General features: G+C 43.4%; 1 protein-coding gene across 1 annotated transcript; it reads left to right on the top strand.

The window, feature by feature from the left end:
- Positions 1-15,933: 15,933 nt before the first annotated feature.
- ctnnbl1 (catenin, beta like 1) lies at positions 15,934-59,959 on the top strand. Its single transcript, XM_068598680.1, has 16 exons — positions 15,934-16,095; positions 16,771-16,977; positions 18,387-18,493; positions 18,714-18,853; positions 19,112-19,209; positions 21,541-21,634; positions 24,404-24,495; positions 25,211-25,283; positions 26,933-26,991; positions 27,549-27,697; positions 32,217-32,398; positions 42,206-42,303; positions 43,810-43,890; positions 53,495-53,632; positions 54,002-54,074; positions 59,685-59,959. Exons 1-16 carry the CDS (start codon positions 16,066-16,068, stop codon positions 59,771-59,773), a joined length of 1,710 nt encoding a protein of 569 aa, XP_068454781.1. The 5' UTR covers positions 15,934-16,065; the 3' UTR covers positions 59,774-59,959.
- The last annotated feature ends 989 nt before the right edge of the window (positions 59,960-60,948 follow it).

Raw genomic sequence — 60,948 nt, forward strand, 5'->3', positions numbered from 1 at the left:
AGAAAAAGAAAAAAAAATGTTTTGCAAATCTCTGCGAAACCGTTGAAAATATAACAAATACTGTACAAGGAATGTCGATGTTCCTGAACCAAAAGTTTCACAAATACGTTTCAGATCAGCCTCGTATCGCTTTCTGTGCTTTCAGAAGCACACAAATGCCACAAGGTTTGTTAGAACAATTGGCGGGTGAGGTTTAGGAGACAAACTACTTTGTCAAGGTTAGAGAAAACATCATGGTTTGTGTTTAAAGAAAAATTACAACGTAGCATCAATAAATAACAATCGCCTTTCGCGTACTGTCTTACGTAATGCTACGTAAGAAGTGCAAAGTCAACATTTACACAGACAGCGGTCTCCTGAGTGAAAGACATCATCATGAACTCCCTAAATGTGCTGGGATTACTGTACTTCCAAAGTCCTCACCATCAATCTGCTGTCTGTGCATCAGCTCCTGGCACTTCAGAAATTACAGGCTTTGCTCGGGTTTGTTGGTTTAGGAAAGACTCACGAACGCGATGACGCGAACAACACAGGAAAATTGGACGTTAGCTGGGATATGTAAATAAAAACCCAACCTAACGGTCATTCTGGCGGGTATCACACTGGGCAAGGAGATGAGATACATTCATTTTAAAGCATCCGTGGGCACTGTTAGCCTTTGTCTAACTAGTGTGGGGCATATGTGACACAACACCTGTGACATAAATTAAGATTTCACAGTAGCTACTTTCACTGCCAGAGTTTCTACACAGTGTAGTAACACAGTATACAGTATTACACCCTCTAATGTAGTTGTAAGCAAATAAGTACATTGTTTTGTGTGTATCAATGTGTTTGGATTCATACCTGTGTATAATAAGTAAAAATTGCTTATTAAACACCGTAAGGATTTGGCCATGTGTCAAAGGACGTATTAACTTTTATTACACCAGTTATCGATGCTTCGTGGATATGTTTGAATTCTTAATAAATAAATTACCGAATCCAAAGAGGTTCTTAAATCTGCTTCGGCTAATTTGTTGTGTGTTGTAAACCATAAAGTGTAGTTTAGGGGAAAGACCATTTAAATGTTACCCATTTCATTTTGGTTTTATTATTTACCTCTGTAAATGCTATTGCTGACTATGCCGTTTCAAAGGCTTCTCCACACTTTCCGGTAGCAAGTATGCCCCAAACATCCCACCTCCCAATCTATAGGGGCTCTGTTCACCCTGGCAGACCTCCGCCTCTCTACATGCACGCTATGCCCAAGATCCCGTCAGCCCTGCAGAGAGACTTGAAACCCCTTGACGTCCCGCTCAACAGGCATGCAAGCCACCGCTGCCTGCGGCACCCATCAACCAAGTTCTCAAATGTAGCTCTTTGAGGTTTTCCTTCTTTGATCCTCGTGGGGGAAGAGGCTGCGACTGCGTGCCTTTTGTAAAGCACATTTCAAGCATAATCTATGGCCTGCATTGTATATTTTTAAGCAAGCTGCACAGACTTCAACGGAACGTCTATCGAGCTGTATATCAGAAATTATTGGGTTATGTGCTGTTTGATGGGGTATAATTGGTGGACTCATCATTGGACTCACGGAAATCCTCATCTCTGTCTATAAAGTATTGCCCTCCAACTCCCCTTTAAGTACAGGACAGATGGCTCCTGTGTCAAGTAAGCTGTTTCAAGAAAGAAGACGACGCACACAAACGCACGCATGTACACAAACACACCTGCAGGTAGACTTGAACCATAGGTCTTATCAGGTTGCCCCAGCTGTGTTGCCAGACGCTGGCCTCCACTCGCCGTCTGTCTGCCGGAGTTAAACTGGGGGTGTTTAAAATTAGATTTAACATCGATCATTTCCCCAGCCTGAATGGGGCCCAATGTCAGGGGCTGGCAGGGCCAATCCCTCACCCACCGTCCGTCTGCCTCACCTCAACACACCATCAGTCAGGCCTGGGAGAGATTGCAGGAGGATTGGGGTGAGAGAGAGAGAGAGAGAGAGAGAGAGAGAGAGAGAGAGAGAGAGAGAGAGAGAGAGAGAGAGAGATAAAACAAGTGAGGGAAGCAGTAGGGAGAGAGGTAGGAAAAAGAGGATAAGAGGAAGAAAAGGTGAAGATGAGAAGCAGATGTTGGAATTGATTGGTGAAGGAAAGAGAGAAGGAATGAGGGATGGAGAGGAATAGAAGACTAGAAAAATGGAGGGAAAAAGAGATGAGGGAAGAGAGGAAAATTAAGACATACATAAGGTCCTCATGCTCTCATTCTACCTACAAGGTGAGTCAATTTAGCAGTCCGTATTTTAAAAAAAAAATACACGTATCCTTTTGCGCAAATGTAGGTTTGGGGACAAAGATTAAAACAGTTACTTATATTTCTCATATGCATGGATGAATAGCAGAGATTGTACGGCAGTCATAGAGACTGCAGGATCTTAGAGTGGTGTCATTTACATGACTTATTTGCATGGTAATTGTATTTTCATGCTACGTTTCCCTTTATGCAGTGTCACCACCGAGCAAGAGGAGGAAGGTGATCTGCATATTAACAAGTTACATGGTGGGTAATGGTGCCACTATGTTGGATACTAGAATAAGTGGGCTATATAATCTAACTGTTCCTGGATTGCTGTCCCTGTGGCGGAGCTTCGTTTAAAGGAGAGTTAAAAAGTGCTTTAGCTGAGCAGGAGGAGGAAGTGTGGTTAAAGACTTGTGTTCATGTTCATGGTACCTTGACAATTTGGATACCTTCAACTGCTGATACTTTCTTTCTCCATTTGACATGTTTAGCTTTCAAAGCAGCACCAATACTTACCAAGTCCAACAAGCATTCCCGTCAGTACTGGTGCAGTAAATGGACAATTTTGACCTGTTCCTTAAGGTGCGCGTCTATTCCTGGAACCAAACAAAGATGCCCATCGTAAGTTTTAGCTGCTTACTTAATGCTGCCTTGTTTGTTAAGTTCTTGAAACACGTGTGGAGAAATGGGATACAAACATACTAACTGTAGCCTAAAAGCAAAGAGGGATATTTCTTTTCACTGCAGTTTGGAAAAACTTTTCCGAATTACGGATTGTTATCTTCAAAAAGCGAGGTGCCTTGTTGGTGTTTTCTCAAAGGTTTACTTAAAAAAAAAGAGAAAGCTATGTTGTTGTTCGATTTAATTGTCAAAATAGGAAGTTTCAAATGTACAAATAAATAAATAATGAAACAAACTTTGGCTATGAGATGTGCCCTTTATTTAGTTGACTGGACATGCAATCACAAGCTACAAATGTTAACTCCACAGTCAAAGAAATACTCAAAACAGTTAGCTTGCAAGACACTTGGCTGGTTAGACTGTTAGCTTCATATTCAATAAATCAAGTACATACAATAAGAAAACAATGTGTTCCTAGTCAAACAACAGTATTGTGTGCCCACCACCACAATTAGCTCTTGTCCAGTGGGTTTACAGGAGTATTATCATTATCTTTGATTATGATAATACTCTTACATTATATTGTACGTTTTATACAAAAGGGGTCCTACAACTTTACTGTCTGGCTTCAGGTTCTTTACGTTCTGTTTTCAGAAAAAAGGTCTGATAAACACACTGTATGCTAACTGCGTTGGAAAATAAGTGGAACATATAATGGTGAAATTAGCTGCTAAACAGGCAATTATTTCCTTGAGGAGTTGGTCAAGAACAAAAGAGTAAATATTGGAGCTACAATCGGCAGAACCATGTAGTTCGATGTCAGCAGTTTACTGTTCGCTCACATGCTAACACCTTCGCTGCAACAACTTGATGGTAGAGACTGTCAAGCCGATCCTCATTTTCTCCCTCATTTCTTTTGCCGCCCTCTACAGGCATGAGCCTGGCCAAGAGAAGGCTAGGTGTTGCTGATTGGAGACCTCGTGTTTAATAATTAAGCATCATAAACCATGATTAGAGATATAAAACAGTCAAGTCTGCCCCTTGTTTTGGACTTTTTGTATTTGTGCCCCTACCCGCTATTCGGACGTTCAATGACTGCTACGTTAACGTGGTGACAATTCAGATTGGCAAAAGGAGCTCTGGGATTTGCATGGGGCCTTTTAAGTCGCATATCTAACACCTGACCCTTATCCAGTCAAGCAGTTCAGTCTTTCATGAAGCGACTTGACTTTCGAATGACTTTCCAGGCATGACATTCACTCAGTATTGCCATCCATCCGCCACATCCCACTTATGGCCGAGCAGCCATAATGCCCACTCATCGGACTGTCGCTATTACCATCAGCATCCTTGTTATGTTTGTGAGGCATAGACTTGCCAAATGCAAGCAACATTGATTTTTATATCCCTGCTCCCAACAAGGTTTGTAATATCTTTAGTCTTCCTATCTGGCCTTGGGTCTTTCCACAGCCAATGTTTTTGAAAGAGTATGTTAAATAGGCCGCTAACGTCTCTCTGAAATACATTTGATCAGCTGTATGATCAACGGTTTCTCATCCATCGAATAAATACCCGACCCTGTTTCTGTTCAGTTAATACGTGAAGTGGCTTTCTCATTACTGTCCTGATGACTGTTCAATTAGAGTTACGATCACTTTTAATTGAAATTGAATTCGCTCAACGCTGCAGTCTCTGAAATGCAGTCAACTCTTTGTAGAAAGGGGCCATTCAGGGTGTGAAAATGGGTTACACCTCAGGGATGAAATCATAGGGCGGTTACAATAATGAGAGATTAGACAGTGAATTTAATGTAATGTGGCGTTAATCTATGGGCTGCCAATGTGTACAGAACAGGCTGAAAAATGCCTCTGCACACACTTACTAAAAAACTAAGTTGTTGCAGGTTTCATTTCTGGACTTTTTGTTTGTTTAGTGTATAGCTTTCCACTCGTGCAGTGCCATTCCAGAGTCGGCCGATCATTCGATCTCCGATATTGCTGCATGCAGCGTTCTCAGGTACCGCTCAACGCTCGTTGACTCAAGGGAAAAGAAGAAGAGTTTGGTTGTTACATTGGGATATTTATCACCCAGCAGGCAAAGTGAACTGTACTATGTCACTGCTTGATCCGAGCCGTGAAGCCCCGACCCTTCGGATACACAGAGTGCTGTTCACTTGTTGATTCAAAGTTTATTAATATCGAGCGTGTTCAACTTTCACCAAATTTGACATGGCAGTCTCTCGGGTCCCCAGCAACGCACCCGCCAAGTGTGAGTTAAATCGCATTAACGGTATTGGACATAGCCGAAGGACACACCCAGATACAGACACAGGGACAGATGGACTATATTGCTTCATAGTGAGATTGATAGCTGCTCGTGCAAGATCACAACTCCACACTTCCTTGGATCGCTCACAATATACACCCCCAAGTGTGTAGTAGATCGAATGAACGGTTGTCAAGAAGGTGAACAAGCTCGTCGCGCTAGGCTTTTAGTGAAATATCTTGACAACTATTGGATGGATTGCCAAGACATTTGGTGCCACCAGCAAGTCACTTAATCTGAGAAATGTTTTCAACATCGAGTTGATGGAGTGGCATAAAATGTGGTACGGACATTTTGGTGTCCTGAGGAATCCGACAGACTTACGTGATGCCATCACTTGTCCTCCGGCTATTTCCTTTTGGTAGCTTAAAAAGGTCTTATTTGGTATTTGGTTGTACTCAGCTCCAACCTCTCTTGTCACTTCTGCTTGCAAAAGGCCAAGATGGCGACGGCCAAAATGCAAACTCGAGGCTTCGAAACCACAGTCCATAAACCATGATATAGTCATGATTACTCCGTCCACTTCTTATATATTGTCTACGCTAGCACCTTCTTTGAGTTGTAATGTTAGCGCGGTGAATATGGAAAACACTAAACCTGCCTGCAACCACTGTCATTGTATGCATGCTCAGTATACTGTATGCCAGAGGGCTCTCCTGTTTTATCATTAATAAAGTGTATGAGCTGTCTCTTACAATATCTCTCCTTTTCATCCACCCAAACTAAGTTTATTTTCTTTTTTCCCATTAGCGTCTTCTTCCCTCTCGACCCCTCTGCGATACCCATCAATCCCTAACTGTTGAGGGACACACTCATTTCACAGGTCAATTAATTTTAATCAGAGTGTGTCAATTTAATCTGAGTTCAAACCACAAGACGGACACTTTGTAAAAATCTCATTAACCTTCGCATTTCCAATCTGCTCACTTCATCAGCAGGCTCTGCAATGACTCAGTAATTTTCACTTTTTTTCTGTAGGTAAACAAACTCCTGCATTTGGATAATGTCACAGGAAAAGAGACGCCAGGGAGGGGAAACACACAACATCCTCTCACACCAAAAACGACACTGACATTGACTTAGTGTCCTCACGTAGGTTTTTTAATAGCAATAACACTGGCAAGAAAATCAATGTGATCTCAAGATAAGGTTAAGGTTAAATGATTGCTGTGAGGATAAGGGATGGCTGCAGCAGGCAGACAGTAGAATATATAAAGCACAACAAAGAAAACAATGCAATGTAAGATAATGTGAAAGAATGTACTGAAGAAGAAACAGCAGCAATTAAAACCAGAGATGTGTCTTCATCAGACCAACTGAGAGTAAAAAGGCTCTATACTAAATCCACAGTACAGATGAAATGTCCTTATGAGGCATTCCTTCACTCCTAAATGACACCCATCAGACATTTACATCAGTAATCAGATGTTTTCTGATTTCAGTTATTTCACTCAGCACTTTGTAATAGGGCTGCGCAATGAATCAAATTTTCATCACGATCACGATTTTGGCTGCTACGATTGAATGAGCATGATCGTCCGCGATATTGAGGTTTAAAATACTGCTCTGCCACACATCAAATCAAGCGCTTCCTCAACTAACAGTCAGCCAATCACCAAAATAACAAAGGGGGACAACGAGATGGGAGGTGTCATGCGCGCGCACCCTGCAGCAAAAAAAAAAGTTCCGTCTGTAGTCGACATGACACGGCTGATTTAAGGCTGATACTCGGGTTTTACGCCCAGACGCAAGACACGCAAGACACGCATGGCCGACCTTGCGTGGTCAAATCGGCCATTTTGCGTGTTTGCGTGCTTGCGTGCGTCACCCCAAATTTCTGACTATCCGTCAAAGCTACGCAAGCCCACAAGGCTGTGATTGGTCCACTAACCACATCCTTTCTGAGTCTCTCATTTCCGGTTTCATAGCATAATACCGCTATTTTTAAAAGCCAGAGCAGAAACACAAACAATGGATCCCGTTGAAGAACGTTTGGCTGAAGAGGTCCACAAATATCAGCATTTATTTAACCCGTCTGACGGAGTATAAGGACACGCAGATGGAGGTGAACTCCTGGAGGGAGATATCGGTGAACGTCGGTGTGCAGGTCGACTCTATGGCCCTTGCGCCACCTACTAATATTAATAATTTCTGACAGTTTGCTTTTTTATTAACAGCATTTTCTTCTACTTTTATTTTTTTTAATACTTAAACACATTTAATATCAGAAAATGACTTTTGATACTGAAGTACAGGAAATATGAGATACTTTTACTCAAGTAGAAATCTAATAGACTTTCACTTTTACTGGAGCCACTGCATTTACAGTACTTATCACCTGAGAGTTCCCCGTGGTTCTTAAACTTGAACCTCATTACATTCGTCAAATAGTCTACAAACATGACATTTGACTTCATTTACCCAACCTAAGCATTGAGGCGCAGCAGGCTATCGTGAAGTCATCGCTATTTTGTTTTTTAACTGCCCACAACTTCAATGTTTTGGTTGGAGCCATACTTATGAACACAGCAATTACTGCAGAGTAGACACCCATGTGTGCATAATTAGCTTATCAGATAATCAGATGGAACAACTCAGACACACTGTACATAGCTCTGTCGTTGGTCCAACGCTGTTAGTTATTCTCACGATCATACAGCCACTTTCTCTTAATGGTTCATAAAATGTACACCAGACTAGAAAATGAAACTAGTACTGAAAACTACTGTTGATATACGCTGACTCTTTATGCGCAAAGATTACATCTCATCAGTCGAGGGTACACACACATCATTAAGCCCGGCTCTCATTGCGACTCCGACTCCGTGCTTTCTATTCTGGAGGTTTCAATGTGCTTGACAGACCAAGGCAAGCGCACCCGACCACTTCGGCCAGTATTCATTATTTGGACTTTGGTGTCGTGACGAGCCGATAAGATGCAAGCTCATTTGCATTAAGGGGCCAAGACACCCTTCAGAAACCACGGAGCCGTGCAGACCTGCCGCCAGAGTCAACACTGGCCTTTCATCTCCATCTCTCTCTCCTTTACTCTCCTATTCTCTTTCTTCACACGGCAACACACTCGCCCTACCAGGCACAAAAGAATAATAGGCACACAGTGCACAAAAAAAATGTGGCAAGGTTGGCGAGAGATTTTATTTGCTATCAAAGCTTATCAGCTTCGTTTTAAGATTGTTTCAGTCAACTCACTCGCCTGCAGACTCCCAGCAGCATAATGTGAATTGCTTAAAAAAAAAGAAAAGAAAGAAAAGGATTTTTTTTTTTGTTTGGAGACTTTATGATTGCTCCCTGTAATAGGTCATTTGAAGTGAAACCAGAGGAATTCAAGTGAAGGAGCAGCGTTGTAGTTTCACGGGAAAAAAATGCCCACGGGTGATAATTCTTGCAAGCCGTCGCCAAGCTTGTACATTTTACAGTGCAGGATGGACACGATCGCTCACGGACACACACACACACACACACACACACCCTCTCTCTCTCTCTCTCTCTCTCTCTCTCTCTCTCTCTCTCTCTCTCTCTCTCTCTCTCTCTCTCTCTCTCTCTTTATCTCTCTGCACATAAAAACACCCTCTGGCCTCTTTAGTATTCTGATGTGGTTCGTGATTCTCTGTCAACATTTGACTTCACAGGCGGTGGGGATCAGACTCATACAGGGAGAGGCCGACTGCCTGTGGCTCGCCACTGCAGAGGATTGTGGGCGGGGCTGGCACGGAGCAGCGAGACGGACAGACAGCATGACATGCAGACAGAGGCCGACAATGCCATCCTTACGTCTGGACTTACGTAATCTTTGACCTTAAGCTGAGCGGTAATCAACAACTGAAGCGCAAGTTCCTGACCTCTCCCCCCACTCCCACCCCCCGCCCCCCTCATCTTCACGGTGACTTGTAGCTGTCGCAAAACGACAACGTCCGATTGTGTCACGAAAGAGACGAATAAGCTCCCTAATCGCAACAGAGGCCTGCAAATGTACTGCGGCCATGTTGTGCTGCTCGGCAGTAACTGTTTTACTTATGGTCTCTTTAACATTCATCTCACATCTATTTGGCTTCTGGATATGATTCAGCTGGAGTACATTTACGCCTTGACATTAAAATGCGACCGCGGTATACACAGTGAAATTGGATTTCTCTTTCCCTTGCCCAAATGCAGATTGTGTCCTTTACGTCCTTCAAATCTGACAGTAAACATCCCATCGTGCTTGTTGTACACCCACAAGTGTCCCATATTTTACTGGTATTTTACAATCGGAGCTGCCCGTTGGCAGTTTGATTTGTTTTATTTCTGTCTTGGGTAGGCTTTATGTGGATTGGAGTTGCTTTACATTAACTATTTAGGCCACCTCGGGGTGTCTAGGAAGCGGAGGGGACATCCTGCACAGCCTCGCTTATAGAGCAATGAATCAACCCCGCTGGTGCAGTCGTATCCAGATAGCAGTAAAGCTGATGAGTAGCAACACACATTTCAACACACATGTTTACCTATGGCTCAAACCTCTTGTGGAGGGTGCTCTGCTTCCTCCTCATCTGGCCCTTGAGTGTCCTCGAGCAAGGCACTTCAGCGTGTCTGGTGCAGGTTACTTAACCCTGTCGTGACCACGCCTTCAAGGCGGATTAGAAATACTCAAACACTGTATTTATTTTTTGGGGTTTGATGCCAAAAATAAGTTTTTAACTGGTACCCGCAATATTAATGCTCAAATTAGCTTTCTAATTAGCATTTTCATGACTAAATTGTTCCAGTTTTCACCACAACAGTAAAAAAAAAAATACACGACTTGTTTTAATCTTTTACATGGACATTCCTCATGTTGTGTCCATAACCAATAAAAAAAAATAAACCATTGGTTACGATTTGTCTTTCACTGACACTCAATCACTGTCATAGCTTAGCATAAAACGTACATATAGCATAAAACCTCGAGCTCAACGTCTCATGTACGACCATGAGTGTGGTGTCAATCTTTTAATAATTTTCAGCATTAAGGTGTGTTTCCCAAATTGTCCAACTATTCCTTATAGTTGAATAAGCCCCGAGAACTGGTGCCCCGTCCTCCTAATTTATCAATTAAACTCATGCAGCAGTTTACGACTGACTACATTGATGCTCTGGTACAGTGTTGCAGGCATCAACTGTCATACCTCTCTTGATCTCTTTGTGTCACATTTCCTAAAGTTGACAAATGACAGCCAATCGGAATTCACCTCACAATCTTTTTTCTTGCATACCTCCTACATTGGCAGTGGGGATTTCTCAAATGATTGGAGCACATTCACAGACTCGGGTAGTTTGTCCCTGGTCTCCTCTGGATAGATAGGCATTTCTGTTCACACGCCCTCAAACAAAGTCAGCTTTTTTCTTCCTTCTCTAATTGGCAGAAATTAATCTTTCAACCTGAAGCTTAGTGTTGTAGCGTTGTGGGGCACTAGCGTCTAATTCAAATGTTTTTTTTCCCCGAACAGCTAATCCCGCTATCAGATCTCTGTATTGTGTGAAGTTGATTACGTGGAAACGTTTGAATGAAGGAACGATAATGAGGATCTGAATGAGAACAAATGCCGTGTACAACTATTTGTGTGCGACCATGCAATTGTATATGCATGTGAATTTTTGTGGTGTGTGTGTGTGTGTGTGTGTGTGTGTGTGTGTAAATGTCATTCAAGACAAGCAAAGCTTCAAGGACTTGATCCTGCGTGTGAGCACTAAGACAGGGCGATGGAGGGATTTATCCAAAGGGATTTATTCAGTTGTTCAGAAAAATTCATTAAAAATGTGAGATAAAAACTTGCTTTTCAAGCATCACTTGTGTTTTGGGCTTACCTCTTAAAGCCGCGGGAAAGGCAGGGAAGAAGAAGACCAGGCAAGTAAATGGGTGTAAATAATGCTAAATATGTTTTTTTTAAATGGTGGGGTTTGGTCAGTAACACTGAACGTAAACTTAAATCACCATTAAAATATATAATCTGTAATAAAATAACTATTATCAACAGCCCAGTTCCTTATTCATCGAGGTCAGATTGCAAAAAGCTTTTACATAGTGCAAGCAAACAAAGTAGTGCTTTGAGCAAGTTGTTTTGCCAGATTCTAATCTGTGTCTGTGAATACGACGTGTAAGTGTGACTCTGTGAATCGCATGTTGTGGATTTGCAGCTTACATCTAATAGTGAAACTGCAATGTAAACACGCACAGAGTGTTAGGCGTGGTGATACCAACCTCCATTTTTCTTCTGTCTTTGTGTCTGACTGCTGTTTGCGCTATTCTGCGAGACCGTAACAATTCCTGAGATGCAATTGAAATCAAAAGTTCCCTGCGTTTGGTTACTGTGTGTCTTTAAATCTGGTTGCACTCTCTATACACGGGGTGGGGGTGTGGAGGATAGATTGATTAAATTAATTAATTTCTGGGCCCTTAAAGAGCCGCTAATACACCTAAAACACTTTAATCAGTATCAGTTTCATTGGAGAGGTTTTTTTTTGTATGAAATCTTGTTGGAAAATGTGTTTTGGAGGATTTTCCGTCCGCAAAGTGTACGCGTGCAGGCTGGTCCTATAAGCTACCCCGGCCCGCTAAAACCCAAAAAGCAAGTGGCCACCACCACGGCAGCGCACCACAGCCATCATATTCAGAATGGAGATCAAATTAATTTGCTCTCCCTTCCTTTATCTCTGCCTGGCACTCTCCACCTCCTCTATCTCCTGTTCTCCCTCTCTGCTTTCCTCGCCTCCTACACAACTCCTACGTACATTTATCTCTTGAGTTGAGTGTGTGCTCTGCTTCTTGCCACCTTCTCTCTCTCTCTCTCTCTCTCTCTCTCTCTCTCTCTCTCTCTCTCTCTCTCTCTTTCTCTCTGTCTTACCCTTTTTTCTCTTTCCGTCGCTCTACGATGTTACAGCAGGCCGGGCAGCAGCCTCCAGTCTCTATCTGTGTCAGGATTGTGTATGCTAGACAATGGCGAGGAAAGCTTTTACTGGCTTCCTTTAAAGCATTTACAGGGGAAAAAATAAGGCCTGTGTTCCTGCTTATCAGGAGAGCGCCATGCTGACACACATCCATCCATTCATTACTCAATCGCATTGTGTTGGCCCAATGTAAACAAAGCGAATATACCTTATGCAACCCAAATGAGCGCTTGCTGATGAGCCAGCGTTAACATTTCAGTTACAGGACGAGCAAAACAGGAGTGGGGAAATTAATTTGGAGTCCTTAAGTGAGCCAGCTCCTCCTGTTTTTTCCCCCACAGCAGGCAGGTAACTGAAAATCTAGGACCTTTCTAAGCCGCAGCTGCGACTATGCACATTAGTCGAAAATGTGATGCTGTTTTGACGTCGTGCAGGAATTGCCCTCAGAATGACTCGACCAATTAAAGTGACAATTTGAAAGTGCTTATGCTCTAATCTGCTCGTATCACACTGAACACACGCAGTGAGTGGGTTCAAGTTTCAGAGCACGCCAAACATCGCAAACCCAAATGAAGAGCCGCCGTCCACCCCCGTCGAAAGGGTGGCATACAAACACAGTGGTATGGACAGATGTGACTCAAAGTACCTCTAACCCATGTGTTTGTCCACCAACATCAGGTCTGTCCATAAAGGTTCACCGCCAGACAAGTCCATTTTAAAATTATTATTTGAGCATGACACAATCAATCCATTCATCATCTATCCACCATACACCCACGCACCCTTCAATCCATCAATCCTTCCATTCATACACCCATCCATTCATCCATACACCCATTCATACACCAATCCATACACCCACCCATACACCAATCCATACACCCATCCATGCACTCATCCAGCGATCCATCCCCATCCACACCCATCCATCCATACACCCACCCATCCATGCACTTATCCATCCATCCATCCATCCATCCATCCATACGCCTATTCATCCATACACCCATCCACCCATCCATCCATCCACCCATCCATACGTCCATCCAACCATATACCTACCCATCCATCCATACGCCCAGTAATCTATCTGGCAGACTGACATTTCAGTTACAGATCCAGTTATAAAAGTCATCATATGATTGCTTTGCGAGGAGGATGATACATAGTTGATCAAGAGGCTTTAGAAGGCCTATCATCATGACACAAACACCGTGGTAACTCTTCAGTATTGTGGACATTGAGATAAGGAACGTATCTTGAACTATGCGTCGGTGGCTGCTGATGTGATTCACAACTCAAATCATATCGAAGGGGAGAGACATCATTTGATCGCACCACTTTACTTAGCGAGAGTAAATGATAAAGCCAATCGGTCCTCATCATCTGTCTCTCGCCTTCTCTCTCTCTTTCAATGATAGCATTGCCACTCTGAATTTTGAGCACACTTATGTTGGCCTCCGCAGCCTGATACAATCACACTGACCTCATGTGATTTAATGCAATCAGCCCTCACAGCTTGTGTGAAATTGCATTGTTCTGTTTCAAAGAAGAAGGGGTAGGATTCTGTGGAAACGATCATACAGCGTCGCCCCGGAATAATTCCGCAGGGAAATGATGAGGCGATGTCATTTAGCAGACGGTTGTCTATGAAAAGCTTTTGGGTCCTTCAGGGATTGCAGAATGTGTTAATCATTGTATAGAGCAAAAAAGGATTTGTAATATGGGAGGCGTCAAGGCAGCTGCAGCGGTGGAGGACATTCAGAGTGTATTCTGAGGTTGCTGGTTGGTTGTATTTGACATGTTTACGTGAAAATATAAAAAAACATTCTGTGTGTCAGTTCAGTTATAACCTATTTGTGGCCTCTGTGTCCGCTATTTAAAGCGGGTTTGTCAACCTTTTGTAACTTAAGGCCCACTTCTGGCTGACAAAAAACAAGAAAACATAAACTGGGTTTTAAAAATGTGTTCTGCCAGTGTCAGCTGGAATCACCTAAATAAATATTCTGCTCCCCCATGACTGCCTGTCATTAGGAATTTAATGTGTTCATGGATATATTTCCTCGCAGGCTTTGAGCTTTTACTGGCGCAGTCTTTGTCGCTCCACTGGGGGGAACAGTGGAAAAAGAAGTTTGTCTCTACCTCATGATGTGTTGTTTTTGGCATGTGATATTCACACATTATTGGTCGTTAAAATTATGCTCTGCATAAATTACTGACTTTATAAATTTAGCCGCAATGTTTTTCTTTTATTTAATATCATGTCCAATTCAATGTCAGTACCAACTACATGGCGCTCTGTGACCCACCAGTGGTCTGATTTAATCTAATTTACCATTTTGAATCCAAATTACATTGTCAACTTCATATAATTAAGTTATTTCCAGTTTGCCCAATGAAGGCTGAAGCCGCCTTCCTGTCTAGCCTCGGTATTTCCAAACGCATTTGTATTTTTTCACTTTCTTTTAAACTCTTTCACTCTGCCTCTCTCTCTTTCCTTTGACCGTTTCCATTGCTTCTTTTCCTCATGTTTTCTGGGGCGTCAAGCTTGGCTGCTTGGCAGTGGCTTCCTTTTCAAATGCTGTTTCTTTTGCTCCACTGTCACAGCTCACTGGCCAGAGACTGGAGTGGCAATGGAGGCTTCCGCGCAGTGCACCTCTCATACGTTTCCCAATGATGCTCATTGAAAAGTTGATTTTCTGCCTGTCTGGAACAATAAGATTGCTTGGCATATAAAGCTCTCCTGGAGAGAACACAGCAAAAATGAGCCCTCAAGAGCAGGATTTCATTATGTGAGGCCTGATGAGGAAACAGTCATGTCTAATTTTACATGTATCATTAAGGGGGTTTATTTCAGGATTGGCAAATGAGCTGAAATGATTTTGTTGCTGGGATAGCAACACTAGTGACATCATAATTGACAGTATTATTTCTGAAGCGGTATATGTAGAGCTGTAGCACGTGAACCAATACACAGATTACCAAAAACAACCATTAAACACCTGCACCCCTGTAGTTTTCTCTGACACCGTCTTAACCAAATCTGAACATTTTAAACATCACAACAAATATATTTTTTACACAGCTGTATTTTATTATGTTGTGCATTTATTATTTTTCCTTGTTTTAATTCTTAAGCCTAAAAGTCACAACCCTCCAGTCAGAACACTTAAATATGGAAACACACATCTCACAAATAGCATGAATCCCTTCAACAATATGCAGACCCTCTGCACTGCCTGCCATTGTGTTTGTCAGGGATCATTAGAGACATGACACACATCTGGGCACAGCTGTTTCTGTTATGGGGGATTTGACCCACTGACTCAGAGCTTGTGGAACACAGAACTACTGTTGTAAATAAATCGCTTTGTTGTTGTCCTTGTGTTCTCCTCCTGTCACAGACCAAGACCCACGTTGTAACAGCTGTTTTCCATTTAGGCAAAACTGGACTGAAAAATCTCAATTGAGTCTGACTCAACGTAAGGCATTAATGCACCACACTGTTGTTTGTTCACAGATATTTCAGGAGAAGTAAATCATATTTGAAATCTTGCTTAAGGCACTTCTGTGCATGTGAGCTTTAAGCAAAATAGATATCGTTACATTGCATTATTTTTGTATTATTGTAGAAGAAAAGAAGCAAAGTGAACTGACTTAATGTTATTTTTTATTTGTTTTTAAGTTAATGGGTCATTATGAGTTTAAATCATGGATGTATCATATCATGGGTATAACGCTTCTATGTTTACGACAGTCGCTCGTTGCGACAGCGTTTTACGGCAAGCGTGCCTGCGTACGGAAAGCTTGTTGTTAGCCGCACAGCTAGCTAACTGCCGAAGTGCAACTTACGCTCTTGCTTCTTTTTTACGAGCTCGAGCAAAACACTCGTACTTTTAGGTTGTTTAACCTGGTGACATGGACGTCGGAGAGCTTCTCAACTATCAGGTAGACGTTTAATTCAGCTCGTCAGTGGGGAACTCGCGTCTAGCTCTCCTCGACTTGTATCATTCTTAACGTTGCTAGCAGGCACCGGTGGTCGCTAGCAGGCTTTCGGTTCGGGCTTGTTATTTACTTTTGCTTTGTCTGTTTTACGTTTTCTGTTTGTAAGGCGACAGGAAACGTGACAGTTGACCAGCCTGACTTAATGTCGGGTTTCCTGACAAATAACGTCAGTACTATACGTGGACAGGTGGCTGTCATGACACTTCAGCTCGCGATAGTTGCCCAAACTAGCTCACATGCAGAGGCAGGTAGACTCCAGTGGTTAGTGACAGATTGGTCTAAGACAGCCGGTAGAGATGAAATTGCTGGTTGGTGGTTTGTTCTCAAAGTTGTCATTTTTCTCAGAGCAGCTGCTGCCTGGTGGAAGGTGTGCTTTACTTAATGTGAAACAAAGAAGGAGCTCAGTATGATTCATCAAAGGTCCCCAATGAAGTGTTTCCTTAATGAGCTCCTGTGCTGGGGTTTGCCATCTTCTTCTTTATGTTCAGGTTCACCGAGATACTTCTTTCATTCACTCTCTCTCTCACACACACACACACACACACACACACACACACACACACACACACACCACCAGATTCTGAAGGTTACCTTTCTCCACCTCCTCTCTTCTGGCAGCCTGATAGAGGAGCAAAGCGTCCCAAGGACGGAGACGGAGGAGATGAGGACTCCCGAGGAGGGAAGCAACTGAAGGGGCTGAGTGCCAGGGAGTTAGCCAGATACCGGGAAGCAGGACTCGAGGGAGCGGGTGATGTCGACGATCTGACCGGGGAAAAGAAGAGGATCCTGGAGAAACTGATGGACCAGGATGAAGATGAACCTGAGGTAAGTACAATTGGTCATGTGGTTATTACAGAATTGTTCCATTTGTTTCTCTGCAAAGTGCCATGTTTTGTTTTTTTAATGATGATGTCAAAAGCTTTTCATTTGAAAATGTCTTTCTCTCTTGTCATGGTTTTAAACCGTGCAATTCAGCATTGAAGTGCAGCACAGCGTGTCACAGTAAGAACTGTTACCGTCACTGTCGACTTACAAAAACATGAAAATACGCACATATAGTTCAAACCAGAAGTTGAACACAGCCTGGTTCACACTTAAATAAGCAGGGAAACCTTGCCGTGTGTGTGTGTGTGTGTGTGTGTGTGTGCGGGTGGTTGTCTGGCCCTCAGGTCTATTGCTACTGTTGTTGTATGCATACTCTATAATGCACTTATCACACTGCAGCCTTTTCAGGCGTCAAGAGGTACTGAAAGCAAAGTACTTGTACATTGAGTGTCTGTTTATAGGTTGATTTAAATGTATAGATCAATTAAATTAATATACACAACTATTGCCACAAAAAGGTAAAATGCAGGACACATTCCTAACGATCAATTTTCGCATCTATGACCAAGATTGAATACAAATTAGGAACAGAATTTTAGATTAGCCGAAAGCTTACGTATTCTTGCCGAACGGGTTCAAATTGAGGATGAATTGTTTCGGCCCGAGTCCAAGTCTTGCAATTAATGTAGCACGAGAACAAGGGTCTGTGGATCAGGTCCATGAAAGTTTCTTTGTGGTTATTTCTGGTCAAGAAGAACCAGTTGTCACCACCGGTGTTGACACATTCTTTAATGCATTAGAAAACATCTATTATCCGGTTAAAATTATATCACACTGCAGCCTTTTCAGGCGTCAAGGGGTACTGAAAGCAAAGTGCTGCACTGTTCCATAATGTCAGCCAATTGTAATTCCCTAACCAGTCATTAACTGTGCACCACTTTACAGGCTTTTAAGCCGTCAGGCGGTTAAATGCATTCTCCTTCCAATGAAACGCTTTCACACTTTGGTTGGTGTATGCAACACATGGAGACAAACATTCTCCTGGATGTGTATCGTCAACCCAACACCAAGTCGGCCATCTTGACTTTTACAGTGTTTTTTTCACCACTTTTTACGGTGCTGCCCTTTTAACTCCTCCAGATATAATCAGTTCAACTTCAAATCTTGTCAGAAGAATCTGGCAACATCTATGATGAAAAGTTATTTAAAAAAATCTTAATTTTTTTAATTTTCATTATGCAGCGCTACCTACTGGGAACAAGAAATTGTCGTGCAATTCATCGCTGCTTGCCTCTTTAAAGTCTCAATGTTGTTCTTGCTGCAGTTTCCTCAGTTTTTTTCCTTTCTCGCTGTCTTCAGTTGTTTAATCTTTAGCTCCCTTCTCCTTTACGTATGTTCTCATAAAACAGGCAGAGCCGGTGGATGAGAGTTCAGTGAAGAAAATGATCCTGACCTTTGAGAAAAGGTCGTACAAAAATCAGGAACTGAGGATTAAGTTTCCGGACAACCCAGAGAAGTAAGCTCATTACTGAATGTTCACAGTATTTGTTTCTCTATGAGGATGACATTAAAACTAATTCCAATTACTGATATTCTGTCTGGGAATTAAGCCACATTTCCTGTGGACTTAGCAAAGCTTATTACAATTTCTCAAATGCTGAAACCTGTGTATCCCTGAAATGAAATATGAATGAATGCTAAGATGTTTACCAAAATGTCTCAAACCTCCAAACCAGGTTCATGGAGTCGGAGCTGGACCTAAACGACATTATCCAGGAAATGCACGTGATCGCAACAATGGCAGACCTCTACCACCTGCTGGTGGAGCTGAATGCCGTCCACTCCCTGCTGAGCCTTCTCAGTCACGAGAACACTGATATCCTTTCACTTACGATATGAACATTGTTTCACCTCTTTGCCAAGATTTCCATTCTTAGTCGGAGAGGTGGTTTTAAGGGGCCGAAAGCCACATACGGGTCAAAGTGTGAGAGATGGACGAACACATTGTTAGTGTATGTCTTTTGGTGAGATTTGTTTACAGTTCAGTCGTTTTGACCGTCCATGGCGAGTCTGAGATTGTTCTTGAAGCGCTTTGCTCTTCAAACACAGCTCTGTAGTCCTTAGCCTGAACCACATGTTGCCATAGCAGTGGTGGACCTGCTTCAGGAGCTAACGGATATCGACACGCTGCAGGAGAGCGAGGAAGGTGCCGAGGTACTCATAGACGCTTTGGTGAGTCAAGTGTTTACGTCCGTCTTTGATGATATATAAAGAAGCGGTACTTTGCAGACCGAATGCTTGCGTTTCTGGACTCCGGCATCCAACCGGGCACGGTGGGTTTAATTAACCGCATGGACCGGATTCAACAGATTGGAATTGCAAGACGGGTGCTTGGGTCCATGTTTACTTCCTGTCAGCTGATGTCATTCACATACACTACTACTACTACTACTACTACTACTAGTACTTTCCATCTGCAGAGGAGATCACTGAGAGATTTTTAGACATACAATTGAGTTTTAAACATTTTTAATTAATTCAACGTCATATAAAATTAGTTTTTTTATTAATATAAAACAAATTGTTTAACTGAAAATGATATCAAAATGTAATATAAACCATATAATTATAGTTACTCTTCTTTCACTTTTCAGCTATCTAAAGCTTTTCTCCGTCACTCTCCAGCTGTGCCTGGTGGCATCTCGGTTAAGCATCTTCAATCGCCTACTCAACTGTACAGTTAGCCCTCGCTTCCTTTTCTTCTATTTTTTGTCAGCGAGCCTGTCGCGCTGTCAACGAACCAGGGATGATCTTTGATACCCCATTATGTGAGCTGACATTTAGAGTGACACAGACAAAGGTCAAACTGCAATAATGTGCTGATATTCCTATAATGAAAGAGAGAACCGTGCGACCCCTCCCGCCCTCGCCGCCCATTCTCCGTCATGGCCGTCACCATGACACTTAATCAAAGAATTCTTTGGCTTGAATGTGTCACAATTTGCGCCAGTCTACGTCCCAGTGGCCTTCATCAGGATAGTGGTTTCTCACGACAATGAGAGCAACCTGTTTCAATGGTCTCAGTGTTGTCTACATACAACATCTACATATATTAGTCTTTAGTTCAGTATTTAAGTGTAAGAGACATGACAGTGAGACAAACAGTGAGATACATACATACATACATACATACATACATACATACATACATACATACATACATACATACATACATACATACATGCATAACTCTTTTGTCGCCATTCCCCCAATATCTTGCAGTGACTTGCAGGCAGCTGTTTGTTACCGGTTCCTAAAAGACATTTGGATCAATTGCAGGATTGTTTAATATTCATGTGCGTGAGCATCCAGACACAACTTGGTATTAGCTCAATTAGCTCAATAGGCCATCTGACATAATTAGATTAGCTTTTTCTGTCTCCGCATATGCTGAAGGTTGAAATAATGTAATGTCATGCTCAAGGACTCAAAGATCGTTTGTTGTCATGATGCAACACCAGGGATGCACAACAAAATGCAGCTGTAGCCCAATTACGACACAAGAAAAAACATTGGTGTAATGAGGAATGCAAACTGCAACTGCATCCCTGTAAGGACTGAAGGCTTCACCATCGCCCTATCCTGCTGCTTGGTTCGCCTGAGGTCCTATTCCATTCATCTTCTTGTCCTGCGACCGGAAGTGGAGTGGCCTCATGTTGTAGCTGGGTTAGCTTCACTCCCATCTCGGCTCGCCTCCATCTCTTCCCTCGGCCAGTTTGGTGGCATTTGGTCCGCCGGACCCTGACTTAATCCAATGCCCACGCTTCCTTTGTGTCATATATATGACATTCCTGCTCCAGTAATAAAAGCAACCCCCCAACAAACTCTGACAAAGACATTCAGCAAAATTCATGGGAGCTACCGGCCGCTGCATGTGCAAGCGCTGGCGTTTTCAATTTTCAACTAAAAGTTAATAATGTCTGAAGAACATATCACTAAACGCATCATCAGGTTTTTGTCTGCTCGCAGGCTGGTTAGTGTCCGATACTGTCGGGATGTGACAGCGGGCCAGACTGTAGCTCCAGTTGTTCTGCGCAGCTCACCGGTTAACAGGCGCCATATAAATGCAGTCCATTTGCCATCGCAATGGAGCGCCCCACTAGCCGCACTCCTCCTCACAGCCTTTTCTAAAGAAAAACGGTTTCGGGGCAGTAAGGCTTGGTTAAACCTATTTCTCCCGCCTCTTTGCTGGAAGCTCCAGCTGCCCTTGTCCTAGCTGCCAGAGGGCCAGGTGCTATTCTTGATAAGATGAATCGGCGGGTCTCCAGTGGCTCATAAATTGGTTTCTACCGTCCTCTTCTTTCATCTGTAATAGTACTTGCATCCTGCCAGTCGGCGCCCCGCGAGCTCCAGTGTCGCCAATGTTGACTTGATTGATAACACTTGGACGTGTTCAGAGAGCTCAGACAGGAACTCAGTCTTTTGTTCTTTAACATCACATCGTGTTGCAAAATATAAGGACATCCGACTTGAACTTAATACTTGATCTTTCTGTGTCTGCAGTTGGAGGGTCAGGTGGTGGCTTTACTGGTGCAGAATATGGAGCGGCTGGATGAGCAGGTGAAGGAGGAGGCTGACGGCATCTATAACACACTGGGTAAGAAAAATGTCCCGCCAAAGCCTCAACGACGAGGCTTATCCTGGATTTATATTCATGTTATGTCTTTGGAAGTAGTCGTACTAGTTTTGTACATGTTTGGCTGGATCGAGATGGAGTAAAGATATTAGGGTCTGTATGTAGTACATTTCTAAGCCATTCGGCTTTTCTTGAAGATTAGATAAATGTTTTAACGCTCAACCTCCCGCTTCCCATCCAAGGTAAAAACCATTAGCTCCGTCAACACTGTTGCTGTCATCTGAGTTTCCGCTAGTATCTGCCGGCTCAGCGTCCGCCATGTTGAGAGCTGTGTGGAGAAAATTTCTCAATCGTGCTCAGAATTTTTAATCTATTTAAGCTTCACACGCATATATTTTAGGATCAAAACACGTTCCTGCGAGCAGCGTAACTACAGTTACACTGAACCGGAAGACGCTCTCCGTGCGCGGTTTTCAGCGTTCATTTCAATTAAGAACACGTGGGACAAATATTTGTAACAAATCTGAGACAAAATCCACTGCACATTGCTGGTGCTAGAGAGCCTCCTCTCTTTGGTTCTGTACAACACCCGAGGATATAAAAAGAAAAAGGTGCATAAAAATAGCCGCTCAGCTGCATTTGAATATTCAGAGTAAGAGTAATTAATCAGCCTTGTCGTGCTGAAACATGACAAGCCGCTCCAGGGGGAGAGATGCCTTCTAAGGTGTGTTGAGCTTTGGGCAGCACAGCGACAGGGAGTCCTCCTGTACGTTATTGTGTTCTTTGAGCTTTTACAGTCACTGTCTGGGTCTCTATTTCAATATTTTGGCAAAGAGGAATCACTTATAAACCCTTTAAAAAAAAAAGATTTAAGGTCTGTAACTCTTAGCTGTGGAGAATCACATTCGTGTTTGTGGCAGCATTAAACGGAGACGGGAGGGCCAGGAGAGGGCACGGACCGGCGAATAGTTTGAAAAGTCACGGCCGCTGCATGAATCCCACTTTTATGCCTCTCAGCTCTTTTATGCGTTGAATGAGTCTACCGAGATGATTTTTTCTCTTCTTCGTTGCCTGTGTGTGTCTGTGTGTGTCATCAAGGGAGCGCTCCAAGCTTGAATAAGCCCTTTGTCTGCCTTGGCTGCTCCGCGCTCTGAGCCTGCTGTCCACCAGGACGCTGTCTGTCTGCTCCATTTGAATCCCAGATAAAGGCTCTTCCCTCGGCATCTTTCCCTCTCTCCATCCTCTCCTCTAGTTTCTTTCTCTCATCATCTCCCTATCAGCTGTTGCCCCTCTCTCCAAATGTTGCGCTTCTCTTTTTTTCTTTTTCCCTTTTTATTCTCTCCCAACTCTATCTCATATTTGTTGTACTGTTGTTACAGTCCCTCATTCCCTCAGCTTTCCATCCCTCATCTTCGACTTGTCTTCCCACCCCTTTGCCTCCCTTCTGCTTTTCCATCTCCCTTTTATTTGCCTCCCCTCCAGCCCCTTCGTTTTTCTTCTTCTCCATCCCTCTTCTTCATCACCAGAATCCCTCCCTCCCTCTCTGTGTCTGTCCCCTCCTGCTGCAGTCTGCTCTGATGGAGATATCATGTGGCAGAGACAGCTTTCTAATATGGATAGATAATATTAGAAGACGCTGGGACAGGACCCAGGAAAAGAGATGACGGCTGTGTTTCTCTGTTCTCCCCCCTTCAAAGTGTGCTTGCATTGCATCCGTACATGTGACTGACTTGTGACTATGCCAGCAGAGAGAAAACACTAGTCGAAGAATGTATTTTTTTTTTCTGATTAGTCTGCTTTTAGGTAGTTTACAAGTGTCACTTCGACCCGTCTCCCCCTCTGGATTAATAATGCATCACTCATGCTGAAAATTCCTCAAGGCACATTCCAGATTATATCCCTTCGGCGCAACCACCCGAGCATGTCCTGTGTGACAGCCACAGACTCGGTCTATAGGCCTTCAAACACCGCGGGCCAGGCCAATAAACGACACAAAATTGTAAAATCCTTTCCTGCGAATATTATATGGTCAGAGCTTTAATAGTGGGAGGTGAGAACGGAAAGCGTGGATTTGGTTTCTGCTGCCCGAGCTCCTACATTTTTAAGTCAAACTTTTTTTTCCTTCATGAGCCACTGAGCAACTTTCATCCGAATGAATGGAGGCCTACCTCTAACGCTGCATCCAGTTCTCTTCATACATCCATGGCGCTGGCTCTGTCAGGGTTGAAAGACATAATTAAGTTCTTCATTTTTGGTCAGACTACAGAGCCTGCGCATTATTGTTTCTTAAAAAATAGACGCAAACCAGGCGGCAGCCTCCGGTTGTGCGGAGAGAAGCCAATGCGGAAGTGTCTTTTTCAATCCAACGTGACATTAGTTTATAGTGCACTTCGAACCAAATAGGCAATAAAGCAGAGAATGTTTCATGGCGCGTTCACTGTGATTGAGTTGGTGTCTCAACTTCACTCCTCCCCATTCCAAATATGTTAACTTTTGTTCATTGGTTGCAAAAATAACAACATGGCGACGGCTGTACTCCAAGACAGCCGGACTCGAGGCTTCATAACATCAGTCATCAGACATGTCGAGCCCCGTCCACCCAATGAGGTCAGTGTCAATGCTGACATGCATCCACTGCTTCAGATTGGCGCATCCCGACTTTTCTGATCAGGAAGTGCCTCAGTGACGGCGCCGTGCTCGTACATTGACTTGCTCAGGGACACTTTTGGCAGGGCGGACATCGAACACGAAGGGTTGAATTTTTATTTCTAATGTCACGTTTTCCCACAGCCATCACGGAGAATATGGCTGAGTTCAGACCGGTCCTGTGCACCGAGGCCGCTCAGCAGGGACTCATGCAGTGGCTGCTCAAGAGAATCAAGGTGAGACTTCAGTCGATTGACTAAAAATGTATCTGCAAATATTAGAATCTGGTTATTAATTTAAGTCATTATTTAAGAAATCAAGATATACTCTTGGCATTATACTAATATATTTTTTAAATAATAAAATGAATTGAATATTTTTTAAGTTTTAGACTGGAGAAAACAGTAGATTCTGTGCCTAACCTTAAATTATCACCCGTGTTATTTTCTTTACCTTTACTGCAAAACCCTCCATTCCTCAACCGAGTGCATGATGTGTTCACGCAGGTTCTGCAAATAAATGTAAATAAAAACACTCGCGTCAAAATGACTTGCTTTATGTAACAATCTTTTTTGAATCATGTTTTAAGACTCATAGAAAATAAAAAAATATCGCTTTTAAGTCTTTTTGAGATCATTGCTGGATTTACCCAGTATGTTTCCATAGCAACCATACTTTCAACTATGAATATTGAAATTTTTGAAAAGATAAAAGTTAAATAGGTTTCAAATAACATGTAAAAACCATGTGATCAGATGTTAACAGATACAAGGTTTAAAAGTTGCTATCGCTTCACACCACCACCAAATCTAACATATGTGGCTGGATCTCTGCTTGAAAAAAAAGAGATCCATATTTAGTTGTAGACTACAAGATCATTTCCTGAAACTCTGGAGAACGAAGCTTCTGTAAGATGAGTGGTAATTGGAGTTTGCTCTCTTTCTCTCTCAGGCAAAGATACCGTTTGATGCTAACAAGTTGTACTGCAGTGAAATCCTGGCCATCTTGCTGCAGAACAATGACAGTAAGTGCGCCTCACTAAGTGGTTTGTGGCTTCCAAACGATGTTAGTTTATCTTCCCCTTCACAGTTCAGCTTTCTCAAACCAACACAAAATGCACTGCCCCACTTTTTTTCTCTTTTCATTCTCTCTTTATTGGTTCTTGCTTCCTCTATTCTTTCTTTTTCTTTCTTCTACCCATCTTGGATTGTTCTCTTTCCACCTTTATCTGTATGTTTCTCCCCTCTTCTCTTTTTCTCTCCTCCATTCCTGGAACTGTCTCTCAATTTAGTTTCTGCTTCCAGTAACTTCATTTTGTCCTTTCCTTTTCTCTCTTCTTTCTGTCCTTTTTTTAATTTTTCTTCTTTTTCTCATTTCCTTCAATCACTCTTTGATTTCATATTCCTTTTCATGTTTCCAATTGTCTCTTTTCTTCCAATCGTCTTTCTCTCTCTTCAGTCTTCCTAACTCCCTTCTCTTCTTCCTCTCTCCCCGTGTGTTTGTCTTATCCCTCCCTCCCTCTCTCCTTTCCTCCCTCGCGAAACCCCAGTAAGCCTCAGGTAGCTACAGGACTTTCAGGTCCTTGGATGGGTTTTCACTAATGACACGTAGCCATATTGATATTCAGTCGGAGTCTAGTCTCATTTTACACTCATTCTCTTCCTCTTCTGCCTTTTTATTTGTCTTGCTCTTCAAATACCAAATAAAATTTCACAAAAAAAGATGTTTTTCTCAAAGGAAACGCGACGGCATGAATAAAGTTCCGTATTATATTACTGTCAGTGTCTTGAAGCAAGAATAAGGGAAATCACTGGGCTCCTATTAGGGGAAATGACAATTTGAGAACGTCCTTGATGTGCTAATTTGAACATAATTATTGCTTCCTGCTGTCAAATTCAACTTTAAACTCCACTCTGAAGGCTTTATATGTAAAAATATGAACCAGTGCTGCTGCCAATGAGAACAGCCTCACTAATTATTTATCCCTGGAAGATTCACCACATTGTTCACATTGACTTGAAAATCAGAATCAGAAACATTCATTTGACAGGTATGTTACAGATACGAGGAGTTTGTCTTGGCGGGTGGTGCATACATTAGACAAACAACAATCAACAACCAACACAATAGAAACATTCAATTTAAAATAGAATATAAAATAAAGTGCACAGATAACAGTACAAACACGTGTACGTTCTCCTGTAAGTTCTGAATTCTTCACTGTCGACAAAGTCATGAATGCAAAGCGCAGCATATTGTAAACACAACCTTCATTTGAATACCTTTGTCATTCACAGCCTTTTAAAGCTGCTAAGACGTCACTTTTTAACAAAACGATAAAACACACATTTCAATACTCAGGCCTAGATCCAATAACTGGATGTATATTCTTTAGTGCCCTCGTTTTCTCTCTCTGAAGGTCCATAGCAGCCGCTGTGTCTGTCAGTGCTCATGCTCATTGTGTGCCTTCTGTCATTCCCTCCCTTTCTACATCGTTTCCTCTTTTTTTCTCACGTCCTTCATGTTTCCACATAAACCTTTTTCTGTCCTCCCTTCCGATCCTTAAATGTTTTTTTTTTTTTTTTGCAAGCATCTCAATTTAATCTCCCTGTTGTCCTGTTACTCCATTTTTATCTCTTTGTCCTCCGTCTGCATTTCTTCTTTCCTCCACAGATACCAGAGAATTATTGGGCGAGATGGATGGCATTGATGTGTTACTGCAGCAACTATCTGTAAGATTCTTTTGCTTCTCCTCTATTTTTAGGACGTAGTTTGCTTTAGCTCGCAGTCGTTTCTCAAACATGAGCACTTCTCTGACCAAAGATTTACCATGAGCAGTGTAAAACCCAGTCCAACCCCAAAGCCAATTTTCAACCCTGTTTTCAACCTCACTATTAACCCCTACTCGCATATACGGAAGCAGAAATACAAATTACAACTTGAGTTCTCATTGACCAGCGTTTTGCTCGTGGCTGTTACCATTTTCCTAGACTGTCTCTTCTTTTAATTACAGCATGACCCTTGCTAATGTTTCTGTCTGGGCTTAGTCCTTCTCATCCTTAAAAGGTTCTCACAGCGGCCATGTTTCAAAAACCGCTCTAATGAACCACTTCACAAGCTGCCAATGTGTTTTTAAAGAATTTGCCGGCCTGCGTTTCTGTTGTAAACGCTCCCTTCTCTCTCTCTCTCTCTCTGTCTCTGTCTCTGTCTCTCTCTCTCTCTCTCTCTCTCTCTCTCTCTCTCTCTCTCTCTCTCTCTCTCTCCCTCTCCGTCCCTCCCTCCCTGTCAGGTGTTCAAGCGCCACAACCCATCCACGGCCGAGGAGCAGGAGATGATGGAGAACCTATTCGACGCTCTGTGTTCCTGCCTCATGCTGGCAGCCAATCGGGACCGCTTCCTCAGAGGGGAAGGGCTTCAGCTGATGAATCTCATGCTCAGGTGAGGCTCTAATGGGAGAGTGTTAAGTGCGTTTCCTTCCACATGAAGCAAAACAAATCTGTGCTTCCTCGCTTGTTGTCTTCCACCAGCAGCCGATGACCAGTGGAGTAGGGTAAAGCTGCAAGGCATTGTATCGCCTTTTATTGTTACGCATGTATAGACGGGGCTTTTTTGCTGTTCAGCCAATTGCACGTTGGAACTCCGTCAACAGGGCTTATAATAAAACATATCTTCAGTTCTCACACTAAAATAACATCCACTCGCAGAACTTCTTTGTGTGCTTTGTTTCAAATGTGCAGCAGGGAGCGCATTCGATGCGCAGCCAACGGGATTTTGACAATCAACTTACTCGCTGATTGATGTAACGTTGGTTTCTGCGTTGCGCCACAGAGGTGAAGACCCCATTTCTCTCCGGTGCGTTTGATAAAAATGAACTTAAATGACCCTGTGGTCACGCGAGGCAAAAGATATCTAAAGCCAAGAAGTATACAGCCACCTTTTGATCACCAATGTTCATCTTATTTCCAACAGAGCTTATGTTCTGTGTGTTTTGGGCAAAAATATAGAAATTCGGGATGTTAATATTTAACCCTCAAAAGACAATACAAAATTATTTGCTGTACCTTTTTAATTCTTAGTTTTTACACTATCCGTGGTGGGGAAAATATTGCACGTTATTGTTACAGTTAAAGAATACTGCTGAGCAGGTATTGATGCTAATACCTAGTGTCTTTGTATACTCTAATAACACTGCTTGTTATGGAGGTCGTTGGGGTAATTGCGGATGGTTTCCTTCATATTTGAAAAGCCATTATTTTGGCAAAGTCGGAGACAGAAAAAAAAACCAAATTGCTGCAATATCACAGTTAATAGCTTTGTTTTTGCAGAATCTTGCACGATGTATGACCTATGCTCCCGGCGTTTCACCTCCTCCAACATGCTGAAGCGCTGCTGCAATGCAGAGTGTACAACATGCGGGCAATGAGTGCTTCGCTGCTTTTCTCAAAGTAAAAAAATATTTTAAAAAAAAAAACCAGCTCTGCACAGAACACAGTCTGTCTGCTGCATCACGTGGCGAGGCCGCCGGTGCAATCCATCATCAGTTGGTGAAGGTGTGACCTTAAAGAGTCATCAGGACACATTACACTCGTTTATGATCCTGCAGAGCCGACACACCCCTTCGATAATCACATCATTGGACACGTAGATTTAAGGCGGATCAATATCTCATTATTACACGGAAAAAGCTCTTTTATTCTTTTTAGCTTCTTGTGGTAAATCATCCTCTGGTGAAACAGAGAAAGAAGAGGACAGGGGACAAACCAACCTAGATATGACTGTTTGAGAAACAAATTGTGAATTTATGAGAATTCTAGATGAGTTTGATTTCTGATACCTCATAGGGGAATGCTAATTTAGAATATATGTATTTTTTAATTATTTTTTACTGAATGATAATCGACCATAAGCTTTGTTTGAAATGAGATGAGCTCAGGGATTTCTACTTGTGTGGTACGGCATTCGCACCAGAACCAAAGCAAATTAGCGTCGGCCAGTTTACTCCAGCGGTGGGAACCGAGAAACAAACAAACAGATCTTGGCTGGAATTTACCTGCAATTAACGGATGAAAAAGGACGCCCCGGAATATGTCACGATAATGCAGATTTGTCAAAAGTCTGCCTTCATGCTTTGTCAGATCTTTCCTCGAAACAACGAGCAAACATCTTTTCAAATTCCTGTTTTCTGACTGAGGTTCGGCTTGATCCGTGCTAAGCTATTCTAACATTGTAGCTGCTCCGTCAACACTCCGAAAAGTCATCTAGGCGTGAATACAGCAGCATAGACATTCTATTGCTCGTACACATCCATGTACACATCCATGTACACATGTGAGGTACTATCGTAGAGCTCTGAGTGCATTACGACCTGGAGGTGTGGTGTTTGAAAGGTGTGAAAGTTTGCCGGTCAGAAAAAGACAGTGTAATGAAAGATGCTGTTATTTAGTTGCATTGTGGGAAATATAGACTCCTAATTGTTGGAGGATTTATTTGTATCGTTCTGTTGTTCTTTTTTTTGACCTTTCCCTTGTAAGCCCACCAACTTAATGGGAGTGCAATACAAAGTTGCTCTCGTGTCCCTTTGAACTCATTTGACTTTCATTATAGTTTTTAGATTTGGCTTTCTAACTGAAACACAATGCAGCCAAAAATGAATCAAAACAAATCCCAAAGAGCAACAACACACACACACACACACGCACACGCACACGCACACTCTCACACACCACTCACTGAGGCACATTTATTGGTTTTCCATCAAAAACTCCATTTATATTCCTCCCGAGCCTCGTCAGCCTTGTGCTCCATACAGATTTCACACCTGGCGTCTTGATGAATTCCCAGCAGAGTTGAATGTTTGTCAGACTTCACGCCTAAAACTGTGATTTTTACAGATGTCTAGGAATCCGTAGCTACAGTTCACCGTGAGCATGGCACCTCCAACGCTTGTGGATGTACAGCTCCCCTACCCTTTTTTTTTAGCAGGTGTTTAACTTTTTCCAATCAGTCAGCACCGGTGATTCAGACGCAAGGAATTTGAGTCTAATGGAAAACCCACTGCTTCTGTCGTGCCCACTAGACATCGACGGCGGCATAGTTTTTGCAGCACCAGGACGCTGAGTTAAGTCACCTGTCTCCCAACTGAATTGCCTAGTTTCCTTACAGAAAGTACACTGTGTATCCCCCTCCCTCTCGGCCCCCCCGCCTCTCAAGCCGTCCATCATATATAATGTGTCTGTCTGGAGAACCACACTCAACTGCCTGAAATATGTGTCCCTCCTTTGAGATAAACACTGTCATCTGTCATTGGCGGGAATGGAGGAAGTGACACGGCGACAGACGGCTACATTTCCCGAGAGGAGGCGTAGAGTCGGGGGGGTGTAGACAGAGCATGAAACGGTTGGTCCCTCTCATCGTGCCAATGCTTTGATGATAGCAAAATGGATGTGTGTCATCACAAAGTATTTCGCTTTGACAGATCATCTTACTTAATAGTTTATCTACCTTGAAACAGGTCTTCAGGATTAACACGGAAACAAATGTTTTGTTTGAATCTCTTTTTAAAGTTGTTTAGCTTTTGAGGTTCCGTTGCATGATAATAATGATGATGATGATAATAAGGATGATAAGAAATTTAGCTGAAGGTATACTCTGATGTTGTCGAAGCTGGAGTCTGAACCGAAGACGTTTCTGAAGAAAATGCAGGATTTTGTCCGATTTTGCAGGGAATCCGAAGGCCGATGACGAGCATTAAGAATAACTGGATAGATGTATCTTTTTAACTTCTCGCCGGTGTTCTCGTTTACTCATATAGAAGCATCAGCGTCAAATTAAGTATTCAATTTGATACCAGTTAAAAGTTATTTCACAGTAACTGTCAACAACGCTGTCCGTGCCTGAAACTAAAAGGTGGTCAAAGGCAGAGGCGGTCTTAACAGAGGCATAGTTGTCGGCTGCTTAGGGCCCCCTACCAGTGGTCGTAGTAGGAGGCCCCTAACCAACCTCAAAAAGAAAAGAAAAAGCCCCTTATCATGATGAACGCTTCAAAAGCATTGTCAGTTGTATTAATATTCTTAAGAAATACGTTGCAGTGGTAGTTAAAATGTCCAGTTCATGGTTATCTGACGAGTCCCTACACCCCATGCTTTCACAATGAAATGGACTAGTCCGTAAATGGTGCACGGCGCAAAAGATAAACACAGTGACAGGAGGACTGGAAATTACACAGACGATTTAGAAGCAAGACAAGAATAAAAGCAAAAGTGAAACAAAGTTATCCAAGCGGCTCAACTCAAAGTTAAAAAACAACGGCGATAAATATTTAGAAACGCTGCCAAAGATTACAAGATGACACACTTTTTTATGGCTACAGGGATACAGGTAGGAACGTCCAAAGCGTTGAACATGCCACGACAGCAGCAGCAGCAGCTCGATGTGAAGTGGTGCTAGGTGAGGATAACGATGTTAACCAAGACAATGAAGAGGACATCATGTTGTTGCCTCCCACCGTCACCAACAGTGTTACAAAAGGGGTACAAAAGAGGCTTTACCTGCCTATCACCAATCTTTTTTCGTTCTCTTTTAGAGATTGAATGGCGAGGGGCGGCGGGGCGCATACATACCTTTTGAATTGGGCCCCCAAATTGCTAAATCCGCCACTGGTCAAGGGGGTTTCACAGACTCTAGACAAGCGCAGTGGGCAAAGAGGGTTCGGTGTGACTGCGACATCTTAGCAAATGCCCGAAGGTGACTTCTTCAGAGTTGCCTAAAAATACCGTCCAATTGAAAAGCAAGAATGAACTGATTGCATGATATGCACATTCTTCGTATCTATTGAAACAATAAGTAACACTCTCTCTCTCTCTCTCTCTCTCTCTCTCTCTCTCTCTCTCTCGCTCTCTCTCTCTCTCTCTCTCTCTCTCTCTCTCTCTCTCTCTCTCTCTCTCTCGCTCTTGTTCAGAGAAAAGAAAATGTCTCGAACCAGCGCCATGAAGGTCCTGGACCACGGGATGATTGGACCAGAGGGAGCGGATAACTGTCATAAGTTTGTGGACATCCTGGGCCTGCGGACCATCTTTCCCCTTTTCATGAAAACCCCCAAGAAGATGAAGAAGGTCCCTGCTTCAGAGAAGGAGCATGAAGGTCTGTCACCAATTAGAACAAAGACGACAGCAGGTGTGATCTCTCCATGAAAACCAGCCATCGGCTGCAAAACGATGCCGCTCCGTTTGGGCCTGTAGTTTAGTGTTTGACCGTCGAAAGCCTTTAGTTTGCTGACTATGCTCATTTGAATACTGGACTGCTCGCGACTGGTTTCTCTCCCCCTTTCCGTCCCTCCGTCTCTCCCTGCCTGCCTCCAGCTCTCTGGTCGCACCCCCTTGACGCAGACACACTCGATCCTAATCTGCTTGTGTATCACGGTTCGCTGCCTCTCCGGCCTGTCAGTTTACGCTATTGATCCAATCTTGATTGATTTTTTTATTTATTTTTTCCCGCCTTGCGCTCTCTGAACGCCTCCTTGTCTCCGGGTGTGGAATGGGAAGAGCAAACAAGAGGAAGTGAGAGAGAGAGAAACGGGACGGGTGTCCGTGTGATGGAGAGCGAAAGAGGGGGGAAAACGGGGAAGAAAGTGAAAGACAGAGGCAGAATCGTGTCCATCTCGCTGCTCTTTGTTTAATTACCCACCTGCCAAAATGTGGCCTCTCGCTTTCTCTCTCTCACCCGCTCTCTCTCCGTCTGTATTAATTAAGTTTGATTTATCCAGCGTGGATTCCCAGCCCTGCAGAAGAGAACAAATTGTCTTCCATTGTGTCGCGTCTCACCCAGGGACCGGATGAATTAACCTTTGACCACCCCTTGAGCAGCAGAGTAAGGAAGATAACCCGTGCTAACAGTTAACCCCTCCTCCCCCTGTGAGTTAAAGCCGCCGACAAGGCGGACACACTCTTAAAAGAGTTTTTTAGAAGATGTGTAAATCCATCCCCGAGGCTCTTTCTCCCTGTGAGTTTTTGGCACGTGTGGTCGAGATTTGAGCATATTTCTCTACCAAGGTACAAATTGAGGATGTCGGATGTGTAGTTGTTCGTTCATTTAGTTTTTTTTGGAGAGGTGATAATGGGTACGCTGCTGGCGTCCGCCGCTGTGTTTGTTGACACCTTCTGCTTGCAAAGGCAGTTTAGGATACTTCAAAGTCACATAAACGTAGACTAATTCTCTACCAGCAAATACGTCCAAGACAAACAAAAGCAAAGTATCTGTTATGCAATGTTGCCGTTCATTTTAATACGTCTTTATGAAACCCTTTACTGTTCTCAGACCAAGCCCTCTGCATAATGTCTCCAAGCCGAAAGGAGAATTTCACACACCAACTCCAATACTTCTCGTACCGGGATCATGGATTGATTCATAATCATAAACTAGAAGATTAAGAACTACAAGATTAACATTAAAACACTTATTTGAAGCGTCAGGATGGACATTCTAAACTCAAGGTCCTGTTGGTGGACGTGAAAGCAGAGAAGTAAGTCTCCAGCGTGTGTGATGCTCTCAGGTATAAAGTGTGCAGCTGCTACACGGATGATGAATTGCAGACTTGCTTTTGTGTTCTCGTTTTATCCCTAAATGAGCTCTATTTTGTTGTGGTGTTCTCAGTTGTGAAACAGAAAATGTCGCTATATGCTCCGAGCGTTCCCCTGGCTGCTCTGTGTGAACACTTGATGACATTACTCATGTGAGTTTCAGGGATTTTGAGATAATACAAGATAATCCTGTATTAGTCTCACGGTCGGGACCTTTGCAGTAAACAAGAGGCATCAGCAAAAAAAACAAAAAACAAGATATAATACATAGATAATTATATATCTAAAGATACTATAAATAACTGAACACTGAGATATGTAATATAAGTCTGCAGATGTTTACTTTATGATTTTTACTCAGACCGTCAGAAAAATAAATATGATTTCTGAGTATTGACTTTAAAAAAGAGGGTTTGCTCAGATGTCGTAATGTACGGCATGTCGACCCCCCCTTTGCCCCCAACCCTCCCCTCTCTCTTCCTCAGGCGACTAATTGAAAATGCTGTGAATCAAGTGGTTCTCCACAATAACACAATGACACTGTAGATTAATTAGCCATCGGCCGCTTCAAACCAAAGTAATTAGGAGGCAGAGACCTCTCCGTCCTGCTGTACTTAGCGCCGTGTCTCTTGCGCTCTGTCACAAACCCGCGGCGCACAGATTGATCCCCGTGAAGTCCTGTCTGAAATTGACACCGTCCAAATGACCGGGGATTGTTCGGGTCACGTTGCCTTAATTAATAGAGACATTGTAAGTGGATAGAAATTAAGAAGAATAAATTACATTTCTTCCACATTCCTATCACGGCACTGACGTTCACCCTGTTTTTTTTTTCTTTCAGGGTGTCAGTTTATGACAAACCACTTTTCTTGGAGGGAGGGGGGGGATGGAAATTGTTGGCAGCCTCTTGTTATATTTAGACGGCTAATGATGCGCTCGAGCGGGAGCAGAAGTAAACAGCTAATTTACACACGGCGAAACTCAATAATCATAGCTCTAAAGACCTCTTCTTTTCTTAGAGAGAGAGAGAGGTCTCTGTCGTTGATGTGTTTTTGAACGCCCTCGCCGTGACCCTTATTTTGTAATGAAAGCACTCGAAGAGGCAATGAGTGAGGCATGCCAGCGGAAACGGGAACATTGTCACATTCTGTGGCCGTGCACAGTGGTGTTGAGAGTATGCAGTAAGGGGTGTGGGTAGGGGGGAGATGGATACAAGAGGCTCCTATTAAAACTTTTCACCCCCTCAAATGACGGCAGCTTCATTACGAAGATAAAGGGTAGCATTTGATCAGTCCATTGTTACTTTATCGCCAGTATCTCTCCTCTGATATTAGCAAATGGAGATTCAGAGAGCTACAGAGCCGAATGAGACGAGATAAGTGTCTGTTAAGAGAGAAACGGGTTCGTCTCTGGATTCGCCGATAAAAAAACTTGCGTCAGTCACTTCAGTCGAGAAGCGTAGAAATCAAACGCAGCTCTCATTTGATCGCGTCCCCTCCCAGCACCGAGCGCGCGCCTTCGGCTCAGATCGAGATCAGAAAAATCTTCTTTTTTTTTACACAACTCAAGTTTGATTGTAATCTGTGTTGTCAGAGTCACGCTGTGTAATCCTATTATTAGTGTATTTCAGAGAGAGAGACTTGCCTTTAGATCCCCCGTTAAAAAAAAAAGGAAAATCAAATTGCCATCTTCACGTTTGGTCTTTCCTACCGGTGGGGATTGATCGCGTTCCATCGCTGCAAATTCTCACTCTGACGCAATATACCGAGGTATAATTAGTTGTGTATGGAAGCTTTTACACTTAATTATTCCGTTGAGGACAGCGTGTGCTCCACATTTGGGGGAAAAGTAATGTGCGTTCAGTAGTACAGGAAAGGTTTTTAGGTCTAACTGACGTTGGATTGCGCACATACTAATCTGAGAGCAATCAGAAACTAAGAGGGCAATTTTATGGTTCACATTTTTTGCTTTAATGGCGGTGCTTGTTTTACTTTAGTTTGACTGAATACAATTCCGGTCTCCCCCGAAGATGGAGACCATCTTTTTTCTTCTTCGTCTTAAATTAAAGTGGTTCCAATACTGACTGCCTCAGAAACCCACTAAAATGCTGGATCGAGTATCACCAAGTACGCGAGTCTAAACACTAACACAACGTAACGTAATTTTATTGTTTAACGGCTCATTAACGCCACGCATGAACGCCAACAACACGTGTTCCTCGTTAACCTGATTCGAGCTGCAAACGAGTACTACTCACATGTTGGTAAACCCTCGAGTGTGCCATTCTGTTCCCCTGATAATGCTAAACTGTGAGCCACTGTTCTCTCTTTTAAATTGCCAGGAGATGAACTACGTTTAGCAGCCGGTGGGCAGCACAGTCCTGCCTGGCTAATAATAGAGCTAATGACAATCAACAAAGGTTACATTATGGTGCGCTCATGGTCAATTAAGAAGAAAAAATAGTATCAGGCAAAGGTAAGATGGTAAGACGACAGAAAGGCACGACTAACACTCAGTTGGACCTAAATAGCTCAAACTTTTTGGAAAGGGGACATGTGTTTTGCATACTGACCAAAAGAAAAGTGTTCCCTCTGTTGTCCCAGAATATCCCTTGGAGAAGGCATGAAAGCGGCCATACTGTTCATTGTAGTCTGGACTGGTACTGAGTATGTGGTGCCTCGTTTAGTTGGCAGTGCTGGATGCTGCATTACACAACCTGTAGTCATTTGTTCAGCGTTCCACTTACAGCCTTCTGAGAATTCAGTTCAATTTGGAGAGTTGCCCCTGTGGCTCTTTTCCCCACAATAACTTTTCCGGGAGCCTTTTCAATAATTCAGGAACTTTTCTCTCTTTCATTTATTTTTTCCAAAACTAGTGCGGAAGCTGACATGAAAGCCCTAAACCAATCATTGACCTTCATCATTTGTTCCTTAACTTTCAGAAAGCACTTTTTTTGTTTGTACAGGAATTAAAATATGTCCCTGGTTGCCCCGGTCAAAGCGCAGGTTTGGTTCCTTAGTTCTTACGAGGTCCTTGGTCCCCAGTGAATGTTCCAGGAGCAAAAGGTAGTAAACGTAGCAGATTGATCAAACGCAACGGCTCTGCAGCATTCAGAGTGTGAGTAAGCAGCGGGAAACTAAGCATGACTTGAAAAGAGCAACATACAGAACGAGAAACTAGGCTCATTTTAATCGTCTAAATGTGAGTACGTACAAAGCCAAAACAACACTCTAGTCATCTTTTTGGCATCTTTTTACACTACCCATTGTACACTGCCAGTGTACTATATACTTCACACCTAAGATGTTATCTACCTACGACGCTAAATAATACATTGTGATGAAAAAAGCAATAGCGTGTACACCAGGGGTCACTGTCTCTTGACCAAAAAACTATTATTATCACAGAATGATTAACTGCTGATTGCTTTTCCTGCCTTTACGGCTTTCATTCAGCCAGCGGTTCAGGAAACACACCGACCGATCACACGCCTTGTAAATCCTATCAAGTGATCCTCCTCAACCAATCACATGCATGTATTCCCACAAACCAGTTCAAAAGCAGTATGTCTTATTTTCAGTGAAATTTTAAAAGCAGCGATGTGAAGCGCCACCACGAGACAAAGCACTGATCTTTTGAGCAAACGGACTGACTCGCAGCTGAAATTAAGTCACAGAAAAATGAAGCTAAGAAGCTCCAATGTGAGGACAATTCTGACGCATGAATTAACTGCCCAACAATGATGTCAACAGAGAGGAGAACTGAGCTGAAATAAGTGGTTTATTAACCAGATAAAGCCCCACATTTCTCTTTTTAGATGACAAGAATGTATCTTGGCTTTTTTGATTGGCATCACTAAATGCCAGGATAAACTGAATTTTGAAGCTGCATGACAATTCAGTTAAAAAATGTTTTAAAAATACAATGCTTCATTTCATTTATTTAATTAATATAGTCACATTTTTCAAAAGCTTTGTTTTAAATCCAGCCTTTATTTTACTTGAAATAAGAAAAGATAATGTATGTATTGTTAGAGTATGTATTATTTATAATTATTTCAGTAAAATTAGAAATTTGTAATAATAAATATTGTTTAGATGTAAATTAATCAGTTGTTGACTATATACAGACGTTAATATAGCTGTTGGCTACTTGAATACATATGGCACAAAATCGTAGAGCACAAATTTGACATTGTGATGTTCTGGACCTTTGCATGAGGATTTCTCTCGAACTGGACCTTGCAGAATTTGAGGTGAATACCGCTGGTGTACACCATATACAGCTAGATATGTGTCTTAGACTTCCCTTTACCTTTTCTTTTTTTCCCCCTGAGGGTTCAGAGCCAGAGTTCATGCCTGGTCCTTCAGGCAGCGAATGTGATCTCTGAAAAACCCCTGAGAGGTGAGCCTGTGGTGCTGGAAGGCTGATTGCTCTCTCCAGGGCACAGTTAGTGCGGTCTCTCGGCAAAGCGCCAACGATCAGTTCCCTTCTTGTTATTCCGAACCGCACAGCACTCTCTTCAGCTGTCAGTCAACCCGTGAAATCACGGCCACTCAGGGTTATTTGCATGTTAACTTAGTGCTCTGGATCCCCCGAGGGAAAGACGAGGCAAGCGGCGACCATTAGCGGAGAATGAACGAACGTCGGCCTTTGGACACGCATCGAGCAATCTGAATGCAAATATCCCTCCAGCAAAAAGTAGTTCCAGGTTTCAAGGATTGAAAGATAATTGATTGTAATTATGCAACACAGGGCTGCACAATGAGATGTAGTACACAAGAAAAAAGAGGCAGAAGTGCCTTCCTGTTTTTGTATTTGCATCAATAGGAATATAAAACACTGCAATAAGGCAGACAATACAGCCGTCACCGTTACATTTTTTGATAGGTGGTACACCACGTGGCGATTGCATTTACCATAAAAACCTCTCCCTTTTTCAGCCCAGGTGTCCACAGCTGACCAAATTCACAAACTTACATGTCCAGCTGTTCCTGTCCAACACGGCAGTAATCACTAAAGAGCGATTGTCCGATCACACAACGAGGCTAGAACACTCAGTGAAGACTGCTGGACTTGACCCAACATTACATTAAATCGGTTATTATGTGGCAGTAGAGTCCAGTAATGGTCATCAGTCTGTATTTAAAACATGCAACAACATTGCTGCATTTCCACTGCATGGTACGGCATGGCTCTACGTTTCCATTTGCAAGAGTTGTGACTAGTACTTTGACCATGTTTTTGGTGCCAGCTCTGTCAAGGTTATTGGCGAGCTGAGCCGATACCAGAAGGTAGGAATACACTGATCTGACCACTAATCCCACTATCCTGTGTTCATTTAAAAAACTGAATGACTCTGTGTGGAAGTGACTGGGATCATCCTTCTTGTATGTCTAAGGAAACACCAGACTTGACTTTAATATTGCTTTCCTAATTATGTAAAACAAAATATAACTAGATGAATACAAAGACTGTACTAAATTGTTATGTCTTAAAAAAAAGGGTATCCAACACTGGATCAGTCTGTTGTCGCCAATAATCCAATCAATCCAGCTATTTAACTCAGTACAGGACCGATATTGGTATGGGTGGATCTCTGCTAGATGGTTGAGTTATGACAATGCAGACACGAATCGATCAGAAGGAATCGTCACTAGAGCAGCACGGGATAAACCAGTGCCTTCAGCAAAACTACCGACCATTGCAAACCCCACAAAAAGGGCGCCGTACGAGTGCAGATGCTACTGATGAAAGGATTCAGTCATTTTAGCATTCAAGATTATGTAGTAATGTAGGCAGTTTCATCTGGACCGTGTGGGATCAGCTGATAACAGCGTCTCCACAGACACCTGGTACCAGTTGAAACTGGTCTTCCTCTGTAAATTTATAGTCTTAATTAAGTATCTGATTATGACTATTGACATGGCTCCTGTGGAGGTTCTGTGGTAGATTGTTGCTAGTATCACAGGGAGACGATGTCAATGATTCCTTGTTTTTAAAACAAAAGATTTGAGCGTGAAACAAAGCATGTAAATGAAGTATTGATTGGACACCTTTTCTAAAAAGCTCTCTTACGCAGCCCTGCCCTCCGTCTTGTACCCAAGATGTAATCCTGCCTCCACCCCTTCACGGATCTGTTTGGTTGTAAACTCTTTGGAGAGAACGTTACGCAGCCGGCGATCAATAGCCTCCCCGGCAGGGTGTGGAGGTGGCGACATCAATTACCACTCAGATCAAGTTGATAAAGTAGCGTCCTTTCGGAAATGGCAGTTGGCCTCCTTGTCATTGTGGACAGGAAATACAATTAGAATACGGGGACCTTGGACTAAAACTTCCTCTGAAACATTGTTTTAACTACATGTAATGCCACTCGTGATATTATATACACTATTGAACAAAACAAAACAACCTTAATTAAGCCTTCATTTCCCCCTGCAAACACACCAAACACTTTAATCCAAATCAAAAGGTTTGTGTTCCAGCATTAAATCCCTTAATTTGAGCGTTCATTTTATGGGTGAAAACCAAACCCCTGAACCATGTGTATAAAACCTTGACTGATGATGGAGCTGCACAAAGAACTAGTGGGATCACCAAACTTTCTTTTCCAAGCAGAACATGAATATATCCACTGAAGAAATTAAACCGCCAGTCACACTTTTAAAAAAAAAAAGGTCCGAGGCTCTTCAAATTCAGTGGGCCTCATCATCTGGGGACCATGACTTCTCATGACGATCCGTACGGCAGTCATTGACATATTTGAGGGGTTATGTTGACTCTTTTGGTTGAAGTCAAACAGAAGAGCCCCCCTGTAATTTTCTGTATAGCGCCAGATCACAAAATGTCATTTACAGTTTTCTCCTATAGAACAGATAAACATCTTTTTCTATTATTAAACAAAATAAACGGCCGTATTTTATTGATCGGATCTACACACAACTTGTCATTTATGTCTACGTGGTTACGCGAGTTCTTCCCCCAATGTGCTCACGTGCATACAGGTGAGCACTGAGCACACGCACAGCAGCGGACAGAGAGCATCGACAAATATGTCGCGTGAAAAGTAGACAACTAAGTTATATCTGCGTTTTAAACGCTCCCAGGTTGAAGATGGCATCAGTAGCTCTCCTACAAGGAGCACCGGAGCAGCTCTCTGAACGATGCTCTCTGAACTGAAAGTGAAACGAGCCAAAGTGCTGATGTCTTGTAGCCAACAATAAGCTGCTGGCTTTACACATTACAAAAGTACGAAGTACACGGACATAAAACTAAGTCATTGTTAAATACATGGAGAAATGCCTGTACTGTCGGGTAAATGTTTAGTTACGCCATTAACAGGTTAAACGTGCGCATGCACGACTCACCGATTCTTGCCGTTTTGCCAAAACTCTCCGTCAGGTTTTTTCTGCTGTTCCGTCTCTCGAAACAGAAAAAAGATCTCAGATGAACATGGAGCATAAACTGAGAGCGGCCTTAAACGCAAACCCCTTTTTTTAAAAAAGAAGCAGAAATGGGATTGATTCCTGTGCTCTTGTTGCTTAGCAACTGCAAAGCCTCGATGAGAGAGGATATTGACCTCTTGTTGATAAAGTCCAATTACATTTTTCCCTCAGTCTGTGTATCCAGACATTTTTACAGTGTCATCCCCCTCCCCCCTGTGTGCAGTGTATTGTTCATTCAATTTAATAGAGAAATATTACCCTACGAGTGTCTTCTGCTGGTGCAGCCTGTGAGCAAGAAGGCCTCGAAATGAGATAACACATCTTGCATAGCGTGAATTGGGTTAACAATGGACACTCAATGGGTCTAACTAGTCTTCACCGCCGATTTAGTCAATTAGCATATTTCTAAAACCTCCTCCCCCTCGCTAAATGGCCCCAGAGCTGCCGAAGACAAGTTTCTAATGTGAGAAATATAATTCAGCCACAGCCAGAGATGTTACGCATGTTCCAGCGTGCCCCCCAAAAAAAGTAAAAAGAAAATTGATTTCCTAAATTTCATTAACATTTTCTCCTCCTCTTCTTTCTATCTATGTATCCATGCTCAGCTGGCCGCGGGCCCTAATTGTGTGCTAATCGATTTGTTCTGTCCTGTCTTTCTTTCCGTCTCCCTGGGGGCTCTGGGTGGGGACAGCTTTTTTGAGTTCACAGTTTTTTTTAAAATCGAGGAGTATACCAGCATGTTGGTGCCAGGGCGCCTGCCTGTTTGGGTTTCCCGGAAAAATAACACAAGCTCTTTCACGAAGCGTTAGCAAGTAGGACAGGGGGGCGCCAGCTAATTTCCATGATCATTTCATGAACCCGTATAAAAGTGTTTTGAGGTACACAGTACGAAGCTCCGTCTTTACGTCTCGCTTCCCTTTCCGTAGAACACGTCTGCTCCATCATCGCCTCCATGCTGAGAAATCTCAAGTCCCAACAGAGAAGCAGACTCCTCAACAAGTTCACAGAGAACGACTGCGAGAAGGTACGTTTTCACCATCCTCTGGCAATTTTGCCCTTTTGATCCTCCTTCCTTTCACTGTGTTTTGATTGCCAGCTGATCCGCTTCATCCGGAATGCCGACACCAACGTGTTTGGGTGTCATACATCTTGTTGTTTTGTTGCAGTTACTTGAGATGGAACCTCGGTCCTACATTTTTGACATTTAAAGGCTTTGAAAGCACATTTTCTCAATGTGGTTCTTTCTATTGAAGGAACACACTATTTTCTTTTGGAACACACAGGAGGATTTTTTTTTTTGTGTGCTCTCTTTCGCTAGTTTGAACATCCGAGGTGGAACCTTTCCACTGGAATTAATGGGAAATAACGTGAATACCATGGGGATATAAAAGTTATATGAATACCGTGTCATATGCATTGGAAACTAACCTTTCAGCATATTATGAACAGACATAATCCATAATCTTTTGCCAAACTAATTTCATTAATTTGTCAAATACTTACAGCAAGGTTGAGAACGGTATCTGGGCCGTTGTCTGGATCAGTTCACACATGATACCTTTAAGATGGCTCTTTCTAGACTTTGATTGTTGCTTATTTGGTCACAAAAGTGTAACGTTATTTAAGTCTTATTGTACGTAATTTATTGTATGTCATTTTTGCTGCGATGATTAGTCAACCGTGAATAATTAAAGAATGATTGACCATGTCTGTATATCTAATATTTACTGGTTTCAGCATGAGAATTTGCTGCTTGTTTTCATCACGTAAGCTGGTAAATAAAATGCTGGTAAAAATAATGTTTAAACAAAAACCTTTTGATTCGTTGATGCTTTTTAGACACTTTGTGATCTACCGGTAACTAGCCTTAACTTTTCGGATTAACCGGATTTCGAAGGGGATCAGGATGTTGCAAACTTTGCCGTTATCTCAGGTGTTTATTCGCACTAGTCAACCCTTGTACGTGTTTATCAGGACCCACTTACTTTGTCGAGGCAGGCTTCTAAAGGCATATGGTTGTTTCTCAGTGTGCATCATTCTGATCCTATTCGTATCTGAGGAAAGAACAGACGTCTTGCGAGGCGGGTTGGATCCATTCAGGTCCTTTAGGTACTGACTGCACCACTCTGCCTGACGCCGCAGCTGCAGTTTCTCCCACAATTCTCCGTCACACACACATACATGCACAAAAAAGTGTGCTGCTCGAGGCCACTTTAATAGGACGCATGACTTTTGATCTTTGGTCTTCTTCACCGCTGAGCCGTCTTCACTTCCTTCGTCCTCATCTTCGGTTGTTTGTTCGCCGTTCAGGGATGCTCGATGTCTGTCTGGTAATACAACGAATTAGCTTCTTTTAACTTGTATCCCTGCCTGCCTTTGTCCCCCCCTGACCGCCTCTCACTTGATAAATCCTCCCCCTCCTAGACCGTCAACAATTGGTTGAAAATAAATCAATGGATGACGAATATTTTTCTTGTTTTCCCTCTCACTCAATTTCTCTCTGCCTGACTCTGTGTCATTCTCTCTCCAGGTGGATCGACTGATGGAGATGCATTTTAAGTACCTGGAGGCTGTTCAACAAGCCGACAAGAGGATCGAAGGAGAGAAACATGTAAGCGTCTCTCCTTTTCCTTCCAACCCTCTCTCCCCCGCATCCTCTCTCCCTCCCCTCCACCTCTTGGTGCTGTCTCCTGTACTGAAACCACACTCTGGCTTTATATTCTGTATATCGGGGGCCTAGATTGTTGGATGGAGTTATTCACATGAAACACTGAGGTTTTCACATTTGCTTCGCCGACTTCAAATGAAATGCCCTCAAAGAGTTTGACCCCGAAACTGATTGTAGCCTGAGAGGCGCTTGCCTAAACCCAGTGTGACGCCGACCTCCACCAGCCACAGACCAGATCGGACCTGCGACCTCAGTCGCGGCAGGATTCATCAAAACACTCTGGTATCAGATCTGACTCCGAGTCGCTTCGTGCAGATCCTAAGGAAGCGTGGCCGAGCTCATCTGCGCTCGGACGTTAAACAGCGCTGCGTTAAATGATTGTGTAATAAGTCGAGCTATTGGTGAAGCAACATGTCTGCGCATACTCGATTGACAGGCAAAAGTTTAGCCACCCACATTATCTCTTCAACCAATTTAGCACTTAACATGACGGTGATTTAAACATGGCGCTTCGCCAGAGATTTAGATCTCCAGACACCGGTCAGTGTTGTCTTCATCATAAGCTCCTTTTTTGTTTCTTCTCATTTTTAATGAGGGGTCCTGCTGCCCGCTCTATCACCGGGTGTAAACGTCCACTGAAGTCTTTCGATCCACGTTTCATCATAACGACAGCATCGGAGCGATGACGCTCGACGACAAACTGCGTAAGGGACCATTATTAGTGTTGGGAACTTGTAAACAGGAAATGGCACCGGAAAGAAGTGGAATCAAAAAACTATCCCACCCGACATTGGTGATCAAACCCGACCCGACATTCGTCAAACAAATCAATAAAAGATAAGTCAAATGTACGTTACAGACGTTAGAAGCGCAATCTCCGTTTATGAAAGGGTCGGGAGGTGCGATGAAAAGGTTGTCTCTTTATGGAAGATATGATGTGGCGTTCCACACTGGATCACATCCTAAGCCATGAGGGGAAGGGACCACAGAAATAAAAAAAGAAAAATGTTTCTGAGAAAAATAACCCCCAAAAAACACATCACAGTCCCGCTGATAACAATATGACAGATTACAGAGGAATGGAAAGCTTGATAGCTGTCTGTGATGCGAGGGTCCTTTTGAGCTGCCTGCCTGTGTTTGTGCATGTCAGTGTGTTGAGCTGTGGGCCAGACGGACCGATGGAGGGATACAGATAGAAGATAACTAGCCAGACATTGGATAATGGCTTCAAAGGGGGGAGAGAAAAAGAGCGAGAAAGTAAGAGACGGAGGGAGGGAGAGCATCCTGTGCTCGAAAACACAGGAAGACGAGAAATAATTCAGATGGAGACGCTGAAAATATCAGCACAGGAAGTGCAGTTGAAAGAAAAGGTGGTGTAGAAGACAGGAGTGTGGATGAATGCGAGAGAAAGACGGACGGACGGACGGAGTGAGGGAGGGAGGTGTGAATTGAGACAGATAAGTGTAAGAGATCCCTATCTAAAGATGACAGAAGATTAATTTCTCATACAGACATCGTGGTGGGCCAAGAAAAGGCCAGACAGTTTGACATTTCCTCTACCTCACCCTCTCATTTTTCCCCCGTCTCTCTCCCCCACCTCCGTCTTCTTCTGTTGCTCTCTCGTCCTCTTCCACCTGGACGGCGGAGACATGACTTTGTGGTACCCGGGGCGATAAGAGGCTGTCTGCACTTGCCGCTATCGCCGAGGCCACGCTGTCGGCCTTCCCCTGGTCCAGAGCCACGCTGAGAGCCAGTGTGGCTCTGACAAAACAAAGTCCATCTTTTCCACTTTATTTTTTAAATTGAATTGGTTCAAAAGTCCTATGTGCTAAAACTATGGTGCGCAAAATAATCTCACACAAAAAAACAACAGCATTGATCTTTCTGTATTGACATGGAATCAGGCGGACAGAGGACACCTTTTCTTCACCACGCACGTTCACCTTTTTTATGGAATCATTCTAGAAATGCACGTGGCTGTAAAAAAAAGAAAAAAGCGTTTTTTCTCTTAACTTGCTATTGCGAACTCGAACCCCTTTCACGCCGCCGTCATCCGGTTTGCCTGCTCCGGCGTGAACGCTGCAGCGCTGCTGAGAATAATGAGACGCCGTGCGAGAAAGCCTAGTTTTCTTTCCTGGAGGACGCTCGCGTGAACCAGGTGACCTCCAGTTGCAAAGCAGCAGAACGCCTCCCTAAAGAATCCACGTTGTATCGACTTTAAACGGAAGGATTACGTCAAATCACGAAGCAGCCGTACCTCACACAGTTCTAAATATATTTTTTATACTAGGTCGAATTGTGTTTTCCGTTTAACCGGATTTCTAAGCTTGTTTCAAGAAAAGTTGGTGGTTCTTGCTCGGTGCTTTACTTTTTCCGCAGTGTAGTGTCTGCGTGTTGTCAGATGGGTCTTAAACGATACTGCCGTGACACATTTAAAGACTGGGTTTCTCTCCCCAGTGGATTGCGCTGCGCTTCCATTTTCACCGGTACCACCCTTAACACCGACAACACCCTGATGAGGCTGTAAGTCTGTGCGAAACCACCGACTGTCACCTCTCGTTTTTAAATAAGGCGATAAAGACGCCAACCCAGTTCTGTCCGGCGCCTCGGCGCTTTATTTCTCTCTCTGTAGGCCCCCCTGTCCTCCTCCCCAAGTTAAGCCTGTTTTTAAGGGGCAGTAAGCAAAATGTTTTTTTTTTCCTCTGCAACATATTATCCACAGATTTCTCAGGAGGAGACTAAAGAAGAAGAAAAAAAATATCTGCTGCTGCTGCTTTTTCCAGCGCGGTCCCTTTTTAATAAGCTGCTTATTTTCCTCCCACCTTGGTATCTCTCCTCACTTTCTATCCTTTCCGATTCTCCTCCTCCTCCCTTAAAGTTGCTTTTTCCATCCCTCTTTATTTCGGTGTCCTGTTTCTCCCCCCATGTGGTCTCCCTTATTGTCATGCTCTCTTTCTTTTTGTTGCATCCTCCCTGCTTCTTCTTACCTGCTTATCTTTTCTTCTTTTCCGTCCTTTCTCCTGCGTCTTTTATGTCTCGCTTCCTGTCTTTCCTTTCTCAACGTCTCCTTTGGCCTCCTTCCCTCCCATCAGTCCTTTATACCTTCTCTCTGTCCTTCCTTCCTTCCCTCCCCCCCATTTTTTTTCTACCTCTGAAGGAACTGCTTTCACTCTTTTTCATCCAAACCCACCCAACCTGCTCTCAGCTTGTTGGTAACATCTCTTGAGATTGATGAAGCTCAGCAAAACATGGCCGAGGCCGACCTCAATACTGTAAAATGCCCGAGTGCAACTTCCTAGCGCTAAAGAACCCAGTCGCTCGCTGTGTGTGTGTGTGTGTGTGTGTGTGTGCGTGTGCGTGCGCGTGCGTGTGCGTGTGTGTGTGAGAGACAGAGAGAGAGAGACACACATTCTCGCACACACACAGTGTGCGAGAATGTGTGTTTCCTCTACTGGCCTGTGCAGTAGCAGGAGTGTACAGCAGAGGTCTGGTTTGGCAACGCTGACTGTAGACATTTAAACAAGTCTGAGCTGAGTTGGAATTGGTTTTGCATCTTGATAGGATATATTTAGTTTTCTTAGAATAAATTCCTCTTCTCTCTGGAGAGAGATGCACATTGCTACGCCCTCCATCCATATTGACAGGTTGCCCACTAGCTTGCGTACCAAAATCTTTTTTCCCCCCTTTTTTTTTTAAATTGTAGTTTACGAGACAATTGGACCGCCTTGACGGACATATTACCGTTGCGTCGTGGCGTCATCTTTACCGCCTTAATAACTCATCGTTAAAAAGTTGCAGAGGCCCCCAAACGGCCACACGGGGGGCAACACGAGCCCGTCCCTCCACTTGGGATTAAGTTGTTTACCAGAGCATGAGCTAGTTCTTCATATATCTAGTCTCTTACTTCCAGATGGATGCTTTTCACTTTAAAGTGCACAAACCCACCTACAAGGTCCACCCACCACAGCTTCACAACATCTCGTGGGAAACACTGTAATATATAGTGCAATACAAACCAAGCTTTCATAGTGAAAGACTCTATATTGCAGCACCTTGCCTGCCACTAATCTTGCGCCCCACGCTTTTAACCGGGCGCCTCCGGCTGGGTCGAGGTATTAATGTGACATCCCACGAGATAATTAACTGATAAGTTCCGGCAGGTTTCTCCACTGAAGCATAGCTGCTGCAATCATGCACCGTTTGTATGTTTGAAACACATTTTTTGCCATTCATTGGCAGTTTTGAAGGGAGCTGTCAGATTGCGGTAATAAGAATCAGACAAACCGTTTCCCAGAGTCCAGCTGAGTTCAGCACGGACCCAATGTCACTGTGTCCTCTTCCTCCTCCTCCTCCTCGTCCCTGGCAACACCGCTGTTTTTTTTTTTGCTTTGCCCCACTTTGTGAACAAACTCTTAATTGATGTGCGCCCCAAAGCACAGGGCATTCCTTTTTTGTTTAATTTTTCCTGGAGATTATCATAACTTGAAAATCAGCATGTTGTCTCTTGTGCTCTTGCAAAGTTCTGTTTGTTTTTTCCCCCCTGAAAGTTTCCCTCATTATCAACCTCTCTCAGTTGTTTTTAATGAGGATCTCTAACCTCTATATTTCCGGTATTTACTTTAGCCTCATAAAGAGCATTACGTTCTACACACACACGCACACGTACACAAACACACATTGGTTGGTCGCAGTGGGTTTTTGCAAAGTGCTGACAAAGAAATCACTTTAATTCTGCATCCATGCATCCCAACGGAAAAGAAAGCACAGGAATAACAAACACACACACACACACACACACACACGCACACACACACACACACACACTGCCTCATGCACAGGAAAGCAAACACCTTCTCTCATACACACAATCGTAGAAAGCACACGTTTGAACACATTTAGATTAAAAAGGTCTTTGTTCAAATACGCTCACATTTATTATCACACGCATACTAATGTGTGTGGTTTCTAATGTGCACGACGACTCTCGCACTGCGCACACAGCCCACCAAAAAACACACACACACACGCACACATACACACACACAGCGTTTTACAGTAAAGGGACTGAGACTGGAAATCACTGCTTATTACTTTGTCTGTACTGTAGCCGGCTGCCGGGCTCCCCTGAGGTTGCAGTAATTGACTTGTCCGATCCCGCCCTTCAGCACGTTATTCTTCCGTCCGCTTCGTCTGTTCGACGGTTTCGCCGGAGGGACCGAGCCGCCACACAAAAAAAAATTTATATTGGCCGGCGTGTCAAAACGCACGGGTGGACAAAGCGCCTGCCGCTGTAATGAATACTGCCCACGCGGCGCCGCGGCGGCTCCAGGTTTTTTAATATCCTAAATGTCCGGCTAGGCTGCTCGCGGTGATGAATATTTAATGCACCTATCATCGGTTCAAACCTCCCACACACACATTGGAAGGTTCGCCTTGATTCATCATGTGCGTCGAACATCTTTGCTCAGTTCCATTATGCCGAGGCTCCCTTTGGGGGACGGGGGGAGGGGCAGCAATTGACTCGCCTACGACCTCGTTTGAAAATGTTTAACTTTCTTTCTTTGCTCTTGACAAGTCTACTCTTAAGGAGCCATGGGGGGAGTTATCGCTGGCATCGGGAGTTTACCAAAGTAAATGTTTGAGGGTTTTTAAACGCTTTGATGGGCACAAAATGCAGTAGTTTACATAAAAAAGATTATAAAAGCTCCCAGCTCGTCACATACCGACGCTCAGTCCGGACCCTTTGGTTCACGTCTCTTAACAAACCGGGCGGCCTGGTTCACGGTAGCCGTAAACCGAGTAGTAATCGTGAACTCAAACGCCACAAAAAACGTTGAGGCTTGGATTCCAATAACTTTTTTTTTTTTTGAAGCAAACTTAATGACGCGTTGGTTTCACACGGGACACGAACGGAGGCCTCCCAGGACATAAGAAGTGGTCCACTGAACGTGTTGTGGGTCTGTGTTCTGGTAAAGTCTCTCCTTTGAAGGCGAGCTGCTGAAGCATTTGAGACCACAATAGTCTCTGCCAAGGTGATGCCGAGGAGGTCTCTCTCTCTCTCTCTCTCTCTCTCTCTCTCTCTCTCTCTCTCTCTCTCTCTCTCTCTCTCTCTCTCTCTCTCCTCCCCCCATCTTCATCCTCTGTTATCTTGGTAACACAATGTTGCTCCCAGGCAGATACATTGTGTGCATTAAATAAACTAAACAGTCTCTGGATGTCACAATTAAATTAATTAATTTAATAAATCATGCCAATTTAGTACTTTTTTGTGTGTCTGTGTTTGGCAGATTAACGCAAAATGAATCTGGCAATCGTTTAACTGCGTTAAGTATTTAAACATGTGTGAACTGCTTGTTTGTTTTTTTGCATTGGGAGGCGCTTATTGCTTTCAATCTCTCCAGACGGCGTAGTTCAGACCTGGCGTCTTACAGCTCTCCCAGTCCAGCCGCGTGAGGTCAATGCAACATAAAAAATAAATGAATAAGATAAACCCCTGGAACGCAAAGTGGCGACACTGCTTTTACTTTGAAGGCGATTTAAGTAGGTGCACGAGCTTCCGTAGCCTCACCGACAGGCAGTGTTGACAAATCGAGCCTGACGTGAAAGCACGTATTGTTCTGTAGCTTCTGTTCTCTACAAGCAGCGGTGCTGCTGTGAGGTGCTTCACCTAAAAAAAAAAAACAGCGCTCACAAGCTTCCGGCAGCCTCCGCGTCCAGATTGAAAATTAGTCGCGCATGCGTAAAGCTCCTGACCCCGCGGTCTGATCCACTACGGCAGAGCACTTTTAAGTCAGGACCACTTCTGGGTTTTTACTCTTCTCTCAAGAGGAGAACTTTCCTCACATGAGAAGATGTTCAGTGCACTTGTTCAAGACAACACAAGCTGGACTTTTCTCACTGAGGAACAAAAACTGAACTGAAAAATATGAAAAGCACTTATTGCTTTTGTATGAAGTAAATCAGTTGCTGGTCTTTAACATCTTTAAGGTAAGCAACAGACTGAACATGGACAAAAGGAATGGTTTGTCCCTCACAGGGACCCTTACTACTGAACAGTATCTGTTCAAAAAAAGAAGAAAAAAAATATATATATATATATACATGTATATATGTGTGTGTATGTATGTCGATACTGTTGAACATTGGTGTGCGTATCATTATATTCGGGGGCGGGGCGCCCCCCTGTAATGTCCTCTATAGAACAGGTCTACAACTTGTTCTGTTATTTAACAAACTAAACGGCTGTAATTTATTGATCACATTTTGTCATTTATGTCTCTACGTGGTCGCACATAAACACTCCACCTCGCCGCTGCTCTCTGTATCGTGCGCGGCGTTGTTCCGCCCTGATGCGCGCAGACACTTGCGCGCACACAAGTGAGCGCTGGGCACAGTCACAGCAGCGGGCAGAGAGCGTCGAAAAATATACTGCGTGAAAAGCAGACAAGCATATCTGCACTTTAAACGCTCCAAGGTTAAGGATGAGAACAGTAGCTCTCCTGCGAGGAGCAACTCTCCTGAACCCGGAGCAGCTCTCCTGCTCCAAGTAAAACGAGCCAAAGTGCTCGTGTCTTGTACCAACAATGAGCTGCTGGCTTCACACATTACAAAAGTACAAAGTACACAGACATAAAACTAAGTTTAATTAATAAATACATGGAGAAATGCCTGGACTTTCGGGTAAATGGTTACGGTATGCGGTCAGCAGATTACGCTGCACATGTGCGACTATATCTGAACATGGACAAATATATGTATATATATATATATATATATAGATATAGATATATATATAGATATATAGATATAGATATAGATCTATAGATATAGATCTATAGATATAGATATAGATCTATAGATATAGATCTATAGATATAGATCTATATCTATATCTATCTAGATAGATATAGATATATATATATCTATATCTATCTAGATAGATAGATAGATAGATAGATAGATAGATAGATAGATAGATAGATAGATAGATAGATAGATATTGCTGCAAGCAACTGTATTGGCTCCGAATAATGAGAATAGTTGTCCTGGAAACTAAAATGATCTTTTCTTTTTTTTTTTGTTCCCCTACAGTTAAGAGAGCAAACTCATTTTACAATCAAGTAGCTTGTTTTTTGTTTATTTAGTTTTTTGCATCTTTATTGCGCGCTCGTTGACAGCATTGCGATGACTCTCCTCACTTTGTAATACAGCAGAATTATGGGCCGGCGCTTTTACCCAGAGGACACGGAGGAGAATGCCTATTAAAGGATCTCGTTTTAATTATCTGCATTGTCTTGCATATTGAATAAGCCGCAGTTGCCGTTGAACAGGAGCGCTTTGTTTCTGAAGTTGCGTCCGCTTGCCTCCTCTTCTCTCGGGACGAAGAAGCAGGATGACTTCCTGCTTTCGGCACGCTGCGTCACCAACCGGGTGCGTTGCTCTGTGTCCACCGCTCTGCAACCTGCTGCTCCAGCAGGTTTTTCCCAGAGTAGTCGTTCCTTTTTTTTTTTGATTGAGGCGTGTTAATGAGCTGAACTTCACAGCTATAATTGGGTTTTACAGTGTAATTGATCTTTAAGGACAAGGCCTTTTGAAAGCTTTAATTTTCTCTGAGATTAAATCATTGGGATGTAAATGTCATGTGCGGTACCCTTTATCTCCACGCTGAGAGCTATTTGTTTTCATTAGGAACGGTGTGAAAAGTTGCCCATTTTTCTTGATTTACTGTGTCGCGTACTGAAGTACATTTCTTATGTATTCATTTTTTGTGGTTGTTGGGATCATCCGCTCTTACACTGCAACATACAGAGAGCCGTTCATGCATGAATCCAAAAGCGTCAATACTGACATGTTGTCATGTACATCTTCAGGATGTATGTTAAATGTGTTGGAATATATGTGAGGGAGTTTTTGTTCTTCCAGCAGTAGTTGATACGGTTCATGTGTGGGAGGGGCTTTAGGGCAGCCTGAAGGATGGAGCCGTGTTTTTATTTATTTTTATTTTGTTCTTTGGAATACTTTTGAAAATCTAGCTTACTCTTCTTTGTTTCTTCAAAGTTTCATCAAAACTGTGTGTGTGTGTGTGTGTGTGTGTGTGTGTGTGTGTGTGTGTGTGTGTTCTTAATCTTTAATGATGATGAATGTGTGCTTATTGGCAGCGCTGTGTTATCGGCATTCTGACAGGGTTGTTAAGATGGATAACTATGTGAGAGTGTGTATGCATGTGTGAGCCCCCGGCAGAGGAGACTCCCCACCCCCCACCCACCACTATTTTGCAGCTTAAGCCTCGAAATCAATTGATTTGTGTGTCTGGTCGATAACGAAAATGGATTTGCGGGGAAAAGCTGAAAAACAGCTAACTTAAACGTTGTGTATGGTCTTCTGTGTTTGTTGCATCTGTTTTCAAAGGTGCAGAGAACAATAGAAAGTAAATGTGATTTATTCACCTCCTCAGGCGTGTAAACGAGTGTTTTTATTTTGTGTGTGTGTGTGTGTGTGTGTGTGTGTGTGTGTGTGTGTGTGTGTGTGTGTGTGTGTGTGTGTGTAGGACATGGTTCGTCGGGGGGAGATCCTAGACGACATTCTGGAGGATGAGTTCTACCTTCGACGCCTGGATGCCGGACTGTTTGTCCTTCAGTTGATCTGCTATATAATGGTGGAAATCAGCAACTCTGGGATATCGCAGGTACACACACACACACACACACACACACATACACGCAGATGCATTATTGTTACGGCATCTAATCAAACAAGCTGTAAAAGTAGTCACTAGTTGGTTTTTGTAACTTGGGCAGTCACTCAGTTAACTCAAGTCCTCAGCTTGGTTTCCTCTTGTTGGACTCTACCTGAGTCGACACTACAACACTTTTCAGGGAAGAGTCACGAGTTAGTGCCGCCCTCATAGCCCCGTAAACCTTATAAACTTTGACACCATGCATTGTTTTCTTCCTAAATAAGCCCACCTAATGCAAACAAAACCCCCAAAAATATATGTATAATATTTCTGCTGATTTCTTTGCGGAAATGAATTTGTTCCTTCTTTTGAATTTAGCTGCAGCAGAGGGTCCATCAAATCCTCAACCTGAGAGGAGGCTCTGTCAAAGTCGTGCGACACATCATGAGAGGTAAGTGACTTTGTTTTCTTCAATCTTCCCCTGACAGCGATAGGACAATACAAACTACCGTTACCGGTACTGTCATGGTTGCCCTGCTTGGCCCACTGCCTCGTTTTCACTCTTGGATGAACGAGTTTCGATCAATTCTACTTTGTCCCCGTTCATCCGCTGTTAAGATGTTTGCAACGAGCAGTTCCAAACAAGCTGCTGGCGTTCACGTGACACGTGTAGAGGAACCGTGATGAAGTGAACGGGACGGGGTCGAATCGACTTGTGTAACTCGGTGAATTAGAAATAAAGGCATTCGGTGTGAATCATGTGTCTGCCCGAAAACCCAGAAAATTTAGTTTTAGGAAAAGAAACTACAGAAAGTACATCAACTTCATCAAAGATAGCAGAAAGTACATCAACTTCATCAAAGATAGCACGCAAAGGCCTTCCTTTAGTTAAGGTGAATTATTTTTGTAATGTGCAGTTATTTGCAATTACTCACTCAGTGAGTGAACTACGTACGAATTGAACCCCAATAAAAAACCCTAGTGAGAGCGTCAAACTATTAATCCAGATCAGATTTACTTTGAGGTTGACCTGCTCCCCCGCTGAGTGAAATGGCATAAAATGAGAAAAATCGTGTGTTTTATCAGGACAAAAATACACATCATACCTACACTAGCTGCTCGAACAACAATTCATATTACTTTCAGAGGAGCATTTTATTGACACGTTGTTTTTTTTAATCCTGTTTCCTGCCTCTCGCCCTGGCAAGGAAGCAACATTTCAGGGGGAAATGTTGCTATAATCACTGCTGCTGCTCTGCTTGTTATTCGATAGTAAGCCCCGTGCTGTTCGCCTGCCAATGTGGTTGTGTTGGAATGTAATGAAATGCTGTGAATAATGTCACTCTTCCTTATTCATTCAAACAAAAGATAAAAGGCCAAACTTTTTTAACTGTGATGTCAACAGTTTTTATTTTTTCAAATGATCCAAGTCCCTGCTTTGTGCACATTTGCATTCGTCTCTGTGAGGAAACAGTCGGAGGATATACTGTAGGTAATAATGTGACACTACTAAAGGTCATAAAATACAAAATGCACATGGAGAACGAATACAGTTTTGAATATTATGGCAGCAATAAATAAACATTGTGCATCTGTAATATCCAGGGAGACGCCTTTTATGGCTTTTTCTTCACATTACCTGTGTACAGATGGCAAACAATATGCATAAGTGCATCCTGCTGTGCAAATATCTGTCGTAATGTAATCATATTGTCATCGTGAGAGGAGCAGAGGCGCTCTCTTTCTCTCTCTCTCTGTCTCTCTCTCTCTGTCAATCATTCTTTATTTGTCCCCCGTCCCAAATATTTCCTGTCCCGCCGCATTTGTTTGTTTTCTTCCATTCCCTGTTTTTCAAAGGCCCGAGCAGCTGGGTTTTATTTTCCTCCCGAGGCGCCACATCCATCCTACCTTCCTGTATCGTTGTCTGATAAAGCCCGAGGACGAGTCTCGCGTTCACACACCCTCGGGCTCTCGGTGGCATGTAGCACTGTAGATAGAGCCATCCGTCACGCATGGCCATGCCAGAGAGCGTGGCAGTCCTCCAGTCCTCAGTGTGTGTGTGTGTGTGTGTGTGTGTGTGTGTGTGGGGGAATATGCTGGTGTGTTGCTTTTGTTTTCATTTGTATATTTGCAAACACGTGTGCCTGGCTTGTAAAATGGTAAATGGTCTGTACTTGTAGCGCTTTGCTTGTTTTTACGACCGCTCAAAGCGCTTTGACACGACATGTCATCATTCACACCCGTTCACAGCCTGATGACCGGGGGCGACCATGCGAGGTGCCACCTGCCCGTCAGGAATATCTAATCATTCATACTCATTAGGCACGTTCGAGATGAGCTGCGCCTCGCTTGGAAAGTAGACGAGAGCAGGCGGCATCAGAAAGGGGGCGTAGACAAAGGACTGCAGTCAAGTCAGGACAGTTTTCTGCCACAGGAAGTTAAAGAAACAAAAGATCTGATTTGTAGTTTACGGTCCTCCATTCGGATGTATTCACACATGTTCATATGTATGTATTTATGTTTGAAATGTGCGCGTTATTGGCACTGTGTGGAGTCAGATTGCATAGAAGTCTGAGAAAATGACTCTACTTCTCTCGATTCCTTCAGTAAACTTTATAAACATGAGTTTATGATCTCAATATCTAGTTCTAAGTCTTCTTCCAGACAGTATGATGTCCATTAAGGATTTAAGGATCATGTATTGTCATTATGCAACACAGGGATGCACAATAAAATACATTGTAGCCCATCTTCACTACACGACACACTACGCAGGACAAACAAAACAAAGTTGTTGTTTTTTTACATTGGCTGTAAGCGGCAGCAATAAAAACACAATTTAGTCAATTAAGGTCCCATTTACAGTCAAATAGACCATAAAGCAGAGTGCCCTTTGGGGCGGGCTTACTGTGATTGACAGGTCGCTGCATGGCGTCTCTACGTCGCTCCTCCGCATTCCAACTATGGAAACTTCCGTTCACTGACTGCCAAAAAATTTCAGTGTGGCGACGGAGAAATCTCCGAACTTGAGGCTTCGTGACGACAATCGGTCAATCGGTATTGATGGATGCAAACTGCAACGTGACTACAGGCGGTTCCTCTAGCTGCATACTAGCAAGAAGCTTTTGTTCGTGTCCTCGCTTGTTATCATGTGCATACCTTTTTGCGTTTTAACGTATCTTTGAGTCTGTGTCTGTCGGTGAGTCACAAAGTCCCATTTTCCTTTGATTATATTTATTTATTTGTTATAAGTTGTGTTTGTGTTCATGTACGAGCTCTAGTGTGTGTGTGTGTGTGTGTGTGTGTGTGTGTGTGTGTGGGTGGGGCTGGCCGGCCAGTGCCCTCACCCTTTCCATTAGGCCGCACCCTGGAGCCCTCTCTCATTTCAAGTGCTCCGTCCGGTCAATGTGAAACTGCAGGAGAGAAAAAAGGTTAAGCACATGCAGAGCGCGCCGGCTCGGCCGTCTTGACCTTAATGCCTCGCGCTCGCTGAATGAGAATCAGCGACGCAGGGAGGACGACGTGGCACTCACTAATGTTGTCCAAAAGCCTGCCGCGAGGTTCCAAAACTACGTGATGTTATTGTTTCGGCCTTGAAGGTTTCTTGCACAAAGCATCACTGTATCTCTCCTGTTGGATAACTCTAATGGAGCCCTTTAGGAATAGAGGACATGCAGGTGTTGGGAAATGGACTTTCTGATCTGGTGGACTCGTTGCAGTCCACAGCTCGAGGCAAACTCAAGAACAGCGCGAGGCATTCGTCCCGGAGACAAGCTAGTTTTTTCTCCTGTGGCCTTTAAGGTTTGGTTATGCTACATCAGAACTTGTGGGTACGACGTGCTGTCTGACCCCGTCGAGAGCTTTGGGGGGCGGGGGGTTTCTGAGTTTTCAAACCTTCGACAAGCACTTCTAATGAAGCATATTGGCACTTCTCCCCTCAGAGTATTTTGGTTTAAATAGTAAAAGAACTCCGATATTGACCAATAGATTGCAATTGAATGTCATAAAATGAACACTCTGTGAAAGGGTTTAAGATCTAAGACAAAAACACAGACCACTCCCAGACCAGACGATGCAGCGACCGGCCAATCACCAGGTAGTCCCGCCCTAAAGCACACCCTGTTTGACGCTAACTCGACCTTAGTTTACTAAATAAACACAGATCAGCATCTGAGCATGTGCAATGGCATCCGCCCAACACTGAACTCGGCGTGTTGATTTGACGATCCTACCTCAGGGAGGTCGCACTACGCATTATTCCAGATACCCTTGTCTTTGCCCGTTCCTTGCACCTTCACGTCGAATGAATCTCGATGCTTGAGATGCTCGCTACGACTTCACGAAACATGAACACGTTTTTTGAATTCATTCATCAGCTCGTTGACATGTGCGTCAGCGACAGTCGCACGCGGAGACTTCTGCTCCATTTGAAGACTATCACAGTCGATTCATTAGCGCATTGCAGGGTGATACGTGGTGGCTGCAGCGGGCCGGTGTCACAGTGCTAAAGCGCGTTTTGTGCGGGTCTCGGTCTCCCAGTTGCAGTCCTCATAACACCCGACAGTCCGACAGAGAGTCCCCGTCCTCGGCTGCTGCAGAGGATGCGCCTGGAAATGATTCCCCTTGTACTCATGACAGATCAGTCCCAGTCACTGACCTGAGTAATGGCGATGCTCAGCACTGTATTGTCCTCTGCCGCGTTGCCGTGGTGACAGAAGGAGAGCGTAACAGCATGCTAAAGAAAAGAGCTTCTGCGGAGAGTTGAAGAGTCCCCGAAATCTCTGACCTTCTGTCTGTGGCCGACTGCGCCGCCATTTACAAACACACGCATACACACACACACACACGCACACACACACACACACACGCGCAGACACACACAGACACACACACGCACGCACGCACACACACACGCAGACACAGGCTGGCAGTGAAAGAGGATGTAGGTTTTACATGTCTTTGTCGAGTCACTCTCTCCGTCTCCCCTTACCTTCTTTTCTCAGTGTTATTACAGTAACATCCCTCTACCTCTGTGGCTCAAATGCAGATCCCTGTTGCTGCCATTCAAGACACACACACACACACACACACACACACACACACACACACACACCCACGGTCTGTCTTGTCCCAGCTCCCCTCAGAATACCCGATGACAGACTGACTTCTGCGTCAACCTTCTGACCTGAACTGGATAAAGTTAAACACCATTTGACAGCCATAGTTACTTTTCAGATGAATATTTTACAAAAAAATATAATAACAATTTCGATATCAAAGATTCAAAGGGTAGTTCCCAACTCTTCATTCTCTTCCCTGTGCCGTGTCTCCCAGAGAAAACTGTTCTTTGTCATCCCTCCGTCTTGACATCCCGTGTTTAATGTGTAATCCCGGCCTGAGGAGGCTGGCTGGCAGAGGGAGACGCGGCGAATGCCTGGACTCCACTGGGGACGCCGCGGCACCTGCAGCGCTCTCTTTTTAATCATTTCTTTGCACATTTAGACTCACCAATCGGTCCGCTGGTCGGTCTCAGAAGCCCCTCCCAATGTGCGTGAGAGGAGGACGAAAGTCACTCCGAAGCGCACACCTGGTTGCTGCTCACAGAGGACTCGGGGAGGATTTCCGTTGCTGGACCAGGACATCTAAAAAATAAAATAAAATAAAAAAAGACTGACGAGAGTCAATCGAGTCCAAGTTTACTACTGAGGAACAAAATGAAAGGGCAACCAGATCTAATAGTTGGTCATTTAATTGCACAATTGTTCTTTTACACCAAGAGGTATAACCACATCAGAATCCATTACATTCAGCGGACATGCATGTCATTTTTTTCTCTTTCTTTTTGTCTTCATTGTGAGAACTTGCTGCTTTTCTTTCTCTTTTTTTTGTATAATTGTGAACAGTTTGTCTCTGTTGTTCTGTTGCTTCTGTACCTCTACTACTCCTCACTTTTGGTGATCTAGTAACTGAAACTCATCAAAACACAATCCTAAACCACGTGTTGTTTTCAAGTGAACTAATCCTCTGACTTGTTTTTTTTTTTCTTCTTCTTTTTTTGCAGAGTACGCTGAGAGCATCGGAGACGGGAAGAGCGAAGAGTTCAAAGAGGCTGAGCGGAAGAGGATCATGGACCTCGTGGAGAATTTTTAATCTCACTTTTTGTCTCGCGTTTACACACACACAGACACACACACACACACACACAATACATTCTCACACTTGAGAATGATACAAATGCGCTGGTCTGGTCTGGACTGATGGGGCTGTGAGCCGGTCTAAGAACCAGAAGTGTTCTTCAGTAACATTTCTAACTAAGTAAAACCACCAGTATGCGTGCATGCACAGCAATACTGCAGCAGAGAGATGTGTTTTTAAATAACCTGGTTTACTTTGCCTGCATCTTTGACATCCAATCTGATCACATATTAATTCAGTTGTAGTTTGTATTTTTTTTTTTATTATGAATTCAGTCTCAAAAGTACAATCTCTGTGAGCCAGTTGAAAGGATTGCTGTGCACGTCACGCCGCCGCTCACTGAGGAAACAGTTTGAGTTTAGTTTGGAGAGCCGTAGTTCGACCGACTCTCTCGGCGAACACGAGATGCACTCGGAGCTCCAGTAATGTGTGTTCCCCCTCCTCGGCAGAATAATTACGGACGGATCTGCAAACTCAAACATGAATCTCTCGGCTCCACCACTTAACCTCCAGTGTTTGTTTTAGATTCACATGTAAGATACTTTTTTTTTTGGTCCTTTTTCTAATAAAACATTTGCTGATAAAATCCTTGATTGCGTGTTCAGTTTGTTTCAATTAATGTCACGGCTTAGAGAGCAAGATTGGCACATGCTCGTTGATAACCGTCAGTGCACACGCATCTCATTACGCCTTCGCCTTGGGGACCGCTGTGCAGACGCGCAGATGGAGACGACAAACCTCGGTCTGCAGCTTCCTTTGCAGAGAGCGAGAGAGAGAAAGAGAGAGAGGGAGAGAGAGAGGCAGACCTGCTTCTTCTTCATTTATCTGAAGCCGCCCACTGCTGGATCCCAACACACACACACGCACGCACACATCTGTGCGGAGGTGTGTTGTGGTAGAGCCAAACAAACAAACCTACTGTATCATTCTGCACGTCTGTGCACACACACTTCACTGTGTCTCCGCTGTCTTTCTGCTCATAAGAGCAAATAAACATTCCCAATTACTTTAGAAATGGCCGGCTGAAACATACTGGCCGGCTATTTTTAGTCCGATATGAATCTTGGCTTACAGTAGTGTCAAAGTGTTTGAACAATGGGGAGGGGGAGGGGCGGCATTTATTCAAATGT

This window comes from Clinocottus analis, unplaced genomic scaffold (genome assembly GCF_023055335.1).
Source record: "Clinocottus analis isolate CAN_PGR_092001 unplaced genomic scaffold, fCliAna1.0.p SCAF_4, whole genome shotgun sequence".
Lineage (NCBI taxonomy): Eukaryota > Metazoa > Chordata > Actinopteri > Perciformes > Cottidae > Clinocottus > Clinocottus analis.

Coding starts and splice junctions, on each gene's coding strand:
- ctnnbl1 (XM_068598680.1), top strand. CDS start 16,066: ATGGACGTCGGAGAGCTTCTCAACTATCAG. Junction 16,978..18,386: donor AGGATGAAGATGAACCTGAG/GTAAGTACAATT, acceptor CTCATAAAACAG/GCAGAGCCGGTGGATGAGAG. Junction 25,284..26,932: donor CTTGCTGCAGAACAATGACA/GTAAGTGCGCCT, acceptor TTTCCTCCACAG/ATACCAGAGAATTATTGGGC.